We start from the raw sequence: 72,089 nt of genomic DNA on the forward strand, positions 1-72,089 counted from the left end.
TCGAGGTTGACAACTTTCAGAACCTTCCCAGGCCCTTCCACCGCCATCACCTCTCCCTTCTCCTTTGCCTCAATGTCGTACAGTGCACAGAACATCTCCATCAGGAGAATGGCCTCATCATCGTTATCAGCCTGTGCTAGATGAGCCTCAGCCTTCTTCTCCTACTTACGATTTGGGCACTCCTTTGCCCAATGGCCCGTCTTCCTATAGCGCCGGCAGGCGTTGGGGTCAACCTTCTTCTTCTTCTTCTCCAAAGAAGCATTGCTGCAGCGCTTGCCATCGCCACCATGGCTGGAGGAGGCTTCCCCGTAGTTCCTCCGGGCAGCCCACTCCTCCTCTATCAGCAGCAGCTTACTGCTGTCCGTCGTTGTTGTGGCTTACTCCATGCATGCGTCCACCGCCCGCAAACGGCCTATCACATCCTCAATGTTGAGGGTGGACAAGTCCAGCATCGTCTCTATGGAGAGAGCAATCTAGATGTACTTCGTCGGCACGGAGTGGAGGTACATGGAGACCGCCTCTTCTTCGTCGATTATGACACCGTGGCTCCTCAGCTTGCTGATGAGAGTTTGCAGGCGGAGGGAGAAATCATCCACCGCCTCACCATCCTTGACCTTGAGGTTGGCGTACTCCTGCTTCAGCAGCTGGGCCATCGCCTTCTTTGCGCGGCCAGAATCGACGTGCATCGCCGCAATGGCCTCCCACGCCTCCTTAGCAGAGCTCTTCGTCCCCAACGGCTCCCTGTACTCCGCTGACACAGCAGCGAGGATAGCCTCCAACATTGACATGTCGTCTTCTTCGTTGTCGGTGCCCTTACCAACAACATTCTAGAGATGTCGGGCTCTGAGCTTGACCTTCATGGTCACCGTCCACTCGCCATAGTTGGTGCGAGTCAGCGTCGGCCAACTGGTGCCGCTGACCTTCCGCACCGCGCGCACAACGACCTCCTGTCGTGGCTGGGCAGCCACAACAGCGCCACTGCTATCGCTCATCTCCAAAACGTCCATCATCGCCAGCGATTAGTCCGGCGACGACGCTTGTGTGGCTCTGATACCACTTGTTGGCCCTTAGATCTTCGACACGGATGAGTCGACCGCTCACCGGCGTTGCCGACCACACACTATGGCTAGAGGTAGAAGAAGCGAGGGAAAACAGAGCGCGCACACACAAAGCATAAGCATCAGCGTTGGTCGGAGCTCTGTAGAGGAGATGGCAAAAATGAACTTGCTCTCTTTACTGAGTTGCAGTGGGAAACTATATACAACTCTACCAATCTAATCATAGTACACAGACATGTCAGGCTGCCATACTGCTACAGTGCCAAGATGTGACAGCAGGGCTGCCCCTGCTGTGGCTACAGTGCGGCAGGGGAGCTGTTCATCGCCTGCCCCTGCAGCGGCTACAGTGCAGCAGGAGGGTGCCCTTTCGGTGCTTGCCCCCTGCCGCGCGTTCACACAGAGAGCCGCAGATTACTTAACAGCTGAGAAGTGAGAACATGTATAAAAGTTACATCCGGAGCATCAACATGTATTGTGATTATTGAATACCGACCAACATAATATTCTTCTACCTGACCCAAATATTCTTCATTATAATGAAGGAATAAAGACTCAGAGAGCAGCCATTTAGTATACAATTGAAGAAAACCTTCAGAATGGAATGAACGTGGTGTTATATCTACTCGATTGACAATTGAAGCAATAACGCTATAGTTGGTATAATACACGTAAAAATGTACAATACAGACTTCCCAGATGATATCTTAGTTTACAGCTCACCTCCTAGCTGTCATTTCTACAGTTACTTGGGAGGAACAACTAGTGTATAGATTAGTAATGTCAAGACGATGATAATTGCCCCCACCAAGGTAAACTGGGGACTTGTCCACAGCATCAAGTTAGATCTTTCAGTTCTCTTGATTGGATCAACCTCTTCTGACAATGGATACTCGCTGCGCCGTGGGTTCCAGGTCACATACTTGTTTGGTGAGAAATCAGAAAAGAGGGTCCTCTTCCCTTTCTTCTTAAAGGTAGTCCATGCCTTGTCCCAGTCAGTAGAGGTTTCACCTGACGAGGAAGAAAAGAAATGGTTATTGCTACCTTCATAACGGTATCTGAAATAAACTAACTATGAACAGATAAGAAGTGCAATTTTTTTTCTTGTTTAAAAAGGATGGCAGATGGTGCCATCTTAATAAAAAGGAAAGTGAGAAGTTTTAAAAGGTACAGTGGGTCAACTTTTTTTCTAAAGTACCAGCTTATAGCTGGCTTGTATTAATAAGGAGAGTCAGAAATACAAGCACATCGCCTCTTAAGCTGGTAGACCACCAGCCAGACAAAAGAAAGGGAGGAGGAAAACTGACTACTCACTAACTGAGTTTACAACTAAAGTGGACAAAGGTCTGATGCCCAACATGCTCCAGGAGACTACTTGGTCATGGATTTCTGCAAAGATCGAGCTTTCGTTCTTTTCTCAACGACTAAAAATTCTGCTGTTTCATTGTTTCCAGATCGTCCACACTACTAGGAGCACGAGGGAGTCCAGTGGCTGTCAGCTCTTGGAACCAATTTTGAATTTCGAGTACTGAATTCCAGTATGGTGGATTCAAACTAAGGCATTTGCTCCAGCAGACGTCTGAATTACAATGGGTCACATTAGGAGATTTAAACGATCAAAATCTATACAAAAGGTTTTAACTTCCTAATGCTAACTTTCTTTGAGCAATATCCTCCGTGAAGTAGTAGATGCTATCTTGTTGTCACATTCGAGTTTTGATACACTATGGTTTGGTGTATTCCAACGGTTTCACAAGGTGTAGGCAACGATGCCACTCGCTTCCATTCTCCTTTCCACCGGAACTAACACTAGAATCCACTACCACCACTTTTCTAGGAGGTCTTTTGCAATTGCAGATTAGAGCTACAGTTAGCCATCTACATCCAGTTAGATGTCCAAACATCCTGTGCAAAGGAACAATATAAAGTAATATCCTTTGTGTTTTCGGGTTGATGGGAGCAAAGTTTGTGAATTAGAACAGTGGTCCATCTCTCCTTGCAAGCTACCTGTGGTTTTGTTTTGCAGGAGAGCCCCAAGTCATCTAGTATTATTTCATTAGTACAGCAACAAAATTCTGACCATGGGAGGTTTCTCAGGTCATGCATAACCTTCTAGCCCCAAGACTTCAGACCTATTGCTCTTCAGAACTCCACCACCAAAGGGATTTCTAAGGTCCTGACGAAACGTCTGCAACCTCTTATTCCTCTTCTTATTGGCACTGACCAATCTGGTTTTGTTCTGGGGCGGTGTATTGCCGATAGCTTTGCTTACGCCGCTGACCTTCTTCACTGCTGCTATCGCCATAATTCCCCCACTATCATTTTGAAACTTGACTTCCACAAAGCCTTCGATTGTGTTAATTGGGACAGCCTTGATCGTGTCCTTCGTTGTTGCGGCTTCCCTGATAGATGGTGCAATTGGATTTGTGTTAATTGGGACAGCCTTGATCGTGTCCTTCGTTGTCGCGGCTTCCCTGATAGATGGTGCAATTGGATTCGTGACCTTCTGCACACAGGTAAAACTGCTGTGCTCCTCAATGGCATCCCTGGCCGTTGGATTAACTGTCGTAATGGTCTTCGGCAAGGAGACCCTCTTTCCCCTTATCTCTTCATCATTGTCGCTGACATCCTTCGCCGGCTACTCCATCACCCCACCCTTACTAGTGCCATCGGGCACCCACTCGTCTCTGATGCTCCTTGCCCCGTGCTTCAGTACGCCGACGATACCCTTATCTTTCTCAGATGCTCCTCCGAAGCCATCTTTCAAGCTAAACAGATCCTGGAGATCTTCGAGGAAGCTACGGGTCTTTCTATCAACTACCACAAGACCACCTTCCTCCCCATCGGTGTGCCTGCGGATACGGCTCAAGCTCTTGCTAGTATTTTCGGTTCTATGGTCTCCTCTTTCCCCCAAACTTACCTTGGCCTCCCCTTATCCCCCCAAAAAATCTCTGTGGCTGACTGTCTCCCCTTAATTTCTTCTTGTGATAAGCATCTCGCTGGTTGGCGTGCCTCACTGCTCAACAGGGCTGGTGGTCTCACCCTCTCCACTGCTGTCCTTAGCTCTATCCCTCTTCACTACATGTCTGCTATTAACATCCCAAAAACAGTGATCAAAGCTATTGATCGACGCCGTAGAGCTTTTTTCTGGACAGGTGATGATGTCTGCCATGGCTCCAAATGCTTGGTTGCTTGGGAGAACGTCGAGGCCAGCAAAGATGATGGTGGCCTTGGAGTTAAAGACCTGCAGCTCCAAAACCGATGTCTGCTTATGAAGTTTATCAACAAGTTGTTCTCTGGTGAGCCGGTTGCTTGGAAAGATTGGATTCTACGTGATGCTGCTGCTTTCGATACTCCTCTCAATGGAACCCACAGTTACCTGTGGAGGATCATTAACGATGAGATCAACACCTTTCGGCCCATCACCTATGTTAATGTCCGAAGTGGCTCTTCTACCTCCTTTTGGTTTGACCATTGGCTCCCTGACGGTCCCCTCTGTTCTTCCTATGCTGCCCTCTTCTCCCACACCACTCGGCCTAATGTTTCGGTGCAAAGTATTTTCCAAAATGGGTTTGATTTGTGCCTTAGGCCACGGCTACCTAACGCTGCTAGTGCCCAGCTAGTCAGCCTCCTATCTTGTTTGCAGGAATTCAACCTCAGAGAAGGGCCGGACATAAGACTAATGAAATGAACGGGGAAACCATACACTTCAAAGGATGCTTATGCTGCTCTCGACCGAATACAAGATACGCCAGACGCTCATGGTCGACATATCTGGGCGACGCGTGTCCCGAATAAGGTAAAGGTGTTCGCTTGGCTGTACTTCAAGGACAAATTGAGCACAAGATCCAACCTTCATGCCAAGCATGTCCTAGACAGTGAGCAATGCCAGCGGTGTGTCGACGCAGTTGAAGACAGGCATCATACGTTCTACGGGTGTACAGTAAGTTCTGATGTTTGGCGAAAGATTGGATTCGACGGTGCATCTTCCCTGTCTGACGAGGATATCTGGAGCTTTGTCACCCCGCCCCCCCCCCCCCCCCCCCCCCCCCCCCCCCAAGTCTGGATGCGAAGCTATGGCCATTTGTCTTACTAACCATACTATGGCGGTTATGGGACGCCAGGAATGGTGAAATCTTCTGGGGGGAGACTGCTGATAGCCGATTGATCATCAAGCGAATCTGTGATGATTTTGTAATTTGGCGCAAGCGCCTTAAGGATGATCACAATGTAATCAGTCTGAATGACTGGCGTAGCTACCTTCTTGCTTGTAACTCTGCTACTCTCTCCAGCTAGCTGGAGCGTCGATTTGTCATGAATGAAAATCTACGCCCTGTTCGCTTGGCTCATGTCTGAAAATACTGTTGGCTGATTTGTTGTGAGAGAAAAATACTGCTCGTTGGCTGAAAAGTACGGCTTATAAACCAAGCGAACAGAGCGCTGGTGGGGAAGCTCCCCCCATTTTGTTTTCAAAAAAAAAAAATTCTCTAAAGAATAAGGCTGGTACAATGAGAAATAACCCACAGATAATCAGGTGACCATAACACCTAAGAAAGAGTAATATTATGACACCAAAACCAGTACCATGATGACTTCATGTCTCCAGCTTCATCATGCACAAGGAATAAGTAAATGTACAGACTCTTAAAATGGAATCCAGTATGGAGAAAACAAGAATAACTATAGCGCTGATGACTGATGGGATCTGGCTGCTTTATTTAATATTCAATCATTTACAGCTAAGCTATACTGATTAGGATGACAGGGAAATTCAGCAAATGAAATGCAGGCATGTCAATACTGCTTGGTAGCCAAGGCAATGGCTAAAACAAATGCATTACACTAATATATTCTGAGAGGCTTCTACTTCTCATTTTTTTTAATTTCACAAATAATTTCGTCTTTGATTTCACAAAATCAAGGGATCGACCTCAATTGCAACTCTACGGGTAGAAGTTTACACATGAACAGGCTATTTTCTCTTTTGGGTCTTTTAGATTGGTACCATTATAATTTTCGGACTTTGGAGAAGTACTATTACAATTTGTCTATTTCAAAGCATACCATTATAACTTCGTGTTTCTCGGACGAACGCCACGGGATACGCTCGGCAGCGTCTTAGGCCCAGCTGGCTCCGTATTTCCGTATGGACGCACATGCCTTTGGGTCAATTGGATAAGGCCCACGACGCAGGCGCGCTCCCTTTTTTCATCCTCGCCGCGGAGGAAGAAAGGGAGCGCGACGAGATGAAGAAAGGGAGCGTGGCGAAGTTATAATGATATGCTTCGAAATAGACGAATTATAATGATACTTCTCCAAAGTCCGAAAATTATAATGGTACCAATAAAAAAAACCTTTTTGTCATCATTCAGGTTAACATAACAAATTCCCAGAAAAATTTAACAACCCTTGCGCAGGCTGTACTGCAGCTAGTCTATAGTGATACATATCACTCAAGCTGAAGCCGGAGTTCAGAGACTCCATTCGATCACAGAAAGCTTCCGAATTCAGATTATTCACTGCCCTGTCTGAAATCTGAATCCCCTACCATTATACAAATTCATCTTACCCGAAGTGCACACCCCAATCCCATCCCCGAAGGACCGGCGCTGCAGGCTGCAGCATTTTTTGGCGGGATTATCGCAGCCCCACATCTTGATCCTCCGTACTATCTCGCCTCGCTCGAGCCGCATCAGCCACCGGGGGAGACGCGGCGGCGGTTGCTGCTGCCATCTTTGCTCTTGCCGCCTTCCTTTTCCTTGCGCCCGGGCGCCTCGGGGACGACGCACCGGAACAGGCTCGCGAAGATGCGCGCCTTGATCTGCCCGCGCCGCGGCAGGGTCCGCCTCGCCGCCTCCTCCTGCTGCCGCTGCCGCTCCATCGCCGCCGCGGGTGGCTTCTTGCTCACGAAGGCACGGGGCTCTGGGGACTGGAGAGCCGTGAGCTGTGCTGTGCTGTGTCTGATGTCAGAGTAAGTGAGTGAGTGACGGCGGCAGGCGAAGGCTTTGCCATTTTATAGCCGCAGAGGCAGGGCAGATGAGATGCAGGGGACATGGGATTGGGAAGAGTGGGGGCCAAGGCGCCAAGCTTCCTTGGTGAGCAAGGAGCTCCTCTCCCAGGTTTGAAAAGTTCTACAATCGCTCAGTCTGAAACCTTCGGTTCCTCCTCTTAAAATTTAGTTATATCATATCAAATGTTTAACACTAATTTAGAGTACTAAATATAGACTATTTAAAAAACTAATTGCATAGATTGCGACTAATTTGCGAGACGAATCTATTAAGCCTAATTTGTGCATGATTTGACAATGTGGTGCTACAGTAAACATATGCTAATAATGGATTAATTAGGCTTAATAGATTCATCTCACGAATTAGTCACGACTCTTGCAATTAGTTTTATAATTAACTATTGTTTAGTCCCGACAGATTAGCCTCCAGTCCGATGTGATAAGGGCTAAACTTTGGTCCAGAGAGCATTTGTGCCAGGTGTACTGCCACTGCCATAAAAAAGACGCCGTCTTGTGTGCAGTGCAGTGTGCTGCTTGGCCTCTGATTCAACCTCCATGGCATCTGTGGATGCACTGCCAGCCAAGTGACAACTGTGCAATGTCATGCCAAAAAAAAATTGTGCAATGTGAAGAACAAAGTAGTACAGATCTGGGAATAATCAGCCATCTTTGGGCCTTATTTAGATTACAACTTTTTTCAACCTGATGAATAGTACCACTTTCGTCTTATTTGGTAAATATTATCCAATCGTGGACCAACTAGCCTCAAAAGATTCATCTCGTGATTTCCAACTAAACTGTGTAATTAGTTATTTTTTTTACCTACATTTAATACTCCATGCAAGCGGCTAAAAATTGATGTGATGGAGAGAGAGTGAAAAAACTTGAACTTTGATGGGATCTAAACAAGGCCTTGATGGTTACAAGCAATCAAATCTGATTTACAAAAGCAATGGCGACCAGCCAATCTAATGTTTTAGTGTTTTGGTCGAGTAGTCACAAAGCTGATCTGAAAAATGTTGGGACTACGACTGGCTAGATTCTCTGATCAGCAATCCAGCTGGCTTGCCATAGAAAATTATGCCCTTGTCTGGCTGTCCAATTCCCCACAGTGATTGTACATGTTTAGCAAATCAATGCTATCTAGCAATGGGATTTGGTCTCCAGACAAGAACAGGAGAAGAAAATAGAGATTCACTGATGCCAGATAGAATTATGCAGTTCAGTTCTGGTTCTTTGTTAGTCATGGACCTTGCAAGTGCCCCAAAACCAGACATAAACTAAGGCATCTGTTTGATAACTTGTACAATAATGCACAATCAATGAGCCACTAAAATACAGGTACAGATGGGCCAAGGTTGTTAGAAGAAATTATTTGATCATCCAGAGAGCAGTTGACTTGAATGACACACTACCCCTCTGTGTGATCCATCTATTCCGTTCACACAGGGAAAGAAAAGTCTGGTTGCTACTGTCTGGATTCAAACACAGTGCAATATCAACAAAAGCAAGAGACAGAAATAATTAACTATCACGGACTCACGGTAATAATTCATAAAACAACATTGTAAGTTATATGTTCTGCACTGTTTTCAGCTGAAATGTAAACTGTTTTTTTTTTGTCATTAGTGAAGGACTGAAGGTAACACAACCAACTCCAGATGCTCTAAACAGTCTGTTATCTTAAGAATGCTAAAAATTATGGTTTGTAATTTCAGAACCGAACCAATCTCTTTTTACTGGACCGACAATGCAACAGCACACAAGAGTCAAAACTTGGAAGGTGTTTCAAGTCTCAAGGATGAAAAATCTTAAATTTGACTTGATCCAAGATGCTTCATATAAAGATGTAACGACCAAAGTCTTCAACATAACCTGAGAGCCTAGATATGTTATTTTGCAATTGCATTCCCTCTATATATTCAACAAAATGTTAAAACACACCATCCTGATGCCTCCAACACAAGAGACATAAGCCAATTATTTAGGGCCTAGGAAACAAGGTTAGTTACATAGCTTTACATCTAAGCAAGATTCTTGTCTGCCCAGGGCTTATTATTGTATGAAGACAATGACCTGTCTTGTTTGACTTGAATTTTTCTGTAATAAGAAACGTGATTCTCATGTGTCCATCAGTTTCCGATTGATACTTTGCACATGTCCACTTGCCCAAACAGTCCCAACACTACAAACTACCCTTCACAGATTAATACAGCTAATATTTGATGATCACACATTGTAATTGCTGAGAAGTGAGAACATGCACAAAAATTACATCAGGTGCATCAACATGTATTGTGATTATTGAATACCGACCAACATATTATTCTACCTGACCCAAATATTTTCTTCATTATAATGGAGGAATAAAGACTCAGAGAGCAGCCATTTAGTATATAATTGAAGGAAACCTCCAGAATGAAATGGACGTGGTGTTATATCTACTTGATTGCAATTGAAGCAACACTGCGGCTATAGTTGGTATAGTACACGTAAAAATGTACAATACAGACCTCCCAGTTGAAATCTTAGTTTACAGCTCACCTCCTAGCTGTCATCTCTGCGGTTACTTGGGAGGAACAACTAGTGTATAGATCAGTAATGTCAAGACGATGATAATTGCCCCCACCAAGGTAAACTGGGGACTTGTCCACAGCATCAAATTAGATCTTTCAGTTCTCTTGATTGGATCAACCTCTTCTGACAATGGATACTCACTGCGCCGTGGGTTCCAGGTCACATACTTGTTTGGCGAGAAATTAGAAAAGAGGGTCCTCTTCCCTTTCTTCTTAAAGGCAGTCCATGCCTTGTCCCAGTCAGTAGAGGTTTCACCTGACGAGGAAGAAAAGAAATGGTCATTGTTACCTTCATAACAGTATCTAAAATAAGCTAACTATGAACAGATAAGAAGTGCATTTTTTTTTTCTTGTTTAAAAAGGAAGGCAGGAACGGTGCCATCTTAATCAAAAAGGGAAGTGAGAAGTTTTAAAAGATACAGTGGGTCACACCAGCAGTCTAAACGATCAAAATCTATACAAAAGGTTTAACTTCCTAATGCTACCTTCATAACACCTGACGAGGAAGAAAAGAAATGGTTATTGCTACCTTCATAACGGTATCTAAAATAAACTAACTATGAACAGATAAGAAGTGCATATTTTTTCTTGTTTAAAAAGGAAGGCAGGAATGGTGCCATCTTAGTAAAAAAGGAAAGTGAGAAGTTTTAAAAGATACAGTGGGTCACTTTTTTTTTCTGAAAGTTCCAGCTTATAGCTGGCTTGTATTAATAAGGAGAGTCAGAAATACATCCACAGATTTTGGGGGCAGGCCTGGTGCAATGGTGAGAGCTGTCTCACTGAGTCACCAGGTCACGGGTTCGAAGCAGCCTCTCCGCAGATTTTGCGGGGGGAGGCTTGCCTCGGTTTTTCCCTTCCCCAGACCCCACTCATGTGGGAGCCTCCGGCACTAGGTCTGCCCTTTAGAAATACATCCACAAGTGGTGCTCACATCGCCTCTTAAGCTGGTAGACCACCAGCCAGGCAAAAGAAAGGGAGGAGGAAAACTGACTACTCACTAACTGAGTTTACAACTAAAGTGGACAGAGGTCTGATGCCCAACATGCTCCAGGAGACTACTTGGTCATGGATTTCTGCAAAGATTGAGCTTTCATTCTTTTCTCCCCGACTGAAAATTCTGCTGTTTCGTTGTTTCCAGATCACCCACACTACTAGGAGCGCAAGGGAGTGGTCAGTTGCCTCTCCAGTGGCTATCAGCTCTAGGAACCAACTTTGAATTTCGAGTACTGAGTTCCAGTTTGCTGGATTCAAACTAAGGCATTTGCTCCAGCAGACGTCTGAATTACAGTGGGTCACATCAGCAGATCTAAACGATCAAAATCTATACAAAAGGTTTAACTTCCTAATGCTATGAAGTAGTAGATGCTATCTTGTTTGCCACATTTGAGTTTTGATACACTATGGTTTGGTGTATTCCAACGGTTTCACAAGGTGTAGGCAACGGTGCCACTCGCTTCCATTCTCCTTTCCACTGGAACCAACACTAGAATCCACTACCACCACTTTTCTAGGAGGTCTTTTGCAATTGCAGACTAGAGCTACAGCTAGCCACCTGCATTCAGTTAGATGTTGTCCAAACATCCTATGCAAAGGAACAATATAAAGTAATATCCTTTGTGTTTTCGGGTTGATGGGAGCAAAGTTTGTGAATTAGAACAGTGGTCCATCTCTCCTTGCAAGCTACCTGTGGTTTTGTTTTGCAGGAGAGCCCCAAGTCATCTAGTATTATTTCATTAGTACAGCAACAAAATTCTGACCATGAGAGGTTTCTCAGGTCACGCATAACCTTCTAGCCGTATAATAGACTTTTAAAACCAACTATAAGATGAAAATTCATAAATCATCATCACCAACTATCCACCAAAGCAAATGTATGGATGAGCAGCATCAAAGCCAAGTATATTCAGGTGGAGCCTCTCAGCTCCCCTGGTGATGTTGCTAAAAAAAAAATCAGTGACTTTTTGTGTAAAGGGATTAGGCACTATACGGAAAACAATGCAAATTCGAGTGTGAAAATCTCCAGAAGGCAGAAAACACTGTTTTCTCTTCTTCAAGACCATAACAGTGCTGACACTTAAAAAAAAGAAAAGGTTTCGATTACAGCGAAGCAAAATTCGCATCATGTCAAAGACCAAAAAATGGAGTAAAAATTGTTTATGGTTAGTCAGGACCTAACTACTGGATTGTGCACTGTAAACCTCACTCAGACACTCAGAGAGGGAAACGATTGCCAACATAAGGACAATCTACACAATTGGTGCATCGTTGGTTTTTCCTCGCCTTAATACATTTGTTTACGTCAAACTCAAATGTATACATACGTTGTCTTAAGGTAAGGTCGCAGACAACCACCAAAACCTGCACCCTCTTGAAATTGAAGCTAGCAAGCATCATCCAGCTCAAATCTTAGCACACGCAGCCCTACGCGATCAAACAAACAGATCACATCGAACCTAGACGAGGAAAGCAGGCAGTTGCATCCTGAATTCCTGATGTGATGACTGGGCAACTTAAACCGCACTGTACCTCTGATTGGCCGTACTCACGCTTCGATCACAACACAACGCCAGACTGACACCTCTAGTAGTCAAGTAATCCGCTGCGTCATTTCACCAAACACTTACGGTAGCAGCAAAGAACTTGACAGTGACAGTTATCAGATGGCTTACCTTTGTCGCTGCCGCTTTTGTCCGGGGAGCCTCGGGAGCAGCGAGGGACGAGTGCGAGGGGAGGCCGTCGCGCCAAGAATCTCCCGGAACCTAACAGTATATACATGGCCGGCTGCCAAGATTCTATCAGCCGGGGCAGGAATCTCGATCAGAGATTTTTTTTTCTCTCTCACTCGTGTACTCCTGTTCCTTTCGCCGCGTGGTTTCTCTTCCTCTTATCCCGTTTGCGGGGGAGACTGGTGGACGAGGAGGCGGCGTGGCAGGGGATCTGAGACAGCGAGTGAAGCAGGTTGCGCTTGCGTGAACGGAAGGTGCGAGAACAGTCGTACTGCACTGCCGCACTACGGCACTGCTAAAAATAGGGGGAGCGATTGAGAGAAAGGAGAGTGCGACTCGGAGCGCGCGCTGAAGGAGACGCGGTGCGATCTGCGAGCAGCTAGCACTGAGGAAGGAACTGGTGCCGCAAGCAGATGCAGTGCAGGCTACGAGACTGGGAATTTGGGAGACGGAGGGCAAAACCTGTGGCTGGGGATAACAACGAAAGCCAGCTGAGGGTGACGCGATGGAGGGATCCTATCGTCCAGTCAGATAAGGTCCCGGTTTGGTTACCATGAGGTTTTTAGAATCTACTAGCAAAAGCGCTCGTACGTTATGACGGGTTGTTCGCATTCATTATGCTGTTATTGACGTCTTCTGTGTTAGTATCGTACATCAGGAACTGTCTCGCCCTATGCATGGTCACACTGAGTGGGGCTAAGCTCACTGTGGACTCCTAGTGTATTTGGATCTGCGCTTCTCTAACTGGCCTAGGAGGTTTAGAGATTTATCTAATGATCATGTCATGCATTAGACGATCGGACTCTGCATGATGCTCTAACTATTACATATTTCCATGTTATATATATAGAAAAGGCTGTGAGATTGTAGGATAAGAAAAGTAAGAAGTGCTAGTGCTATACAAATTATTTTCTTAATGCGTAGTGTCATGCATGTGCTACAGCTTCACTAACATTATGTTTGCTTGTTCCTCCCATCAACAATCCACGCAAAACAATTTGAACCATATTCGGTCCTCACTTTGATCTATAGAGGGTGTGTTTCGAAAGGCATAGGGTACCAAGATGCATTCTTATATGTTGGTTCGGACCCACTAATGTACTTACAATCTTGCTCAAACTCTCCCGGAACATATACAGTACGACGACGTATCATCACCAATCTGTACTGAATCATATAGTGAGCATGATTACACGATGAAGGGTTATTAAATTTAAATAATCATGGACTTCTATTTAAGATGTAATGTCTATGGATGTGCTAGCACACTTAGGTCGAATCATGGAACCGCATCACCATGCATGCGGGTGGCGTTCTGTCGAAGACAGTCCATAAAACAGTTTGGTTTGGTTGACAAAGTTCATTAAAGGAAAAAAGGCTTACCCGATAAAAGATGCATCAACAAATGGAGCACTTACAGAGTAATAAGAATCTAATAACCTGTTATACAACTTGCACCTGCATGGATTGGCGTGGTCAGCATATATACGACAATAGAAGAACCATATATTAACCTATATGGTACCGGTACATATGGAGGAAATCTAATATTTTGCTAGGTTAGTCCACTTACGTGATGGATGATCAGTTGGTCAGAATTCACGTTAACCGTTGACGGCTGACAGTGGCTTGATAATGGGCTGGGAGTGGGATCCCGTCGAGATACACGAACGCTGGTTTAGCATGTTGGAAACAAATTCTTCTTGAGCAAATGAGGATGACAGCTACATCGTCGATTGAGTTCAGCTTCCATAGATGAATGGCGTTACTTCCCGTCCACCAGCTGCAGCACCTAGCCGTCGTCGGTCCACGCCGCGGTGGCGCGCTGACCCAGGTAGAGCTCATCGGAGGTGTGGTTGGAGGGCACCTCGATGAGCGTGAGCCCGAGCGTGGTGGTGAAGCGGTCGCGCACCGTGTCGAGGAAGAACCTGTCCGAGTCGGCCTCCAGCTGCGCCATCTCCGGGGAGCCCGGCAGCGGTACGAACTGACAAGCCGGTGGCAGCGGGTGCGGGTGGGCCGGTTGGGCATGAACCCGGCGTAGCTGTACTAACCGAAGTTGATGGCGTGCGGCGTGCAGCGTGGAAGCGATCCAGACGAGCGTGGACAGCGACTCGGCGAGGTTGGCCACGGTGTCGAGCTCTAGCTAGCACGCCAGGTCGCGCTGGCAGTCACCATGGCTGAGCCGGCGGACGTCGGCCCACCACGCCTACAGCTCGCCATCGGCGGCTACCGCGGCGTTGAGTGCTAGAACCGGACGATAGTAGCTCCGCACCCAGCCCTTGATGGTGCGCCACACGTCCATGCCGTCCACCGCGTACAGGTAGTCCTCCACGTGCAGGTGCAGGGCGCTGGTCGCGCCGCCGCTGCCGGCGGTCCGGGGATCATGCTTGGATGTCATCCCTCGCTTGGCGAGCTCGTTTGGCAGGGACTGGTCGGTGAACGTCCACTCAGAGTAGACGGTCGAGGACATCTCCATGGTTCAGTGACTCACGTGGTCGCGCGGCCGATCATGACATGGTCCAGGGCCTCCTGCACGCTCTTTTTGAACTGGGCGTCCAGTGCACCCGTCGCCTTATCTACGGGTTCTTCATATCGCCCTCGACGTCACGATGCGCGGTCCGTGAGGCCAGCGTCGCCGCGGTAGCTGCCGATGACAAATCGCCTGAACGGATTGAGGTTAATATATAATATACAATAAAATTATATATCGTGCCGAAATCGTGAAAGGTAAGAGAGGATATGATTCCTATTTAGGTTAGTCAAGAAGAGATCTATTTGATTAGGATTAGTACTCACTACATAAAAAACGATTTTTAGCAACGGTTCGATTTTTTTTTAGGGGCGGCTATTGATGGAGCCGCCCCTACAGTGGCGTGCTCGGGTGCCTAGACACCAGTCATCCCTACAAATGGAACAGCAGGGGCGGCTCAATCACCAGCCGCCCCTGGAGTTGCTATTTATAGGGATGGCCGATGATTGAGCCGCCCCTACAAATGTCCCCGTATATATAGCTCCGATTTGTAGGGGCGGCTCAATCACCAGCCGCCCCTACAAATGACCCATATATAAAACAGCTGCAGCACCTTCTTCCTCATCGGGTCACTCACTCTAGCCCGTGAAAGAAATGTGGGGAGGCCTTGGGCACCTCCAAAAAATTGCTCTACTAAGAAGGGAAGGTTTTGATCTCAAATCCTTTGGTGGAGAGGTCGTAGAAGGTAAGAAAATGTTATTCCACACTTTTTTTTAAAATTTTAATGGTTGGTTAGTGAGTAATTAGAGTTTTATTTTTCTCTCTCTTCTATGGTGCTTGAGCTACTTATAAACCAAATTAGACCTAAGTTTTAAATGTACTAGGATAAATTAGAGAGTAGAACAAGATCATACCCTTATTTTGTCAATGTTTCTTGATTTTTAGTGAATAATTAGTTAGTTTTATGGATATTTTATATGCATGTGAATCTAGATCTAGGGTTTGGTTTTTTTATTAATTTCGTTTTTATAAATTTATGTTTGATGAAATTGGACTAGGGTTTGTATGAAAGATATTGGGTAAAGTATAATTGTTGCTAATTGTTGTCTTTAAAATTGTTTATTGTAATCAATAAATATGTATTTTAATTATTTATGGATAAAAGGGCCATTAATTAATTTTTCTCTACCATGACGTGTTTGTATGCTTCATGTAATTATATTAGATTTATATTCATATATATCTGAAGTATATACAATTATTCTCAAGTAATTATTAATTTTTTTCATTTTTATATATATCTGAATAAGTAGTCCTTTAATGTTTGTTTTGTTGTTGTTGTAAAAGATGGAGTACATGAACTCTTGGATGTATGGTTCGTTAAGGTTTAAGGCAGATTTCCGTGAAGAGGTGGATAAATTTATTGAAGCCACAAAGAAACATGCAACGACATTGAAAGAGAATAAGGATATAATTATTTGCCCATGTAAAAATTGCAAGAACCGTATGGCATGGACAAATATGACTATCATTAGATCACATTTGATTATGTGAGGATTCATTGAGGACTACTACATAGTGTGGATTCATCATAGTGAAACGGTTATTGTTAACGACGAGCATGAGGACGAATACGACGACGAAACCATAGAATCCCTGTCCTAATATTCAGCAGAGCTTGATGCATAAATGGATTTTAAGTTTGGCAATGAACAAGGTGGTGATGCTGGTGGTTGGAATGGTAACGACGAAGGTGGTGCCAATAATGATGGTGGAGCACGTGTCGGGGATAAAGATGATTTGGAGGACATGATTCGAGCCTTTGGACTAGGGATTTTACTAAATAGCCCAAAATTTTTTTGGAAAGAGTGACAAAAGCATCGAAGGAGACCGTGTATGGTGTTGAAAAGGGTTGTCCGACACATTGGACATTGCTATGTTTTGTGCTTGAGCTGCTCATCCTGAAGGCTAAGTACGGCATGTCAGACTGTAGTTTCAATGATCTATTGCATCTCCTGTCATGGGTGCTACCACAACCAAACTCAGTTCCCGCCAACACATACCAAGCGAAGAAGGTCATAAGTACATTGACAATGGGGGTTGAAAAAATCCATACATGCCCCAACCACTGTATACTTTTTCATGGCGAAACGTTCAAGTCACTGGATAAATATTCCCGGTGTGGGGCTAGTCGATATAAGAACAATGACCTTTACGGCTAGATCAGGAATCACCCGTACAAATGCATTTGTAGGGGCGGCTGGATCAGGAACCGCCCCTACAAATCATCCCGACTATAAATCCAAGGGTGCACGGGTGTTGTCTGCTGTTGGGTGCTCTCTTCTCCTCCAACGTCATCAGGCTGCCCCGCCGACACCGGCCCGTGCCCCTTCCCGGCCGACGTCGGCCCGCACCCCTTCCCCGCACCCGCGCGCCCCATCTCTGCACCCGCGCGCCCCCTCCCCTCCCCGCACCCCCTCCCAGCACCCACGCACCTGCTCCTCCCCGCCCTAGGGTTTTCGACCGGCCGGCGACGTGCCTCCCTAGGGTTTCCACCGGCGGGCGGCCTCCGCGCACTAAGTGTAGGAAGACCTAATACAAAGTCGCTCTCTTTCCCTCTGCTTCTGCTCCATTCACACGCACGCCACCTCCATAGGCCCCGCCGCCGCCGCCCACCTGCTCGCCTCCACACCACCTTCCCTGTCAGCTGCCTGGCCCCGGACACCGCCCGCCCCGGTGGTTGGCCCTGACCGGCCGACCGCCCCAGGACAGCCCGTGTGGGGAGTTTCCCCTGTGCAGGTTGCCCGCCCCAGGACCTGCTCCAGCTTTGTTTCGCATGGTGGTTGACGGTCGTCTTCAACCTATGCGCGTCGCCGGCACCTCATCTCCAGCCTCCACTAGTCCCCGCCACATCTCAATCTGCTGGAGGAGCTGAGCCCACCGGTGACAAACTCCCCGCCTAGATCATATCTTCTCAATCTGACGTGCGACTCCCGCCAGGTGCTCATTTCCCTCACCCTTTCTCTCCCTCTTCTCTATTGCATGCATACAAGAATGTCTCCAGTAGGATGAATGGTTAGTGAGCAAAACTGAGTTGACTTGAATCAGTTGAGCAAAAAAAAGTAGACACTGCATATATGATTTAAGATGTAAATTGAAAACTGAGTTGACTTGAATCAGTTGAGGTTCAGATAAATGATTTATAGTCAGCACTATGCCCATCAAAAGAGAAAAAAAAGAATAATTGTTTATTAAACTTTGAAGAATGCATGGCTTGGTCTCCTACATATGACCTTCTGAAACTTTGTACAAAGACGAGAATAGCTCGGTCAAGCCTTTGCTTACTTAATTCTTGATATCTCAACTTGTTAAATAATCCACCTTGGGTTCAAAACCATGTTATGAGGTATGCTTAAAGCTATGTCTATAAAGGTTGGCTGCATAATTGCATAACAGTTGTGCTAAGTCTATCAAAGCTTCTTAAAATCTAGAAATACCCTATCTAAGATGATTTGGGTGTTGCACATTCTATTCAACAATCATGTATTATAATTATTGTACCTAATAATTAACCAATACATGAAATTGATAGCTTACAAGCTATTGCACTAGTTGACAGTTTCGATTTAGGTGATTGTCGTCCACACCTAGCATGTCAAAATCAAGAACTAGAAGCACAAGCAAAAGCCAACTCCTAATATAAATAATACAAAATTCTATTCACCTTATAATTTGAGACTTTGAGGATATATTGTCGTTCCTTGGAGTCCATCATAACAAGCTTTGTTTGCCAATCCGTCATTTGCTCTACTTGTTGCTTCTCCACATCATTTTTAAATTTCTCCAGCATCCTAGAAACAACATAAGTACTTATCATGTTTGACACAGAAATCTAGGTGACAATGATAACTAACGAGTGAGAACTCAAACTATGAAATGAACAGGTTTCCACTCACTTCTTCAGCTCAGTAATCTTGTTTATGGCCTTCCGCATGTAATCAAGTAGTGCTTTTGACTCCTTATGCACTTTGTCCCTCTTCTCCTCCACCTCTGCTCGCCTGAGAGACAAGTCTGCACTTGCCACCACAAAGCTGCAAGACAAATATTTTAGAAACTAGTAAAAAAATGCCAAACAAAAAAGAATGATGTGACAGTTCCTATACCACCCAAACACCAAACAGAATCAAATGCAATACATACATTCAGAAAAATTTCTTGTATATACAACATTGAGGACATAGTTTTACATGTTTGCCAATTTAGATTTTTGCTTTGAGTTCCATTAATTCATGTTAGTTTAGTCTCAATTTAGTGTGGATCCAAACCAAACATAAATGCAAAAATAGCAGAGTGCCTCCATCAAGCGTTAGTTTTGTTAATTTCTGTGGATCAGAAGCTGGAGGGCATAGAAGGTTGTGGAGAGATGTGGTTTCTTGTAACAAATGTTGGTAGTTTGTCATGGTTGTAAGGCAGCCCTTTATTGGGTTTTGTTCTGGATTCAAAATGATTGACTTAAACCCTGCACTGTAATCTGAATTGTTGTCCTTTCATCTTTATGAAAGATGAGACATGGCCCCAAAACTCTACAAAAAATGGAAGATTCATCGTTCATGCAATGGCAGTAATAAAATTTAAAACACTGAACATATGTACCCGTCAGAAGTACAGATCTCTTAATTTTTTTTCCTTTTTTCCTTCACTTTTTACAGAAGTCTCACCATGTTATGTGTGTTTGGTATAATATCTGCTTTGCTATGTTAACATCAAAACTAGTTCCTATTGCACACTGTAGTTTTAGTGCTTTTCCTAAGCATTAGAAAGGTTGAGTTATCAGTCAGTTTTTCAGTTAAGTTATCATGTCTTGCTATTTTTCTACTACTTAAGTGCTTGAACTCATTTCCTGTCATTTGCAACAGCTGCTGCTTCTACTACTCTCCTATATGGCAATAGCTGCACTGCTACTTTTTTAGCAGCAGCTGCTGCTCCTTTGCTGAGTTAAATGATATGCAGACCTCTCTTCTCTCTTCTACTCACCTCTCTTCTCCTCTCTTCTATTTTCTCCTCTCTTCTCTCTTGTTTGGCAGCAGCAGTTGCTCCTATTCTAATTTAAATAATGTGCAGACATCTATTCTCTCTTCTCTCACCTCCCTTCTCCTCTCTTCTCTCTTGTTTGGCAGTAGTAGCTGCTCCTTTGCTGAGTTAAATGATATGCAAACATCTCTTCTCTCTTCTCCCTTCTACTCACCTCTCTTCTCTATTCTCCTCACCTCTCTTACTACTCCTACTCCTACTCCTCTTACTACTCCTACTACTACTCCTCTTACTACTTGCTACTCCTAAGTGTCTGCTGCTCTTACTCTACTGCTACCACTCTACTGCTAAACTTACTCTACTCTACTACTTTCTACTTACTACTACTACTTGCTACTCCAAGCTACTAACTGTTGGCTGCTATTGCTTTTTTTGCCAAATCTCCCAGGACTCGCCCAGGACTTGTTGTCCTGTCTTTTGCCATCAGCTGCTGCACTATGTTTGTTAAGCAGATGTTGCTTTTTTTGCCAAATCTCCCCTCTCCTCTCCTCTCCTTTGTTTTGCCGATGATGAAATTGTCCAAGTCCATACATTATATGGAATATGAGCTAATGATCAAGAACTTGTGAGGAACTTGGCATCATTAGCAACCGCCCCTACATTACCTTCTCCTCTCTTCTCTGTTATGGTGCTTTGATGCTCCAAGTTCAAGATCAGATGATGATTGACATGTTTCTGAGGCCTCTGCTACTTCTTGTTTTTTTGACATATTGTTGTTTTATAGGACTACTTTATTTTATAGACCTTTTTTATTTCTTATACCTTCTTACGTACCTAAAGCACACTTTCTTACATCTATTAGAACAAAGCATGAAATAATGTCGCAGACACCAGATAGTGCAGCTCGATGCCCCGAGCATGATGAGCAGCCAACCCTTGAGGAGCAAGCACTAGAGGACCAGCTTACTCAGGAATAGTTCGATAACGAGGTAGAAAAGGATCTAGAAGTGATGCTTACTCAGGAGCAGTGTGACGAGGAGGAAGGCCTCGAAGGAGAGGCTGCTGAAGGCGAAGAAGAAGAGGATGATGATGATGACTCAGAAGAGGGATATGAAAGTCCTAAGGATCCTTTCCCACGTGAAGCCAGAAGGAGGCCAACGGTGGAAGATTTGGACAAGGATTTTGACCCAAACGAAGAGGTAGGGAAAAAGCCTTAGCTTGTAAATTTTGCTAAAGCTTTGGTTGTGTTACCTCTACTAACACTTTGACCTGTCATATATACAGGTCCCTCCTGAAACTCAGAAAAGACGACGTCGACGTTGGCGACATCTCGCTGGACAAGACGGAGTAGAGGAAAGGAGAGCAGAGGCAACAGCCATAGAGACGGATCATGATGCCTCTGCTCCACAACCTCAAGACACAACCATGATTACCAAGCCTAAGAGGAAACGAGGGGATAGAAAAGGAAATCTATATCCAGATAAGGCATGCTATGTGATAATGGAGGTCGAGCAAGCAGGGGAGATCCTTGAGCCGAAGGAATTAAGAGGACGATTCCATAATGCGATCGGGGCCCTAGTAAGAGATAAATTGAACGCAGCAATCCCTAACTAGAAAGAGGTACTAAAGAACATAAAGAATGCACTATGAGATAGGCAGCTGAAGCTCAATTTTAGATTTCTAGAGGGTAAGCATGAATTGGTAAAAAAAATGCTATCAAGATGATGGGAGAGTCATTCCGACGTGGAGGTCAGAGCTCAACACGAAGTATATCCAAAAGGGGTTAACTCCCTTCAATGACTTCGATAAAATAACTCCTAGTCAATGAGAGGAGCTCGTGGCTCAAAAGACTTCACTGGAGGCATTGGAGCTCAGTGCCCGTAACACCGAGCTAGCAAAGAGGAACAAACACCACCATCATCTAGGCCCCGGTGGCTACTATGCCAAGGAAAAGCAGTTTAGGAAGATGGATGAAGAGGCTGCAGCTGCTGGGAATATCGATGTGATGAATTTGAAGGTACGCTCAAGGAACTAGATATATGTGAGGAGTACAGAATCATCCGGTGGTAATCTTAAGTTTGATAAGCCAGAGACCCAAGAGGCAGTATCAAGGATACTGAAATATGCTAAAGACAAGGAGAAGGGCTCATTCAATCCTTCTAGAGAGAGGGACGAGCTTAGCCTTGGCTTAGGAAACAAGGAGCACACAGGGTGCACCATGGGGCTAGGGAAAAGGATGACCTAGAAGCAAGGATTCAAAGAGGACAGGCACATGTACAAGAAACATGGTAGAGACTGGGAGACTTATCTTAAGCTCCAAGTGAAGGCTCTAGTTGCGAAGGCGCTGAAGGAGCAAGGACTATCTACGGAGCCATGGATATTAGTGACGCCACTGGGAGAACTGGCATTAGTTGGCAGCCCTCCGAAAGTTCCTAGCAGCCAAGGTTCCACTGCAGTCACAACCCTCATCGATCACATATGGGAACCAACTAGTTGCACCTTGGTGTTTCTCAGCAGCTGGCAGAACACTGTGATGGAGGTGGCAATAGGTGTGGCACATCCTCCCGGTGGCTTACACCACAATAATAAGATACCGCTGGACTACACTAGGGTCGAGGTGCATATAGTGAAGCCTGAGTTCATGCAGTGGAGAATAGACTATGCAACTCCTGAGGAGCTGGTGTTACTCGGAGACGTTATGGGGCATTTCATTCTCTAGCACAAACGGAACATTATATTGACTGCTTCTTCGTCGCCTCCCCCTCTCCCAAATTTGGAGCGGGTTGTTGAGGTCGGGGAGATATTTTCACCGTCTCGTGACCCCCACATTCCTAAGATGCCACATTCTTCCCCGCCTCCTAGTGAGCATGTGCCTAATGAGATGCCACAACCTTCTCCAGCTCATACCGAGCAAGTGCATCATGAGATACCATAGTCTTCTCAACAAGCACAGCCGATACATGAATAACAAGTGCCTCCTGAAGAAGGTGATGCACAAGAAGATGAGGACGTGCCTGAATGGGAACTTCGAAAGAAGCATCCAATCACCATAAGGCTAGTTTATGTTCCGATCAAAGATGTCTCATCGGTGTCCAAGTGGTTTTCCCATGACTAGTTCAAGCCTGAGAACCAAGTTAAAAAAGTCCCATCACGGGGTTCTGAGGAGGCCATCACTAGCAAACTCCACTAAACAGCAAAGCAGTATCCAAATGTTGATGCCATCAAATGGTCAAAGGATTGCCCAAAAATATATAAAAGAGGCAAGCCCTTCCTACCAAACTAGCACATCCAGCGCCTACCACTTGGAATGAGAAGGTTCCATGATTGGTACTTGTGTGTTCTCCTAACGAGCATAGATCTTGTACAAGCATGCTTTCCCACCGGCACATTTGGAAGCCCATCCGAGAAAATTGTCTTTGACTTCAATGACATGCAGACATGCTTTCACCTGGGAGAAATGGAGATGAATCTAATTCGCACGGGGTGCCTATAAGTTCTTGTCCTCCCGATATAATATGAATGTAATCTTTGAATTTTGTTGTAACTAACCCACGCTGTGATTTGTAGAATGCAAGGGCACATTGTCAAACAAATGCCAAGTGTGAAAGCCGGGTATGTAGACCCTCAAGCTATAGCCCAAATAAATTTTAATTACCCTAAATGGTGGACACTATATACCAAAGAGCTAGCTGTTGCAAAGACTCTTCGGGAGAAAGAGCGCATCCGTACGACGAAACTAAGGAAAGAGTCCTTTAAGGTTACGGCATACATTGCCCTGGCTTTCAAAAATCTCCAACAACACTCTACTATATGGCTACCATACAACTTCGAGTAAGTTCAACTCTATACTTAAAGCTTTGTTCGATATATTTTATTCGATGCAAAAGAACTTATCTAGTTCTATGATTAAATCCATGCAGCAACCACTGGATTTGTATAGCCATCGATGTCGGGAGGAGCATGGCATGGGTCTTTGATTCATTAGATAGGGACACGGTGACATACAAAGACTTCATATTGATTCTCAAGACGTATACATGTCGACAATCCTCATTAGCTTATATGTTTGTATACATACTTGTAATGTTCACTTTTGGATACTAACAAGTTGTATTTGCTAAAATAATTCAACCAGGGCATTTAGGTTCTATGTCACTAATCATCATGGAAGGCATGATCTAGCAAGAAAGGAAAAATTGGCTATGAAAACACTATGTGCGGTAAGTGTAACTTACTTCTTCAGTACTCCATTATATGGCTATCAAAAGCATTACTTAACATTTTCATATGCAAAACACACAGTGCCCCAAGCAGAACCCTGGGAGTGTACATTGTGGATACTATATATATTCTATGATGAGTAACACCGATGCCTACAGGAGACACCCCTTAAAGGTAAGTTTGAACCTCTTCACCCGTAGTATAAAAACTCCGTACATGGTATGAAATACTAAACCGAAACTTGTTCTCTTGTAGTGGAGAGAAGAGAAAGGAATAAAAAGAGACCCATACAAGGATGACCAACTCTTAGAGCTCATCGGCGACCTTTGCAACTTCATATTGGACCAGATTGTACACGTCAGAGGCGCCTATCATGACCGAGAGTTTGAGTTAGGTACAAATCCTCAGTACCAACACATTCGTGAGACTGAAAGGCTAGCTCTAGGACGTTGATAACAATGTGTATGGAATTTGTATATTTAATGGTGGATTGTATATATTCTTGTGAATTGGACTTATAATTGTAGTTTATAGAATACTCTTGTGCTTGTAGTCGCGATCGCGGGCATTCGGTAATATGAACACGGTTCGAAACATTGGTCGCGGGGCGTTCGACAACGCGAACGTTGGTCACGGGGCGTTTGGCAACGTGAACGCGGTTCAGAACGTTGGTCGTGGGACGTTCGGCAACGTGATTTTGAATTGTAAATTTAATTTTTTTAGCAGAAAAACATATTGTAGGGACGGTTCTAGATTGAACCGCCCCTATAAATACCTATTTGTAGGGGCACCTGGTACTACAACCGCTCCTATAAATCGATTTGTAGGGGCGGCCTGGGAACCGCCCCTACAAATGCATGATTTGTAGAGACAGTTTGGTAGGGGCGGCTGGCCAAACGACCCCTATAAATGGTTACGAGCCGTCCCTAAAAATTGATTCTGTAGTAGTGACTTATCCATGTTACCTTAAAAACACATGAGATATACAGTAGAATTATTTATCATGACAACCAAATCGTGAAAGGTAAGAGAGGATATGATTCCTAGGTTAGTCAAGAATAGAGATCTATTTGATTATTAGGATTTCTACTCATCCACGTTATTACCTTATATAAAACATGTTCACGCATAATGTTTTTTTTTATGTTTTGGAATCGGACTCTGTATCGCGCTAGAGAAGAGCTATTCAAACTTATATGAGCAAGGATTATTTTATATATATACTAGGTAGCGTGCCTGTGCGTTGCTACGAGACAACTAAATCTTTTGTACTAAAAACACACGGATCGCACGATAAGATAACAATACTGTTAAATTAAATACTGACGTTAAAGTGACATTTAATTTAAAAAGCAAAGTTCGTGAAATTAACACAGTCACAGAGAGCGCGGCGTCGTAGGCTCATAAAATCTACTGTATAGACTTTTTCATGATATGGCTAAGATAATATTTTATATCGGCAGAAAGAATTATCCGATATCCATTTCTTTCATGCACCAATAAATCCATGAATAAGTTTCGCTGTATCTCCATATAATCCTGTACACACAGGTTCGAGTATATATGTAAATATTAGTGCTTGTCACATGGATAATACTGTGTGTCTAAAAAAATCTCTCATAAATTTTTAAAACAAAGTATGTTATACTCACCGTATAAATATGTGTGGATTTAGGACTATTCCACACAGACATATATTGTAGAATAAGGTATCTACTTGAGTGTCTGTTCTAAGATGTTGAATTAGGTGTTATAATTCTTAATTTTGACACATATTTTAGGTCAAAGCAACCAATGGTGACATTTTTCTTAGTGGTGCATAATTTTATGGTGCACCTCTTGACTATCTGAGTAAGGACAAGTTAGCACTGCAAAAGCTCAGAAAAGCTGCTGAGAAGACCAAGGTTGAGTTTTTCTCCACTATGCATACTAAAACCTATTTCCCCATTTATCATTGCCGATGCTTTTGATGCAAAGCAATTCAACATTACCATGATCAGATATATAAGTTTGAGTCTCTTGTGAGCAATCTCATAGAGGGACTCTCATTCTTTATGTGATCTGCCTCAAGAATATTGGTAGGACGATGGGCCCATGTTGGAATGTCGCACCAAAAAGTGTCCATATTTTGTCCACGATTTATTTCTCATGAATACATGCGGGTACTATGATAACATTAACTACACCAAATAAAAGATTAGAGAAAATTTACATTGCCTCTAGAAAGATTTATTTATTAAGTTCTTTGGACTCTACAGGTAGTTTTGAAATATCTGTTTGCATGTCTTACCCCGTATCCTAATTCAAAATTTTGTAGTTTAATTAGAATATTTAGTTGATTGTATATATATAATATTCAATACAAGAATAATCTATACATGATCTTCTTGAAAGATTTCTGCAGTGTAAAGACATCTTTGTTTTTCATGCATGCCCGTGATAACGCTACGGTAAAAACAAAAGAATAATATATCAATTAAAAAATAAAAACAAAACTCATGCTCAAAGTCAAAGAGATAAATTATGGATGTTTGAATTTTGTCATCCATTATCTACTAGCGTACCTATAAAATAGACTGAATAAACAATTAAACATAGATAGAAAACTAAATTAATGAAAGGATCATTGCAAGACATCAATCATCTCATAGCTTCGGACAATATCGCAAAGCTACTAAAAACTGTAACTGTGCCCTCACCTCAAGCATTGTCCAGATAAATGGATTACAATGAAAGAAATGGATATCGGAGATTTCTTCCTGCCAATATAAAACATTATCTTAGCCGCATCACGGAAATATCTATAAAGTAGAGTTTGTGAGCCTGCGACGCCGCGCACTCCGTGATTGTGTTAAATTCATAAACTTTGCTTTTTGGATTAAATGTCACTTTAACGTTGGTATTTAATTTTTATAGTATTGTTATCTTGTCGTGTGATCCGTGTGTTTTTAGTATAAATTGTTAGTTATCCCGTAGCAATGCACGGGCACGCTACCTAGTATAAATATAAAGAATGGAAAAGATGATAAGAAATATTAGCATTATGCCAACTCCTTTTGATTCTTTACAAACACATCTGAAATTTAACATGTGGATTGTGGGCTGTGGGCATCAAATCAAAACAACAAAAAGAACATGGATTGAACCATAAGTAGCATTTGCCTTCTTTTTTTTAAAAAAGAAAGGTAATGTAAAGTTACAGAATTGTCAATCTTATCAGCATCATTAATTTTTGGCAATTGTAGAACTCAACCAAAACACCTATTGAAGTGCTACATCCCTAGCTAGCAACCCAATTAAGAGTAAGTTCTCGCAAGCCTAGCTCCCCAGCCATTATTAAACTGCATGAAGGGCTCCGAAATGAAGACCACTATTTAAAAATTGTTTCCTTCCATACATAATTATGGTTTCCTTCCAAGCATGATTATTGTTTCCTTCCATGCATGATTATTGTTTCCTTCCATGCACGTGGCCTCAGGTGATCGATTTGTTTCTTCCAAAGCAGACGGGGATCGCAGGGATGGCAGATTCTTTTTCTATCGCGCGGGGTGGGCAGACGGACGAACCAAAACAAATGTCGCACCAAAAGATGTCCACGTTTTGTTCTTTTTAGTTGTAGTATATATATATATATATATATATATATATATATATATATATATATATATATATATATATATATATATAGGGAGAGGCTATTCAGTAGCCAGCTACAGAATAAGTTATTCTGTAGCCACCTTTATTTACCATAATTTTATATACTAATTTACGATAATGTCAATATATATTTACTATAGTTGGGTTACTATAATACACGGGGGTATTTTATCATAACGTTGTAGTAAACCACTTAGTAAGAAGTTACTATAATCTCATAAATTAACATAGTAATTATCGTAACTCAAAGTGGCTACAGAATAAGTTATTTTGTAACCAGCTATAGGATAGTAGTTCTATATATATATATATATATATATATATATATATATATATATATATATATATATATATATATATATATATATATATATATATATATATATATAAGTCCGGACGAAAGAAACTCTCTATTGTCTGGTAGTTAGAGGGAGACAGACAAAAAAAATGGACTGAAATTTTACCTCTTTATTATTAGGTATAGAAATAAAAATCCTAGAATCTCATCCAAACAGGCTAGATCCTAGTAGAATCTAAATAAAACACATCAGATTATTTTTTATCTAGATTATCAACCAAAACCAAACGGTACCTACGGAAGCAATGAAGGTGGTATATATGTTGTCAATATTTTTTTTACTGTGTTGCAATTACATTGAGCTTGTAACGTATGGCTGCTTAAAAATCATGAAAAGTGGGATTATCAGGGAATATAAAATAAAATTACAAATGCAATCATAAAGCCAACCATTTGCTGGCTGAGATGAGAACCAGTCATATCTTCTTCTTCTTCTTCTTCTTCTTCTTCTTCTTCTTGGCTGTGGCTGAGCTGTTCTGACAATTTGGCTTATGCTGATGCTTATGATGAAATGTTGTGAGAGAAAAATACTGTTCGTTCGTTGAAAAGTACTGCTGAAGTAGTGTAGCAGAACAAGACGAATATTCTTTTCCTAGCAGTAAACCCTATGGTGAGGATTGAGCAACAGGTTACAGAATCAGGTATGCTGATGCATTCCTCACCTTAATTTGCCAAACTTAAATGTAAATCAGGCCGGGCTAGTAGAAAAATGCATCGAACTAGGGTGAAACTCCAGGCATGGAAGTGTCAACCAGGAAATGAATCCAGTCATGGTTCAAGTGCTCTGGACCAAGATAAATGTGTGCAAACATAGTCGAAACCGATTTGTGTTTTGGGTTGATAACCTGGCCCAGCTTCGATGGAAATGTATCTTCAGCCAGCCCGTAAGCATTGATGTCCTCTCAAAGCATTCATGGTTCAACTGCATCTCTGTTTGTCAACTTTATTATTAGCAGCAGCGAGCTGCAAGTATGGTTACATTAGGCAAGTCTACAGATTGTAGAGCTTGAATTACAGAGCACTGGGAAAGGTAATGCTCATAAGAGCAGTAGGTCTCTAAGTTTGAGTCATGAGTGCTGTCAGCTTGGCACGCTAGTGCGTCAGCTGTGGTATTGAGGCGCCTGCTGATCTTGAGGATCCTGGATGACCTGGTTGTTGAGTGATTGGAGAAGATCTGGCTGAAGGGCTTAATCCTCCAGTCTGGAGGGTTGGAGAGATCAGCCATGTTGAGGAAGTGCACCAACTGTTCACAATCCGACAAATAGTTGCAGTAGTTGATATTCAAACTGTGAGTAACTAAGGAAGCAATGGCAAGGCTAGCAGCCTCGGCCATGAGCACAGAGGTGCATGCCGCAAGTCTGGCCTTGATGTAGATCGTCTGGGTTGGATGTGCCTGGAAATTCAGGATGAAGACACCAAGACCGGCCGTCCTTGGTGGCGAATTTGGTTGGTCCGGCGTAGTAGATGCATCAACATAGCATCTAGTGCCTTGTAGAAGAGCTAGTGTGGAAATCCTGTACCTGTTCGTCATTTGCACCTGTGGCGGTGAAAGTGACATACCTGATGGAGCAGGCGTCGGTTCCTCTGGTTGGTCGGGATGGACAGTAGGCGTGTTTGCAGGCTGAGTCGTGGATTCACCAAGAGCTGCGGTTTCTGCATTGAAATCATTCATACCTTGTTGAGCAGACGGAGATTGATTTGGAGTCTGTTGTCTGACGGTGTTGCTATTAGCTGTGATGGAGGCCAGCGGAACAATTGCATGAGTATGGGTATTTATTGTTAGCCTACAGGATCATTGGCTCAGGTGAGTGAACCACTCATCAGTCTTACCGAGCACTCGTTAGTGTTGCCGAGCACCCACTAGCTAAGCCGACCACGAACAAGCGTTGTCCGTCCCCACACACTATGGTCCGTCCCCACACACTATGGCTAGAAGTTGAAGAAGAGGGAGAACAGAGCATACACACAGTACCGGACACCAGCGTTGGCCGAAGCCCTGTATGGCAGATGACAAATCTGAACTCTCTTTACTGAGTTGCCGTGGTAGTCTATTTATACAACTCTATCCATCTAGTCCTAGTACAACGCACATGCTGCAACGGTAACTAGATAACACAGCAGGACTGATTTCTGCGCCTGTCCCTGCATGTGGCTACAGTGCGGCAGGTGAGCCATTCGGCGCCTGTCTCTGCAGCGGCTACAGTACCACAGTAGGGGGCCTTTTCGGTGCCGTCTTTTCCTTGTTGTGTGTTCACACAAGGAAAGCAGTAGATTATTCTAACAATTCTTCCCCAAATCTATGTCGATCATCTCCTTTAGCTCCGTGAGTCTAAGACGTCCGAACGGCTTGGTGAGGACGTTCACGAGTTGCCGACCAGTTTCGACGAACTCGATGACGATCTGCCCTCCATCGACACAGTCCCTGAGAAAGTGAAACTTCACGTCGATGTGTTTACTCCGATCATGCAGAACTGGATTCTTTGCGAGGGCAATGGCGGGCTGGTTGTCCACCATCAGTGCTGGTGGGTGAGCTTCCACGCTGGTCAGCTCGTCCAGCAGTCGGCGTAGCCACACAACTTGGCACGCCACTACGGCCGCCGCTACGTCATCTGCCTCGCACGTAGATAGCGCCACCACCTTATGTTTCAGCAACAACCATAAAATTAGAGCCGGCCCGAGGAAGACAAGCACGCCAGAGGTGCTCCGTCGTCCGTCGATGTCCCCCGCCATGTCTGCATCACTAAACACAGTGAGCTGCAGCCTACTCCCGCCGGTTTTGGGAAAGATGATCCCTTGATCCACCGTCTCCTTCATGTAGCGTAGTAGCCGCTTCACCGCAGCCCAGTGATCCTCTCTGAGATCCTACATGAAGCGACTGACGTAGCCCACGACGAACGTAATGTCCGGCCTCATGTGGACTAGGTAGCGTAGACCACCGACGATGCTCTAGTAGAGTGTTGCATCCACCTTCACCGTGGTGCTAGCCTTCGTCAGCTTCAGTCGCTCCTCCATCGGAGTCACACATGGCTTGCACTTAGCCATGCCGCTCTGCTCCAACAGCTTCGAGGCATATGCGCTCTGACCGAGCGTGAGTTCCTCTTTCCCCTGTCTCACCTCGATGCCGAGGTAGTAGGAGAGCGCACCGAGATCGCTCATTCGAAAACGAGCCGCCATCTCATGTTTGAAGCCATTGATGTCCTCCGTGTGCACGCCAGTGACGATCAAGTCATCCACATACACGCCGACGACGAGCTCCTCTTTTCCCCATCGCCGTGTGTAGAGCGCGTGCTCGGTTGCACACCTCTGAAACCTAAGCTCGCCCAGTATGGCATCAAGCTTGGTGTTCTATGCTCGTGGGGCCTACCGCCGCCCGTAGAGCGCCTTGCGTAGTCGGAGCACCCTATGCTCCTTTCCCTTGATGGCGAAACTTGGAGGTTGCCTGACAAAGACCGTCTCCACCAGCTCGCCATTGAGGAAGGCCGATTTAACGTCCAAATGATGGTTGCGCCAGTCCTTTGCTGCTGCCAAGGCTACTAGCAAACAGACAGACTCCATACACGCTACTGGCGCAAATACCTCCTCAAAGTCGATGCCCTCGCGCTGAACAAAGCCTTGGGCGATGAGGCGCGCCTTGTGCTTGACAATGGCGACGAGCTCGTCCCGCTTGACCTTGTACACCCACTTCAGGCTAATCGGATGGCATCCTGGAGGTGGATCGATGAGCTGCCATGTCTCATTTTCCTCGATCACCTTCATCTCCTCCAGCATCGTCCGTCGCTAGTTTCTATCGCGCTCGGCCAGCGTGAACATGGGTGGTTCCTCTACGCTAACAAGCAGCTGCATCATTGAGTAGCCTACCCACTAGGCTTGAGGGCCTTATGCTGCCGACAATGTCATCCATCCTGTGGAACCACACCTCCTCACCTTCGTTGAAGGCATCCACGAACTCAGTGATGTCACTTGGAGGTAAGGCGAACTCGATCAGTGTTGATGGAGTTCCCTGTTTCACCGGAGTGCTCGGCACAGCACCTAGAGTGCTCGACACCCTAGTTGCAATGCTCGGCACTGCTTCTAGACAGCTCGTCATAACTCTTGCAATGCTCGGCACCACTATAGGAGTGCTCAGCCTCAGTCTTGGAGTGGTCGGCACCACTGCAAGACCTCTTGGCTCCACCACGGGAGTGCTAGGCACCCATCCTATAGTGGTCACCACCACTGCAGAACCTCCCAGCACCACTCCTGATGTGCTCGGCATCCCTCCAGAAGTGCTCGGCACTGCCCTAGGAGTGCTTGGCTCTACCACTGGAGTGCTCAGCACTCCTCCCAGAGTGCTTGGCACCTCTTTCCCAATGTCTCCACCACCGTGGATGACTAGGTGCTCGATGACGAAGGTGCTGGTGAAGCCGCCAGCTTCCCCTATGCTCGGACTATTCTAGTCCCAAGCCGCCTTCTCGTCGAACATGACATCATGTGAGACAAGTACCTTGTCTCCGCATGGGTCATAGAGTCGATACGCCTTGGTACCCTCTACGTAGCCTAGGAACACCATCGGTGTGCTCCTGTCCTCTAGCTTGGTGAGGTTCGGCTTCATCTTCCTAACATGGCCGACGTAGCCAAATGTCTAGAGGAAGGACACGCTTGGCTTGCGCCCATACCAAGCTTCAAATGGTGTCTTGCCTGTTAGGGCCTTGGTCGGAGCGCAGTTGAGGACGAACACCGTCGTGGTCACCGCCTCACCCTAGAACCTTGCCGGCATGCCTTTGGCCTTCATCATAGATCGAGCCATGCCGACCACCGTCTGGTTCCGCCTCTCCACCACACCATTCTGTTGCGGTGAGTATGGTGCGGTGTGGTGTCGCACCACTCCCTGATCCACGTAGTATGAAGTGAACAACATCAAAGTAAATTCACCGCCGCGATCAGTCCTGAGTACGCCGAGCTTCTTGTCGCTCTCGACCTCTGCCTGCATCTTGAACTTCTTGATCGCCGCAGTTGCTTTGTCCTTGCTTGTCAGGAGTTGCAGCCACATGTAGAGACTACAATCATCCACGAGCAGGAGGAAGTACCACCAACCACCATTTGTAGCTGGCGTGATCGGCCCACAGAGGTCGTCGTGGATGAGCTTGAGAGCGTCCTTCTCGCGATACTTGGCCGCCTTTGGGAATGGTAGCCTCCTCTGCTTCCTGGCCAGGTAGCTATCACATAGGTTGCCTCCGTGCTTGATATGGGGTAGCCCTTGGACCATTTTCTCCAGCCGACCAAGCACATTGAAGCTGAGATGTCCAAACCGAGCATGCCACATCCACGATTCCTTGGTGTGCCTTGCTGCCAGGCACACTAGCTGCTCTACCTTTAGGTCGAGCAGGTACAACCGGTTCAGGGACCTCTTCACCTTGGTGAGAAGTTGCTGCTCTCGACCCCTTATCTTAAGGACTTCATCCTTGATCAGTACCTCGCTACCGCGCTCATCTAGCTGACCAATGCTGATGATGTTTGAACGTAGCTATGGGATGTAATATACATCCGTTAGCACATGGTGTTCCCTATTCTAGCACCTAAAGATGATGGTGACACATCCTTGGATGCCACCTGTGAGCCGTCACCAAACTTCACCGTACTGGTAACATCGTTGTCGAGCTCAAAGAAGGATGCCTTGGAGCCCATCATATGGTTGCTAGCACCAGAGTGCAAATACCACCGCTGATTCTAGTCGGCGCCCACATGTCCAAGGTGGACTTAGGCGCATGGTTCATTGAGGTTGACAGTCTTCAGGGCCTTCCCAGGTCCTTCCACTGTCGTCACCTCTTCCCTCTCCTCAGCCTCGATGTTGTGCAGTGTACAGAACATCGCCATCAGGATAGTGGCCTTATCTTCATCATCAGCTTGTGCCAAATGAGCCTCAACCTTCTTATCCTACTTGCGATTTGGGCACTCCTGTGCCCAATGTTCCATCTTCCCACAGTGTTGACAGGTGTTGGGGTCGACTTGCTTCTTCTTCTCTAAAGAAGCCTTGCCGCGGCGCTTGCCATTGCCACCACGGCTGGAGGAGGCTGCCTTCCTGGACTTCCTTCGAGCAACCCACTCCTTCTCTGTCAGTAGTAGTTTGTCGCTGTACTTCATTGCTGTCGCCTGCTCCAGGCACTCGTCCATCACCCATAGATGGCCTATCACATCCTCAATGGTGAGGGTGGACAAGTCCAACATCGTCTCTATGGAGAGAGCGATCTGGATGTACTTTGCCGGTACAGAGTGGAGGTACTTGGAGACCGCCTCCTCTTCGTCGATGGTGACATTGTGGCTCTTTAGCTTGCTGATGAGCGTCTACAAGCGGAGGGAGAAATCCTCCACCATTTCACCATCCTTTAACTTGAGGTTGGCATACTCCTGCTTCAGAAGCTGGGCCGTCACCTTCTTTGCGTGGTCAGAACTGACGTGCATAACCACAATAGCCTCCCACACCTCCTTAGTAGAGCTCTTCACCCCCAACGGCTCCCTATACTCCGTCGGTACAACAGCGAGGATAGCCTTCAACACTACATGTCATCTTTCTCATTGTTGATGCCCTTATCAACAGCATTCTAGAGCCATTGGGCTCTAAGCTTGACCTTCATGGTCACCGACCACTCTTCATAGTTGGTGTGAGTCAGCATCGGCCAATTGGTGCTGCCAACCACCCGCACCGTGCGAACAACAACCTTTGATCGTGGCTGGGTAGCCACAGCAGTGCCACTGTTGTCGCCTATCTCCGAACCGCCCATCATCGCCAGTGGTTAGTTTGGCGACTATGCTTGTATGGCTCCGATACCACCTATTAGCCTATAGGATCATCAGCTTAGGTGAGTAAACTACTCACCATTCTTGTCGAGCACCCGCTAGTGTTGTTGAGCACCCACTAGCTAAGCCGACCATGAACAAGCGTTGTCCGTCCCCACACATTATGGCTAGAGGTTGAAGAAGAGGGAGAACAAAGCATACACACATAGTACAAGACACCAGCGTTGGTCGAAGCCCTGCATGGGAGATGGCAAATCTAAACTCTCTTTACTGAGTTGCCGTGGTAGTCTATTTATACAACTGTATCCATCTAGTCCTAGTACAGCGCACATGCTGCAATAGTAACTAGATAACACAGTAGGACTGACTTCTGCGCCTGTCCCTGCATGTGGCTATAGTACGACAGGTGAGTCATTCGGCACCTACCTCTACAGCGGCTATAATACCACATCAAGGGGTCTTTTTGGTGCCACTTTCCCCTTGTTGTGTGTTCACACAAGGAAATCAATAGATTATTCTAACATTTATATGGGCAGCAGCTACATTGTGTACCTACATACAAGTTTTCATGTGGAAGCGGTTATCATTTCAAGCCTTCTAGATATACCACAAGGTGAATAAAATTTTACAAAAAAGAGTATCAGGAGTGGATATGAAGCTTTGTAGGATTAATTGTATGCTGTCTATTTCTTGAGGGAGGTTATCAGTTCTTATTGAAGGGGTGAAGGAGAACCATACCGCTCGAGGGAGATCGTAGTGGAAGAACAGGTGGGCGTCATCTTCAACAGCACCGCAAGTGGTGAAGTGGAGCAGTGTTCGTCAATGTGGTTGGAATACATGGTAGCTCTTTCTGTAGTGGCAAGAGCACAGCGGATAAGCCTCTAAGTGAAGGCTTTGATTATGGGTGGGAGATCCCTGGTCTTCCAAGCGCACCTAAGGATGTGGTTGGCCTGGTGAAGGATGCTCCAAGAGCCCTGTTGAGGAAGTTGGATGGAGTTCTGAGTGGAGAGGTCCCTGTAAAATTCTTTTGTGGTGCAGATGCCGTCCCTGGAGGGTTTCCACCAAAGAATATCCTACTGGTCAGTAGGCACAGGATGAACAGAGGTGATGGCTTGGACTGCCTGATTGTCAAAAGTGTTAGTCAAAAGTTGTAGATTCCAAGTTTGAGTGTTAGGGATCCAAAGGTTAGAGGCAGTGGATGGAAGTGGCGTAGTGGTGACTGATAGTATTTCTTAACCTCTAGGTGTAGATCTAGCGGGTATGAATAGCTTGTTGGTGTACCTTGGTAGCTAGTGCACCCACGGCCGCCGTCATGGTGGTCACATCATGTTGGAGTAGTGGTAGTCCTAACACCCGCGCTAGGCCGTCGTAGGTGCAGGCATGGTGCAGTTACAGCGGTCGAAAGCATCCTAGTGGTGGCACTACAGAGGCAACGGTGAAGTCGGTGGGGCTTCCCATTGCTGGCAGCACCCTTCTCTTTAGATCGAATAGGGTTAGAACCTTGGTGGGGCGTCTAGCGGCTCAGGAGAACCTCATACTATGTGCCCCGGCCCCCACCTCCCTTTTATGGTGTTGTACGATAGGGGCCCACCAACCAGGGAGCGGTTGGGCGCCCCTGATCAGGGCATGGATCCAAGGGCCAAATTGGCCGTTAGTGGAGATCAAACTAACATTCTCCCCCTTGATCTCACCTTATTCCTTAAACTTAACTTACTTACTTTATCTTGTTTCCATTCCATCACAGATCAGTGTGTAGAGCGTGCCTCATTATCATGGTCTGTTGCCATTAGATTAAACAACTATAACACACCTCTCTGTTTTAAAACAGATACTCAACTAGGCCCTTAGTATCCAGAAATCATAGGCTTTCTCATAAACCTATGTCGACTGTGTGTTCTCTGAACGCACTGGGTGGTTAGCCTTTGGTAAGTGGATCCACAAGTACTTACTCGGTACTTATGTGCTCAATCTTTCAAAATAATTCTAGATTTTCTCCTTTACAACATATACCTGAGTGTCAATATGTTTGGTAGCACACTTAACTTGTTGTCTTAGGAGTTAACTTACTTTAAATAGTTATTGTTGTTGTCTACCATTGTTAAATCCGGGTATAAATTCTCTTAACCTCCTTTTGCCAGTTACTTAAGCCTCATGACAAGCTATACTATGGTATGCATCACTGATGACACCGCAACTATTTCTTTGGAGCTTTTCCACAATAATACTCTAACTGCGAGTGTTAGCAACTACTGTGGATTTCACTACACATCTCGCCAAAACTTAACATTTGTACCCACAACTGTTTGAGAGTACTTGTTCTTTTTTACTTAGCATGAGGCCTATGATACTTTGCAAAATTGCAAGACATTTTCAACTCTATTCTAGTGATCCATATCTGGACTGGACTTCTACCAAAATATTCCAGAAACATAAACTATGTCAGGGTAAGTTCTTACTTGTACTTGTACACACATCAAGCTTCCAACAGCTGAAGCATATGGAACCATATTCTTTTGATCGATCTCATATCGGTTCCTAGAACACTTAAAGTTCCCAAATCTATTACCCTTGACTATAGGAGCAGGCGTAGGCTTACTCGCATGCATACTTTATTTCGTTAGAATCTTTTCTAAGTATGCCTTTGCGATAGTCTTAATACCCCATTTTTATCTATCTCGGTGAATTTTGATTCCTAGAACCAATGACGCTTCACCAAGATCATTCATAATGAAACTTGAGGACAAAACCTCTTCTTCTCCAATAACAGATTAACATCACTACTAGTGAGTAGAATATCATTTATTCACAGGATGTGGAAAATGAATCTTCCATTCTTGAACTTCGCATAAACGCTACTATCCTTCTCATTTTCTTTAAAGCCCAAACTTTATCATTGTTTCATCAACTTCAAATACTACTGTCTAGAGACTTACTTTTAATCCATAAATGGATTTCCATAGGCCGCATCCCATATGTTCTTTTCTTTCATGACAAAACATTTTGGGTTGTGCCATATAATTGTTTTTATATAAATCCCCGTTGAGAAATGTTGTCTTTATATCCATCTGATGTAACTTTAAATTATAATGTGCCATTAAACACCATTATGATTCTAAAAGAATCCTTACATAAGACTAGAGAGAAAACTCTAATTGTAATCTTTTCATTCTTTTTGCTTAAAGCATATTGCCACAAGTCGTGCTTTATATCTTTCTACATTCCCTTTGGAGTCACATTTTGTCTTGTAGACCCATTAATAGTCTACTGTTTTGGATCCATTAGGAATTACTTCTAAGTCCCAAACACATTGGTATTCTTCGAATCCATTTCAACTTTTATAGCTTCTTGCCATTTAAACGAGTAAACGCTTCTCATGGCTTCTTTAAGTGAGGTGGGATCACCCTTTATTTGAATTTCTTTACTAACATAGACTTCATAATCATCAGAAAAACTGGTTTACTAATTCTTTAAGACCTTCTGGGGCCTCAGCTACTGGTACTTTCATATGGGGCTGTTGTTGCCCTTCATTGCCAAGAGACAATTGGTTCTACAGTCTCCTGTATCATAAGATCCTTGTTTACATTATTCATCTTCTACGAACAGCCAACAACAGGTGTTGTATAAGTCATACAAAATCAACAGGTATTAAGAAATTCGTTGTTTGAATCACTGAAGGGGCACGTAGTCCTGCTTCTCTTCAAGTCTTAGGTCTTTACATACCTCTACATACCATGCTCCCCCAGATCTTCCTATCTTTTCTAAAGATAGTGTATCTTTAAATATCTTATTTTGGGTTTAATCCATTAAACTCTCATATGACGCTTTTAGCACTACCTTAACATCTTTGAGACTGACTATGCTATTTTCCTATCGGAACTTTAAAAGGTCTAGGAATTTAGCTATTTCTTTGCTTAGGGGTATTATTGTTGTGACCGTTGTACTCCACCAACGGTTTCATCTTAATTAATCTTTATCTCACTCTTAATAAAGAGTATCTTTTCTTAATTGATCTTACCATTCTCCCCCTTGAAATATGGCATGAACTTTAATGCCATAATTTCGATAACTTTTCAGAAAACTTGTAAACGAGGAGACACTTTTTAACTTACTTCATTCACATGATTGTGTCATGTAAACAAAGTTATTTCTTGATCCATTTACGAGTAAACTTTTCCTATTTCACTTCAACAACTCAACGAGGTCTTTTATTAGCTGTACTTTGCAAGTCACATTTGCATCTTTTTTTATCCTTTAGTTAGTATTGACCATGACGATGTATTTCTTTTATGCCAAAGTTAATACTAGGACAGCATAAAGAGCTACCCAAACTTCTCTCGCTATGCGGGATACAAAAATATATGAGTCATCACAAAACTTCTCCCGCCATACTGAATGGACTAGCATAATTACTATGCCTAAACTTCTCCCCATGCGGGATACATCTATACAAAAACTTAGTTATGACGACTAAAACATTCATGTATACTTCATTTTCCAATTAAATCTTCCCGTTGGTTCTAATTTAATCAAAAAATTAGTAAGCTAACAAAAACTGTCTTGAACTGGCTTGACTCAAGCCTTTTCATTCACTTACCACAGCATTGCAGCCCTTGGCATTTAGCCGAGTGATCTGGTCGATCAAATAAACAAGGTGTTTCTGCATCAATTTTACATCACCGTTGGGCAGAAAATACCATTAATGCATAAAACTCAGAAATTAACTTGAAATCCATATAACTACTCTTCAAAAATTAAATTCTTCCGTTGGTTCGAATTTAATTGAAAGATAATCAACTTCACTGCAGCGAAAACATGTTAATAAAATACATTCTATTAGTTCAGGAGCATTTCTTGGTCCTCATCTACTCTCTGAAAAATTGACCATGTTGGTGTGAAATTTATGAGAGATTTAATCCTCAAACTTAAACTGGTTATAATATTGTTATCATCAAAGTTGGTCAGAAAATAACAATACCATAATTTAACATAAAAAAGGACTACTCCTCTAATTAAATTTTCCCGTTGGTTTCAATTTTATTAGAGGATAAACATAATCATAATTTACTAAATATAACAGCTCTTCGAATTAAATTCTCCCATTGGTTTGAATTTAATTAGAAGATAATAAACATTAAACTTTGCAACGGAAACTTAAATATTATTGGTGAATTTTGCCCACACGAAAAATTCTATTTACCATTTTTCTTTGAGCCATTAATCATTTTCTAGGAAATAAACAATTTACTAGAAAAGGAAAAAAAAGAAAATGGCTCAATTCATTCCTGTTCATTTGGCCCGGACTGAATTCAGCCCGACCCAGCTCACGTGCGCGCCTGCAACCCCTTCCCAGGCCACAACCTGGGCCTGGGCCAGGAAAGCGGCCTAGCGCTCTAGCCCGCTTAGGCCAAATTCGATCTAGTTGATCTGCGTCATTCGATGGAGATCGACGGCTGCGCGTGCTCTTTGGCCAAACAAAAACGGCGTTGGCCGGCTCCCCTCACAAAACCCTAGCTCATTTCCTTTCTCTTCCCCTCCTGTCTCTCTTGCACAGCCAACGAGCAGGCGACAATGGTGACGCCGCCCGATCTTAGCCGCACTGCCGAGGGGCTGCTCGTCGGAGCGCACGTGCATCCGAGGCTGCATGCGGCCTCGTCGAGCTACCTCATAGTGGCGCTTGGAGGTGAGGCCGGAGCCAAGAGAGAGAGAGAGAGATGGCGCCGTCGCTGGCCCCCTCACCAGCATTCGTGCTCCCCAGCGAGTGAGCGCGCCGCCGTCGAGCGGCCTGGCCGCGGCGCCCTAGCACGAAGCTCACGCAGGCCCGATGAGCATCGGCTTGGAGTACTTCTCACGTGCCGATGAGGCGGCAACGCGGTGGAGCGCCGAGGTAGGCCTCTTCCCCTCTTCCCCTTTCCCTCTTTTGTCTTTGGATCTTGCTGTGTTCTTCTCAGTTCTTTGCCGATTGGGGATTAGGGTTAGGGTTGCGTTAGGGTTAGGGTTTCATACTGTTGTTCTTCCCCGAGCTATTTACGTGGGTTAGGGTTAGGGTTAGGGTTGCTTTTCAAAACTCGAGGCCCTTCTCACTCCTTTTCTTCCCTGATTTTGGGTTTAGGGTTCGGAACCCTCTGTCTCGATCCGAATTGGATCTTTCTCATCTCCTTCTAAATTGCTACCCCTAATTTAGATCTACACTAGAACCTGGCTCTGGTACCATTGATAGTATTTCTTAACCTCCAGGTGTAGATCTAGCGGGTATGAACAGCTCGTTGGTGTACCTTGGTGGCTAGTGCGGCCGCGGCCGCCGTTACAGTGGTCGCGTCGTGTTGGAGTAGTGGTAGCCATAACGCCCGCGCTAGGCCGTCGTAGGTACAGTGACGGCGGTCGAAGGCGTCCCGGTGGTGGCATTGCAGAGGCGACGACGAAGTCGGTGGGGCTTCCCATCGCTGGCAGCACCCTTCTCTTTAGATCGGATAGAGTTAGAACCTCAGTGGGGTGTCTAGCGACTCAGGAGAACCTTGTACCGTGTGCCCCAGCCCTCACCTTCCTTTTATGGTGCTGTGCGATGGGGGTCCACCAACCAGGGAGCGGTTGGGCACCTCCGATCAGGGCGCAGATCCAAGGGTCCAATTGGCCAAACTAATAGTGACTGGTAGCAGTAAATGGTTATGGATAGAGTACCAAACTAGTAGTCCTGGGCAAATTTTATCGAGAACCGAGAACCGAACCGAACTAACCGAGAACCGAACCGAACTAACCAAGAACCAAAATTTTGGTTACATGTTCAGTTCTCAGTTCTTGGGAACCGAACTTTGTTCGGTTAAATCGGTTCCTCCCCTCGGTTAACCGATATAACCGAAGAACCGAAACCGATGGGAGAAACTTGTAAATCTGTACCAAGAGATCAGTAATTGGGTTGTGAACTTGTGATTTGTGAATGTGCTGATGTGTTAGTTGTGGTTATTTGGTTGTGACTTATTGATTTGCATATGTTGCCATGTCATTTATGCCTTGAAAACAACCAAAATGCTGCTGAATTTTTCTAATGTAACCTGTTCAATAATTGATCGGTTAGTTCAGTTGGAACCGAGAACCGAACCGAACTAACCGAAACCGAACTTGGTCGGTACCGAGTTTTTTGAAGAACCAATTGGTACAGAGTTTCCTAAGAACCGAACTTCCTGAAAAACCGATTGGTTCGGTTCGGTAGAACCGAACGCCCAAGCCTACAAACTGGGCACCACGAAGCAGACCAGATAGAAGTGTTGCCTGCGTGAATCTGGAACACAGTGTTGGTGCATAGATCTTTTTTGACCTGCATGACAGATGACCCAAAAATTGGACCTAGGCCCAGAATTGTTAGCAGTCCAGAATGGGGAGTTGTGAAAGTATTTAGCTTTAAGAACCGAGGTGAGGAGAGGGTTCTTGTCATTAGCAATGTCATAGGCGGCATGAATAATGAGGCTTCTGTTCACAGTGTAGAGGTCTTTGATGCGAAGACCACCATTCTCCTTGCTTTGACATATATCGTCCCAAGCTCGGAAGGCAATTGAGGAGGTAGGGTTGTCCTCTTGAACACCGGTCCACCAGAATCTTCTGATGATTGCTGTAATTTTCTCAACAAAAGTCTTAGAAAAAAGAACAGTGGACATGTAATAAACATGAATAGAGGAGAGAACAGATTGGATGTAGGTGAGTCTCCCAGCGTGATTAAGTTTATTGGCTTTGACAGTAGTAAGCTTAGCCTTGAATTTGTTAATAATAAATTCATAAGCTTTGTTCCTATCATTGTGATTGAAAATGATTGGATGACTAAGATGCATGGTGTTAGGTAGCAGGTCAGGAACAGGGAAAATGTTCTTGATTGTGGCTATAGTATTGCTATTGACATTCCTGCTAAACATAATAGCTGATTTTTGTAAACTGGGTACCTGCCCGACCGATTGCAAAATTCGTGGAGGATAGTACGGATGGTAGTAGCCTCTTGCTCCGTTGCCTGTCCACATAGTATGAGGTCATCTGCAAAAAGAAGAGAGTGGATAGGTGGACAACTGGGCCCAAGAGTGACACCTGTTAGGTTAGAACTCTGCAATTCATGTTGTAAGGTGATGGAGAGCTCATTGATGGCAACCACGAAGAGGTAAGCGACAGAGGGCAACCTTGCCGGATACCACGCTGAGAGAGAAAATCTGCAGTGGGCTTACCATTGACGAGGATAGAGAAGGTAGGAGTGGAGATGCAGGCATGGATAAGGCAGATCAAATGACTTTGAAGACCAAGGCGTCGAAGTGCTGCAGCAATGAAATTCCATTCCAGGTTCCAAAGAAAACACACACACGCAGAGGACGCACTAACATTATGCGGGCTAATCAATTGAGGAGGGGGATTGTCGTCACTCGTCAGGGATGAAACATGCCGATAAAAGAATGTGGCATGGTGAGATCAGAATGAGCCAAGGGTTGCAGACTTGGTCATTATTTGGCATCAATTAATCCAGTAATAATTAGCACAATAATGAATATTGGTATCCTCTTCTGACTTCACACATTTTATTTCTGTATTTCTTTCTGTTAGAGTAACTACGAATAGTACCACATTGTCTAACCACGTGAAGTGTTAGTCCTATGTACTATATATAATCAACCCATGAGGCCCAATGCAATATAACACAATCTCCACCAATTATATTCTCCTTCATGGTATCATTCGCCTAGGTTTAGATCCTAACCCTAGCCGCCGCCGCTTCCGCACCGCGCGCCCCCGGGGAGAAATCGATCTCCGCCGGGGGTAGCGCCACCTCTTTAGGCGCCGGATCCTATTGATCCCGCGCCCTCTTCGTCGTCGTCAAGCGGCAGATCAGGTCTTCTCGCGGCGCGCGCCGCCCTCTCCGCGGTCGCCGTGGAGGATGCTGGGAGTCGCCCCATCCCGCGCCGCCGTGGTGGTGGCTCGGGCAGATCGACCCCAACACCGCGCCGCCATGGTGGCCGCCGGCCAATCTGCGTCATCCTCGTGCGACCTCGTGTGACCGTGCCCCGCCGTGCGCCCCACCCCGTCCGACTCCGGCAGCTCGTGCCGCGAGCCAGGACGAGCCGCGCTGAGGTGCACTATTGCTGGGGTACACCTGATCCGTTGCTGCTGTATCTTTTTGGTTTGCCCGATCACTGATCGGGATTGAGTCGCCCATCGCCAGTCGACCTCGCGCATACCTACTCCGGCATCGGCATCGACTACAATGACATCTACATCTTCGACTGTGTGGCCTGGCTGGGGCAGGCGATGCCGAGGGGACGCCTTCCCGCGTCGCTTCTCGGTCATTCAGTTCGCATGTCTACATCGTCGGTTCGTCATCACCACCATAGATCGGGATGCCTCCGCCGGCTTCTTCCATCGTCGCTCCACCTCGCGCGTACTCGGTCCGTACAACCGATTATGCACGATCCACCTGGATCCCGTGACATCCATCGCCGAGTACTATGCGCATCTTCTCCGAGCAACAGGGCTGCTGGCTTGCTGCCGTGTCACCTCGTCGGGCTACAGCACCGCCGCCCGTGTGTCCGCTTCGCCGTTGCATCTACATCACCGTCCCCTGTGCATCGACGACTGTACTGCGCACTCTTTGCTGCGCCATCCGTCTGCACAAGGTCTTCGTCCTGCTGATTGGGTCTTCGTCATTGAGCTGCCGCTACCCACGCCGTCGCTGAGCCATGCTCGCCGGTCGCACCCCTCGCATCGTCGCTGAGCCCTACTCGCCGATGCTTCTGCTCTCGCACTGCTTCTTCTTCGTCCAGCACAACCACATCGACAGCATCACCGTGGTTGGGGCCCTCTACCTTGTACACCCGGTACTGGCAACACCGACGCGTGCTTTCGTCCCCGATGCGTTGCTGGGACTGGCAAACCCAGCCCACGCCTCGGCGCACAGGTGGCTTGACTGCATCGACTTCGGCATCGACCCTCTCGTTCCTACCCCGTCTGCCTCGACTGCGCCGTCGCCTTTCTTCTACTCTACGACGGCCTTGACTGCGTTGACTTCGGCATCACCCCCTTCCACGACGACTGCCTCGACGCGTCTCCGTCATCATCATGGCGCCCCTCACGCGCCTGCAGCTCCATCGACATGGCAATCCAACCACAACTACGTCGACCTCGACCATCTTTAGCACTGCTTCTTCGACCACGGCTATTGCGCCCTCACGCTCGGCTACCTCGACATCGGCACAAAGGGCTACCGCCTTGCATGAGGACTCATCGTCTTCTTCTCCAGCCACATCATATGCGCCGCATTGACTGTTATGACTGCAGGGGATGTTAGCTTCAGCTTCTTCTCCAGTCTCACCGTCTGCGGCGCTCCCGCTGTGACTGCGGGGGGGATGTTAGAGTAACTAGGAATAGTACCACATTGTCTAACCACGTGAGGTGTTAGTCCTATGTACTCTATATAATCAACCCATGAGGCCCAATGCAATATAACACAATCTCCACCAATTATATTCTCCTTCACTTTCATCCAGAGAAAACAAAAGGTGATGATGATTGATACCTATAGTATTCAAGTATACCATGGATGCTTCTATTGCATTTTTTTTTTGAAAATCAATTAACATTTCCAACAAACTGGAAGTATTAAGATTGTGTACAGTTACATTATCTTAAAACGTTGTTCTCGGCATCAGAGGGAAACTTGTGGGTGACAGATGGCCATGCTGTTTATTTGCATGTACATTAAGGACTTGGTAGCATATAATTGATACAAACAGAGATTACAAGTTCATAGCTGAGGTAAGCTGCGAGCAAACTGGAAGTATTAAGATTGTGTACAGTTACATATCTTAAAACGTTGTTCTCGGCATCAGAGGGAAACTTGTTGAGTGACAGATGGCCATGCTGTTTATTTACATGTACATTAAGGACTTGGTAGCATATCATTGATACAAACAGAGATTACAAGTCATAGCTGAGGTAAGCTGCGAGATTATTTAAGATATATGGAATTTCTCTAATGCAAATATACAAGTTACTACAATATAGTGGACTTATAGTGTGCCACCTTTCTTTTATTTCCTTGATAAATCACCCAAACGCGCTTGTCCAACGAACTTTATTTTCGCCGAGATGAAGGCGTGATGTAGCTTTATACTAATCAAAGGAGAGGCTTCACTTGCACAAATACTTGAGAACACCAGGGATGTGGATTCTGGTGAAGTAATCATCCCAGTTGATGGTCTTGGGGTCGAAATTGAACATATGATCTTCAGGGGTCTACATCACCATTGTCAACCTCAACCGCGCCATGTTCATGTCATCAAAGCTTCATCATCAGCCAACCAAAAATTATATAGGAAACGTGTTAATGAGTTTGTTTTTGTTACATAAGTATAATAATGGAGATAAGTGGTATCGTCTTGCCTCTGCACCACCAACAAGAGGGATGTTTTTGTTATATTTTTTTAGAATTACATAGTACAATGTAGACTATACCATGATTAGTATGGACGATTAATTTGCACACATTATAGTCCAATTCCTAATTAATTACAAGCTGAAGGGTAATTAATTAATTACCATCCGTTGAACAAGGCAAAGCGTCCATAGATGTCACATTGTACTTGCGGTTGAGGTCGTTGTAGAGCCGTGCGAAGAGCCCACAGAGGAGCAGATTCACCAAGTGCAGAAACTACAGTGCACAACAGCTCACTTGAGTAATTGAGACAAGTCAGACAACTACACTCAATTATTAGCAAGCATAAGACATTTAATTTTCCCTCCGATTCTAAATGTACTCCCTCTGTCCCAAACAAAAAAAATGACGTTTTGAATCATGTCCCAGTCATTTTAGACATGGGTCCCATGTAAGATTCCTTTCTCCCCTCCCCTGGCCATCCCACTCGCCCCATCCTGCCGTCGTGATCCCCTCCCTCCTCTTTTCCACCGCCCTCTCTTCCTCTCCAACAGTGACCTCCTCCCCTTCTACTCCGCCGGTCGTCCTCCAGTTCTCATATGCCCACGGGAGGTCGGCGCCCGTTCTCCTCTTTTCCTCCGCTGGCCTCCCTCCTCTAGTCCTCCCCTCCCACCCCCCACCTGTGGCTTCCCCTTCCCTCGCGCTGTCGGAGAGGAGTCCGGGACGGAGAGGGCGTGAAGTCTCTGGATCCGGGCGGGACGGGGTGGCGGCGTGCGAGCGGGTGGTGCCTCCCTAGCAGGGCGCGACGCGGAGCAGATCGATTGTGCGGGACGCGGGATCCCTTGCGACGCTCAACGCGGAGCGGACTAGGGACGAGGCGACCGCGGACTCGGCTTACCGGCGACCGCGGATGCGGAGCGGACCGACATCGAGGCAAATCCAGCGGTGGCGGCGGCACATCCTGAGTAGGCCCCGCCCCCTTCCTTCTTTCCTATCCAGCGCCCCAACCAAGATCCACGCATAGCTGTTGCCGAGATCGACGCCCAACGCCCAGCTCGGGAGGCGGACGGTAGGACGATGCGGCCCATGGCGCCGCGACCTCAGGTAAGTGCAGCCGTCGGGCAAGGAGGAGGAGCGTCCTCTCACCTCTTTCCGCCGATGGGAGGCCTGGATCTGGATGGGGAGGAGAGCACGGGAGAGAATATAGGGGTATTCTAGTCTTTTTGCTTCCTTGTTGGTTTTCGTGCCCAATATTAAGTTGTAGGACATATTGACACATGACCTATATAAAGTTGTATATAAAGTTGTAGGACATATTGACACATGACCCATATGATTAAATATTACCCCAGTTTAGAGAATGAATCTAGTAGCTACGCTGTCAATCTTAAAAAGGTATACATACATTATATTAATTATATTATGAATTAGAGGAGGGAGTATAATACAGCAGTATCACTTATCTGACCTCTAGTGGCAGCTTGAATGTGAGCATCATGTAGAGGTGGAACTGCGTGATTGTGGGGAAGAAGCGCATCTCCCTGGTGGGGATGACGTTGCCGTCCTTCCCCACGCGCGGGTTCTGGTAGAAGTGCCGGCGGCCGGACTCGTAAAGAACGGAGTAGGTGACTGGGTTGCGCAGCGACGAGGTGACATGGTACACCGCGGCACCACCTCTGCACCCTTCTCCTCCGAGTGCGCCACCATGGCCGCCATCATGGCGTTGGCCACCATGTCCCCCGGGATGAGGTCCACGACCACGCCGAGGTCGGCGAGGAAGCAGGAGAGGTTCTGCTTGGCGTAGCCGATGATGAGCGTGTCGATGGTGCGCGTGCCCTGCATCCACCCCGGCAACGGGTCCTCCCGGACGCTGGTGATGATGCTGGGGCGCATGATCACCACGGGCATGCCACCCCGGAGCTGCCCCAAGACCATCTCCCCCATGGCCTTGGTGAAGATGTACGTGTTGGACCACCCAAAGTGGCGAGCCCTCTGGATGCCCAGCTCCTTCATGGCCTTCCTCTCCGTCTTCTCTTGTGCTCGTCGTCACTGACGTCCATGAGCTCTTTCTTGGCTTCTCTGACAAGCCGCAGCTCGGCGTTGACATCGAGGTACTTGCCCTCGAGCAGCGACTCGCCGGGCTTGATGGGCTTCTCTAGGTGGAGCCCGTCCCTGTCGCCGCAGATTAGGGACGAAGCTAGGAAAAAATTTAGGAGGGGCTAAACAACGGCAATTAGCAAGAAAAGAGGCTCAGCAAATCTCAGCCCCTCCTACCTGTACATCTACAGCTGAAATTTTAGACGGCGGCTCTACGGGGCTTTGCTTGCTCGTGAGCGGTAGGGGGGGCTGGAGCCCCCCTAGCCCCACCGCTGGCTCCGTGCCTGCCGCAGACATAAGCTGCAAGCATAGACCAATAATGCAAAGTTAATGTCATTAAGATTAATTGACCTCACAGGCTCTCCTCTTGCTTCGTCTTGCATTGGGAGCAAGGTTTTAGATCTCCATTTACAGCTGCCGCTATGATTGACTATAGTTTTTTTGAGACAGATCAAACTACTGTATTTGTGTCCATGTATAATTTAGCAGCCTGCTATATGTAGCTTCATTTACTCCTCTATTTAGCTGTTTGAGAAGCCATCCGTTAAATCCGTTAGCCGGAGATTTAGAACAATGATTAGGAGTTCTACTGACCAGTGTGGAGACATGCATGAGCATCTTGAGGTTGGCGCACTGCTGGGCGAAGTGGCAGAGGTGCTTCACCCCCATCACGTTCACGTCCAACGAGACATCATATCTACACAAGTCATACAAAAATCAGTTTTAAATAGGGGGGCTAAGGATGACATTCTTCAGTACCGTGCGGCCATGGCCCCCGTGCAAGAACCAGCAAAACTTTACAGAAATAAGAACCTTTCGTATAAGTTGGTGGTCGCCGCAATGTTGACAATGGCGTCTATGTCCTTGGCCAGAGCCTCCAGAGTAGCAGCATCCAGTCCCAGGTTGTCGTAGATGATGTCTCCAGGCAAGGCAACAATCTTCTCCTGGATGAACTGCTGGAACCCGTCGCCGTGCTTCTCGCTCATCAGCTTGCCGAACAGCTCGGTGCCAATCACCTGCATGCACGCGACAGGGAATTGTTTAAAATGTATCGTCATGACCTCTTGTTAGTAGTTACATCACTTTGGTTGTAAAAATGTTATTGCACCTCGAAGATACTGAATTAAAAGAAGCCAGCGCATCAGTAAACACGTACTCCCTCCTTCCCAAAACAATCGCCTTTTTTTTTTTTTGGAAATCAGTTCCAACAGCCCATGCATCGTGACATGCACTTTAGCACTTAAATTAGTATTGTAATAAAAAGCTACTCAGAAAGCTATAGCTAATAAAAGAAGACCCGGTAGTCGTTGGCTATAGCTAGTAAAACCTAGAGCCTGTTTGGATAATTTGGGCTAACAACTGGTTCCTAAACTTTAGCCCTTGAGAATCTAAATAGGTGAACTAATGAGTGGTCTAAAGTTTAGCCAAAACCCTAATTAATTGTTAGCACACTGGTTTATCAAACTCAACTATCATAGGCCAAAGTTCCGGTGGATCGCAAAAAGGCACCGGTACCACTCCCCCACGAGACCCTATCCGCTCGACCGCTCGGTTCCCCTCCCTCCCGCATCCTTCCGCGCCGCCACGTGCATCGTCTCGCCCTCGTGCTCATGGCCAGCCTCCGCCGCGGCCGTAGCTGCTTCGCGCGCGCCCTTGACCAGCCTCCGCCGCGCCAATAGACTGCCTCTGCCACCTATGCCACAGATTCCTGCTCGCTCGACGCTGAATCCTGCTTGCCAGATGTCGATTCCTGCTCTCTCGGCACCTCCACTGCCACCCGCGCCGCTGATTCCTGTTCGCCCGGCACCTCCACGGCCACCCGCGCCGAATCCTCCACGCCGCGCAACCACTGGTCGCCAATTCCGGTGAGCAAGCACACAAATCGTAAAAAAAATCCGGTGAGCAAGCACACAACGGGAACTGCATGTGGCCATGCGCGGGAAGTTGACCTGCCAAAACAAACTCAAGGGTACAATGACTTTGTGTTGAAATAGTAACACTTATGGTGCCGGCAATGCTAATCCACACCGATACACAATGTGGCTTTAATCCCGGTTGGGAAAGGCCTTTAGTCCCGGTTGACTTAAACCGAGACTAAAGATCCTTCGAAGCTAAAAAAAAAATTAATGCATTCCACCCCCATGTTTTATGGGATTCTAACCTAAGACTTCATGCATTGCATGATGCGTACCTTAATTTCCACCCCACCTACATAGCACAGAGTTCTTAGATGGGATGCTTTTCTTTTGAACTAGCTCATAGGAGAACCTTTAGTCTGGATTCGTAATACCAACCGGGATTAAATGACCCTTTAGTCTGAGTTGGTAAACACCAAACGGGACTAAAAGGTCTACTTTAACCCGGGTTGATGTTACCAACGGGAACTAAAGGTCAAGACCCTTTAGTCTGGATTGGTCTTACCAACCAGGACTAAAGATCCTCTGCAGCCTAGAAAACTTAGACCCAGGACTAATGCTTAAATTAGTCCCGGGTCCGAGGCTAGCTAAAACTAATATGCTGAACCAAAAATTTGTTATCTACTTAGTGCCAATTCCGATCCAGTGACTCAGTGTACGTGTATCAGATCACCTACTAGTTGCTCATAATTGTAACACTCCCTCCGCCCTCCGGTTAACAGGCCTGCATGCACTCTAAGGCAAGGAGACAAATGAAGTGCATGCAGAGTCAAGTGACCTCTTCCTGGGCGCGTTGCTTTGCAGATGACGCGTCCGTCCCTCGTACAAGAAGGTAGATCTTGTTGGCATCAGGCTGCACCCGGAGTATCTTCTCCACAAGAACTGCATTCATGCATGTACAAGCCACTTATATGTATGCATATGCAAATCAAAACACAAGATAAACTCAACAACAACACAATGCAAGCTACACTTAGCTACTCCTTTAATTAATAGTTTGAGGAGAGACGGCATATAACATACTCTTCCCAAGGAAGCCAGTTGAGCCGGTGATGAGGATGCTCTTGCCCTTGAAATACGCTATGATCCTCGCCGCGTCCATGCTGTCGTACTCGTACATCATCGATCACGTACGCTTAATTCTTTGCTTCAGGGAGCTAGAGAGAGAAGAGAGGATAAGCAGTGTTATGGTGCGCTGCAGGTGGTGCGTCCAATCTATCCAGCAGCAGCAGGCAGTGAGACTTGGCGGCTAGGAGAGACCCAAAAAAGAGGTCACATACGCGCATCTAGTTATACACACACACACAGCCACACAATCATACAGGGCAGGTAGGGGTGTAATAAGGCCCTGTTTGAATCCTATTTCTGAGAATCTGGATAGAAAAAATCTCACAATCACAATATCTGATATCTCATCCAAAACAGCCCAAATTTTTAGAGGAATTTTAATTCACAATTTTTAAGAATCCTGAAATCCAATAAAATTGTTGGGATTATTTTTACCTGGATTCTTAGAATCCCTTTATTCAAAAGGGCACCTAAGTGCGTCAGATTTGGTTACCCAGTCTACCCAGTAAATTCTCTTTGGGTTTTGGGAAAACCCAACAAACCACTCCAACCTTGGGTTATGCATGGTTCGTCCACCAAAGAACACCAACCCTACCGTGAGAGAGCCTTGCCTTGACTGCAAGATTGTGATCTCGTGTCATGGATTCTTGCTGGCTGCTGCAGCTAGGGACGTGCCGACGCAGAGGACGATCGGTGAGTCAGTGACTAATTAAAACTTAGCTCAGTGATTGACACACAACTGTCGCGCAAACCAACCAACCATTAGAATTCGTTCGTAGGCCACACCCATGCACATGAATTGCGTGTTGTTCACTACCCCAGATCTAGATATCACTGTCGGTTCAAAAAGCCCCTTCACTGCTGGATTTTGAACCGACAGTCGTATACCGACAGTGATGGGGGTTGACATCACTGTCGGTTCTTAAAAACCGACACTGATCTATAGGAAACAGTGTCGGTTTCTGGCTCCACCCGACAGTGTCTAGTTGAACAACACTACCGGTTTGTAGTCCTAACCGACAGTGAAGGTTGCTTCAAGAGTGTCGGTTCATGGATCAAGCCAGCAGTGTTGAGCTAGCCAACACTGTCGGTTCATGGCTCAAGCCGACAGTGTTGAGCTAGCCAACACTGTCGGTTGAGGGCTCAAACCGGCAGTGTTGAGCAAGACAACACTGTCGGTTCATGGCTCAAGCCGGTAGTGTTTTGCAAGACAACACTGTCGGTTTGTTGATAACCGGCAGTGTTTTGCAAGACAACACTATCAGTTTGTTGCTAACCGGCAGTGATGGCCCATTCGCACTTTATTGTTTTATAATTGATTTTAATTTATATTTTTTCGTGGAATCGGGTTTCGCTTTATATACGCTACGTAGACGACATGTCCATCAATATTAAACATTACAAATGTTACGGTTACAGTTCAAATGTTCTTATCTAGATCTCGATCCCTCAAAATAAAAAAGAAATGTTCTCAGACTTCTTACAATAATCTGGCGAGCCGCTCTGGGCCATACTAGTCCTTGTACCTCACGGATTGTGCAATGGAAAATACTCCATCTTTTTCCAATACCTCGGTTAAGATGAATTTTGCGAGCTCCGATTGAAGTGCGACGATCTCCATGTCAACAGCCTTTGGTGGTTATATTTCTTGCGCCATCGTTCAAAAAAGATGATATCCAAAGAGGAACAATAAATCATTTTGTTGAATTATTAACAGACATAAATGAAATGGGGATTATACACACCAACTTATCGGCTTCTTCCGATTTTCCGCCGATGTAGCGAAGCATTGCCCACATTACATAAAACCCGCATTCATGATTTCCCGTCGGTTGTGACAGGTACTTCCCCTCTATTTCGACAACCTTGAATGGGACAAGCGTCCCACCGATATGTCTTCTTCGGACACTGAGCAACATTAAAGGGAGAAACATTAGAAAGCGGTATGTGTGATTAGAAAATAATATGTTATTAGGATCGCTTACTAATTCAGCACTGCCACCAGTGCATCTAGATGATGAAATATTTTTTTCTTCGAGTCCCACACCTCGATCAGATTTTTGGCAAGATTGACACAAATAAAGACAAAATGGTTGCTATAATCACAGAATCCTAATTATCGAATAATCTTAATGAAAAAAGAAGCATAAAATTAAAAGCCGAGAACACATACTTATAGTTGTAGGCTAGAAGTATGTGGGTTTTCTTCTTCATCGTAAATTCGTCGAAAACAATAATCAATCTCTATTTCAGGTCTTCCACGTCACATCCATAGAGGCCTAGACATGTCCTCTCATTGACTCGTAAGAGGTTCAAGAAGCCTATGTAATGCCATTTGCTTTTTAGAATGCAAAATTTTGCTATACACCTACATAAAATTATGGGAAGTGCTCAAAAGTTAACAATTTGTCTCGAGAGAGTAGTTAATTGTAATATCATGCGTGTAGGGTACTTACATACTCCACAGCGTCAACATTTGAACATCGAGAGAGAGTTTCTGGTATAGCTGGAACAAGCACTCCCACTCGACATCGAACTTCTCTTCTTTGGGATAATGGAAAACATGTGGCGAACGGATAATAACCTCAAAACCAAAGTCGTCTGTCTCTGTTGCTTGAGCCATGTAATATTCATGCAACTGGCGCATATATGTTGTCAAATTTTTATACTCATCATCGGGAACCAAAAGATTGCCCTTTCATACTTCATTGTCGGTGTTCTCATCCCTTGTACATCATAATAGATGTTCGCGGCCTCTTCCATGGTTAATCCTGGGTTGTCTTCGATGTACTTATGTATGTTCCTTAAATCTTTATTGTGTATTTCTTCGTCTCTTGTTGTAGCGTATTTATTCTGTGGTTGCCTTTTGAATTCAGACTTTAATAAATACGAAGGCAGTGAGGCACAGAGATTGAAGAAACTAACACAATCTTCCTTCGAGGTGTGTGCTATAAATTTTTCTTTCATCAAGGTGGTAACGCTGCCACTGAATGACCTTTTTCTTTTCTGTTGGTCCACTTTGAGAGCATTAGCGACCGAATCTAAGGACCTTTTCTATGACTACGAGGATGTCCTTGATCTTGTTTTGGGCTGAGGTAGAGGAGGAGGAGGATGACGACGAGAATTCTATTTTCCTAGCGCTGATGAAGATGGAGGAGGAGGGGGAGGAGGAGGAGGAGGAGTCTCTTTTCTTGGGGCTGATGAAGATGGAGTCGGATGAGGAGGAATAGAAGGAGACCTCTATCTTCTCGGGGGTGATGGCTCCAGATGAGGAGGGGAGTGATCTCTGTTGGGAGATGGTGAGTGATCATCGCGGGTGGGTGAAGACTCGCAGTCATCCTCATCATCAGAGTACAATTGATGATCAAGCTTAATGAAGCGCTTGTGCTATGCCACTTGAGAGCCCTAGTTTTGACCAAGTTTTGGCCTATCTTCCGCTATGGGGTACTTAATGGGTATCTTGTTAAACTTCTTATCAAGTATTCTATCAATGGTGACGCGAGTGTACCCCTATGGAATTAGGCGGCCATTAATTGTCCCATCTCCCACAAGCCAGGCCTGGCCAAGCGCCACCTTGTCCTTTGTCTATTCCTAACGGATGTACAACTTGACATTGATGGGTCCAGTGATGCCATCCACCGGATGAGGCACATTCGCCTCTTCTTCGTCGAGCGGGGTCGATCCGCAGTTGTTGCGACCCCTAAACTGTGGGCTAAAGGCAGTAGGAGTAGGGTTTTGTGGTACTCCTGACCCCTTGGACAACAAAATTTGCTCGACTCGCGTTTTAACAGTCGCCTCAATCCATGCTTCCATTCTGTCTTCCATCTCTTTTAGTCACCTCAAATACTCTGCCTCCTATTTCGCTCTACCCCTCGAGCCACTACGATAAGTGTTAGATTCTTGGGGGAATGCTAGTTTCCAAGGAACAACACCGGTTCCTCTAGTACGACCAGGGTGCTCCTTAGTTCGAGTGCTTGGGTGAGCACATCTTTCTTCCTATTAGAAGTGCGAGTCCCTTGCCTCACCTCCTCAGTTACCTAGGAGATCCTCTAGATGAGTTCGCTCATGGGTTCATTTGTGGAGCTAAAGCTCCCACCCTCGGCGTGCCGTACATTCCTCCCCATACTGTATAATACCGATCTGGACTCCCAATCGGCTGTCTCAACCTAAACACCTTCCTCAGCAAGGCGATCCATCTTTTGAAGTTCTGCTTCAAATTCTGGCATCTTTTTGGCTTAGCCATGAGAGCCGAGATGATGAGGATTCGTCGCTTTCAGCGAGTTCTCCTTATTCTTCCTGCTTAGTGCTAAGTACTCCTCGGATAACCTGTATTCCTTGAAATGCTGCCAGAAGTCCTTCTGCTTGCTAAACTATCCATCGAAATCTGGCTCTTTATTTTGGAGGACAAAATTCTTGTACAATGTCCCCTTGAAATTCTTGAAGCATGTCCCCATGATTTCTTTTGCTTTTTCTTGACTAACTCCCTATCATACTCAGTTGGGAAAGTGAAATACTCTGGGATCTTGACATCCCATATGTAATCCTTCTCACTTTTGGGAACCCTCAATGGGTCATCATCTTTCCCAATCCACTTTCTGTACCTAATCGGGATGAAGTCCCTAACAAGTAACCCAAGGATAGTCTTGTATTTGGTCAAAGCTATAGGTGGTGAGAGTGGATCCCCAAATTCATCAAACTCAGTAATGTGCCAGTGTGCATTCCTACCAACAGGAATCTTTGACATGCCTCGCTTGGATCTGGCCTTCCTGCTACCCAAACCCTCTGGCTCCTCGGTCGGTGGAGGCTCCTGCTAGAGACACCAAGTAAGCTATGACCCTCTCAATTGATTAGCGTGTGTGGCTACATAGTCACATGATACTAAAGTTACCTGGCCATCTTGGTCATTTTGACCCAGATCGAGCAGGCCAGACGGGGTCCATGGCTGCTCATTCTCATCAACCTAATTGACATCGTCCCTGTTTGTCGGATCATGCGGCTCTCCCGTCCTAGCGATATCAGCCGCTTCTTGTTGCCGATCTGTTCTTTGGCGACGGGGTAACAGGCGACGATGAGTCATGGCCGTGACACGATCATGGTTAGTTTTGGCCGCGAACAACTACTAATAGCATATGTTCATATATATATATATATATATATATATATATATATATATATATATATATATATATATATATATATATATATATATATATATATATATATATATATATAATATGTTTAATGCAAAGTCTAATAATAAGTCCACATACAACAAAGTCAAATAATAGCATATGTTCACCTAGAACAAATTTATTGTTTGATTGACCACATACAACAAAGTCCACCTACTGTTCTACGAAACTAAGCCTACATCAACTTCCAAATAAGAAAAGCGATGACCATAGCCATAAATAAAAGCATGACATCTTTCCAAGACCAAGGAGCATTTCTCCTAATCTTCACATCTCTAGCAGGTGGCTTCTCTTCGATCTCCAGTGCCAGCAGATGGCCATGGTTTGCATTCATTGGACCATAGTAGGCTGGTTGTCCATGGTTTGCAAGGTAGGCCGGATGACTATAATAGGCCCTCAAAGCTTCAGCTTCTGTGTTGTATTTTTTGTGTAAATTATCAGGGTAGTGATTGACTTGAACATAGCAATCTTCCTAGGTTCGATAAATCCTAGGCATGTGACCAACATGCACTACATACCATGCCATGGTTGCCTATACATTTAAGTAAATTAGGTTGTCATTCAAACATGATATATTCTTATACAATTTAATATATTTATGAATAACACACAACCATTGCATAGATAGGAGTGTTTGGAAAACACTATTCATGTGCCTTAGTAATAGTTGTTAGATGTAGGAAAGATATAAAGAATATTTTTTATTCATTAAAAACCAAATGATGATTTAGAGAGCTAGTTTAAGACTTTTGGATATACTCCTAGAGATGTCTCAGAGTCTTCAGTCTCACTATAAATCCCCCAACATTGAGACTTTCGGGGGCTAGAGATAGGAGTCTTCAAAGACGTTTGGATATACTCCTAGAGATTTTTTACTTATAATCTTGCATAAGTTAATAATTATGCATCTTTATGCTGATAGCATGGAGAATTCCATGACAAGTTTGGACATATATTAGTTCTATAGGTCTAAAGTATATATACTCCATCCTCACATCCAAAAACTTTGAGCATTGGTGGCACAGTTCCAAAAACATTGAGTATCCGCCTGATGGGAGCGCAGTTGCAATTGCAAGCTATGAGGTGAGGCCAGCCATTGGTTTCACATATGTATCCAGCCAAGCTCCAATGATGCACAAGAGGTTTCACAGAGAAAACTTAAGTTTGTTTCATAGAGAAAATGCAAGTACTCCGAAAACAAACTACCATTAACGTTCAGAGAGCAATTTCTGTCAAGTATTACGAGTCCCTGTTATGTTTATCCTGGTAACTAAAAATAAAATTATGTTTTTGTTCTTATCAGTATACTGATGAATAGGGCTGAGCAACGTGCTACTAAGTAATAATGTACTACTTACTATCAATGCATCCGGAAACACAAAGAAACAGACAGCACACACTATGTGGCAAACCTAGGTTCTAGCATTCACAGCTGCATGATCAAATTGTATGACAGCACACACTGCATGATCAAACTGATTCAAATAAGCAGCTTGGGATATTTCATCAGACACGTAGTGGGCAGTGAGCCACGCACTCACCATGGGGGTGGGAAAGCAGCTGTCCGCGCGCTCCTAAAGGCCTCGGCGGTGGGACGGACGACGCGGTGCTCCGAACGGCACGATGCTCCAAACGGCGCGGTGCTTTGGCTTGGGGCAGTGGACGGCGTGGGGCGGTGCTCCGATGCGGGGTGGTGCTCCGGCGGCGCGGGGGGAGGGGTTGGCGCGGGGTTGAAATGAATTGGGATAATTTCAACCCATGCCACTTTTATAGCAGTAGCTCATCACTGCCGGTTCTGCTTGTAAACCGATAGTGATAGGGCACATCACTGTTGGGTCACTACCCAAACCGGTAGTGATGTGTTGTAGCGGTTATGTGTTAAGTTAGGTGTTAAATAGGATAAGTTTTCGTTTTCTTTTGAACTCCTCCTACTGGCGCAACGGTTAAGACCCCTCAACTTAGCCCCCGAGACCCATGTTCGAGTCCCAGGCGGCCCAAATTTTTTTATTCTATTTTATAAATTATTAATTTATTTCAGAAAATAGCTCATCACTGCCGGTTTTGCTTGCAAACCGATAGTGATGGGGTACATCACTGCCGGGTCACTCCCCAAACCGGCAGTGATGTTGTGTAGCAGTTAGGTGTTAAGTAGGATAAGTTTTCGTTTTCTTTCGAACTCCTCCTAATGGCGCAATGGTTAAGACCCCTCAACTTAGGCCCCGAGACCCGTGTTCGAGTCCCAGGCGGCCCAAATTTTTTTGTTCTATTTTATAAATTATTAATTTATTTTGGAAAATAGCTCATCACTGCCGGTTTTGCTTGCAAACCGACAGTAATGGGGTACATCACTGCTGGGTCATTCTCCAAACCGACAGTGATGTTGTGTAGTAGTTAGGTGTTAACTTAGGTGTTAAGTAGGATAAGTTTTCATTTTCTTTCGAACTCCTCCTATTGGCACAACGGTTAAGACCCCTTAACTTATCCCTCGAGACCCGTGTTCGAGTTCCCAGACGACCCAAATTCTTTTGTTCTATTTTATAAATTATTAATTTATTTTGAAAAATAGCTCATCACTGCCGATTTTTAAAGATAAACCAACAGTGATAACCAGTATCACTGTCGGTTTATTCTCATCAATGCCATTTTTTGAAACTGACAGTGATGTTTATATATATTAAAAAATTATTTTATATACTAAATAAATAGAAGCATATGTATTCTTATGTCGAAATGGCTTGAAATTTTTTTGGCAAGCTTGTACACCCAAATTAAGACCCCACACAGAATCTTAGGTTTTTCTGATCAGTTTTTTTATTTATTATATTTTTCTATGTGCTGAATGAGACAAAAGAGGCTGAATTTCATCTTGGACCCAATATATTTTTTTATCCACCTCCACAAAATTCTTATCCCTAGGGCACATTAGAGACTGTAAAAATTTAGCACCATTCCAGATCTTTTCGTGGGTAGACTCAGTTCAACCTATAATTAATCGGTGTTGTCGCGCGAAAATTCAATTAAACCTCAGAAAGTAGCAAACCATCTCCGGAAAAATCCCAAACTTGGTGTTTCCTTCACACGTGGCATGTGAAAGCCTAAGAAAAAGTTTGAGACTAATACAACACCGGAATGTCTATGAACCATAGAAACCTTGATAACCTATGTGTATAGTCATGGTTCGATGAAAGGGCATGTATACCTCTGTGAAGCATGTATACTCCGCCTATGTTGAAATGGCTTGAATTTTTTTGACAAGCATGTACACTCAAATTAAGACCACACACATGATCTAAGGTTTTTCTGATCTTTTTTTATTTATTATATTTTTCTCTATGCCAAATGAGATAAACGAGGGTGAATTTCATCTTGGACCCAATAGATTTTTTCATCCAACTCTATAAAATTCTTATCCCTAAGGCACATTAGAGCCTGTGTAAAAGTTTGGCACCATTCTGGATCTTTTCATGGGTAGACTCAGTTCAACCTATAATTAAATGATGTCGTCGCGCAAAAATTCAATTAAACCTCAGAAAGTAGCAAACCATCTCCGAAAAATTCCAAACTTGGTGTTTCCTTCACACGTGGCACGTGCAAGCTTGAGAATAATTTTGAAACCAATACAACACTGAAATATATATTTCTAGTTGCCCAACAAATGTTACACGAATTACGTGCATGACAATAATTAAACACACAAAGCCATACATATTAAAATTAGAACTCAATTAAACTACGACCTTGAAAACCTAGCTAAATAAACATTAATTACTATTGGAATAACTGCTGAGATCGATCGGGCCACGCACACTAACATGTCTCTGTAGCCATATATGGTAATTGATGTCACAAATTATGTATCCGCTTGTATCGATGAAGTCCAATGCCCGTATGAGTGCACTCTCTCGTGCCACACAATACCAAAAGAATGGTCGACCATAGATGTAACCTACTGAACGACCACTGCCCCTGTTAGTAATCCTTATGCAGTACTACCGTCCTTCTATAGTGAGCTGGTCAAGGTTTCCATTGTAGAAGTCTCAATTATACCCGAGTTGCTCCGTAGCTTGGTCTAGAATGGCCCACAAGCCACATGCAGCATAGGTAAGGTCCTGGAGCGTAATCTGCATGTGGAGAAAAAGAAAAAAAATTAGAGAATGTTATTACAATAATAAACAACAAATAACCACGCCTCAGGTATAAGTGACCATTTTACCACATCCACATGGTTGTAGCTCGTAAACCATTCGCTTGCTTGCGGGATGGGGATATCACCAGCATTCAAAGTAAGTGCCTTGAAGTGCGAGAAATCATACACATCATAGCAAATACGTTGAAGTGCCTCTAAACAGATGTGTACGGCACTTAATTGGGCGCTTATCACGTCTGGGCTCTGTATTCCCGTCCTGTGGATATGGTTCCGATGATTTGAACCCCTCACAGGGATGGAAAAACTGAGTTCACATGTCCATAGCCGACCACTTACATTAGATGTCGTGTTCTCGATGATGTCCGAGATAAAGAACCAGCTAAGTGCTATTCGTAGCCAATCTATTGGGGATATAGTCTACGACATATATGCATGCAACAATGATATTAAACTAATTACACTTATTTGTTAGCATAAAAAAACAAAAGATGTTGGAAAATATTTCATACAATAGCTGGAACAGAGAACCGTGGAATAGCCATATTAGGAGCAAATGGCTCATCGCCAGGGTGGAAACCTAGTTCTTGTGGTGGGGGAGGTCCGTTGTTCATACCACCTGATCGATAAAATACAAAAAAATATGAACATAAAATATATGCACAAAAAATTCTTCCATGTAAAATGTGGCAACATAATTAAATATAGATCGAATGTAAGGAATAAGAATATATATAAATGTAGAATGCAAAGAAACATGAATATAAATATAGATCAAATGAATATAGATAGAATATTGGAGAAGACAACATATCAATACTATTGAAAAATACAGGAGCCATGACCAAATCACGTAGAGAGAGAGTGGATGTCTTGAGAAGTGAGAGTGAAATGTGAGAAATGAGACTGAGAGAGTTCGTGGGTGGGTGGAATAGATGTATGTGGCCAGTAGTTTATTTTATATAGGGGGGCATGGACATCACTGCCGGTTTGTTGTGAGAGGAAAACATTGTATCATGGCTGATAAGGCCTAGCTGAAACCAACATGCATGAAGAGGCTAGCTCCTGGCCGAGGGCCATTTTATAAGGGCTAGCAGTCATGGTACATTTTTATTTCTGAACTAAAGTTGTTGGGGTAGGTGGGAGCAGTGTTCTAACTGTTGTGGTCATGGGAGCACTGTTGGTATGTGAGGAGCATCTACACATCATTGTCGGTTTTAGTTTAAAAACCGATAGTGAATTGGGCCTTCTGTGTCGGTTTGAGCAACTGACTATGATATAAGCTATCACTGCCGGTTTTAAAACCAAAACCGACAATGATGGGCTCTGTCGCCATCTTTTAGTAAAAAATATAAAAATGTTTGGCTCGCTTGAGATTTAAGCACGGGTCGCGGGGTTGAGAGTGAGTGGCCTTAACCGCTGAGTTAGGATAGGGAGTTCAGTTAAAATGGTTTTATTTTTTTCTTTTATCCCATCGTTATGCACTAATAAATAAGAAATGCAAAATCAAAAAAGTTTGGCCCACCTGGGATTTGAGCATGGGTCTTAGAGTATAGAGTGCGTGGCCTTAACTGTTGAGCTAGGATAAGGAATTCGATTAGTTTGCTTTTCTTTATTTATTTATTAATAGAAATAATGCAGTTAGTTTATATTTTAAAATAACACAAAAATTTGTGTCTTAATTATTTAATTCTATGATAATTAATTAATGGTCTATAATTATCAAATAATAGTGTTTGTGAACATCATCTTAATATTTGATTACATAGTCAATAATTAAATTGTAGAGATGCGCACAAAATATAAATTAAATATTCAGTGTGAATTACTGAGACAACGTCTGCATAATGATTACATAGTTAACAATAATCTAACTATCTTTAGGTGCATCAACAATGAGGGCCTCATTGTGATCAATTCGTACATAAGCAGGTTCGTCACCCTCTTGAAGGATAGGTAGGGGTACGTTCGCCCCGAATGGATGCATTTCCTCATAGCCCCTGCAGTCTTCTTCGTCCGTCACTCCATCGACACCGACAATCTTCCTTTTCCCTTCTAGGACTACTTTTAGCCTTCCTTTTGTCTTGTTGTCCCTTGCATAGAAGACTTGCATTACATCTCTTGCAAGGACGAAGGGGTCGTCTCTGTATGCGGTCTTAGTGAGATCAACGGTAGTGAACCCTTCACTGTCAGTGTTGATTTCCTTGAGCCGAACCCACTGGCAGCGAAAAAGAGTTGCCTTCAACGGACCGTAGGCTAGCTCCCATATCTCCTCTATGAAACCATAGTATGTCACCTGCACGTTGCCGTTTTTGTTGTAAGCATCAAAACAAACACCACAATTTTGGTATGTGCTCTTTCCATCTTGCTTTTTGTGTAAAATGTGAATCCATTGATCTCATACTCTTGGTACTTAAGATATGTACTCGAAAGCCCCTTGGCTAAGGCATCTAGTTGATTACCCAACTTTATTCCAAGAAAGCGACGTTGCAACCAGCTAACAAATTCCTCCTTATGTTTTTTATTTAGCCAAGCTTGTGACCTGCTCAGATACAGAGTTTGCAGCGATTGCCTATGCTTGTCAATGTATGGCATCAAACCCTCGACTTGCTGGAGAACAGCGAACTGTGCCTATCTAAAATAAATTGGGTCATCTACTATAACAGATTTCTCCCTGATCGTTTTTTGCCACATAGTCTTCCCTCATGATGAGATTCTAGAACTCCGACCCTTTTGATGTTTAGATAATATGTGCAGAAATCAATGGCGTCCTCCGTTGACCTTCCTTCAACCATGCCCCCTTTTGGTCTGAATCTGTTTCTAACATACCTCCTGAAAACTTTCATCAATCTTTTGAAAGGGAACATCTGATGCAGGTACATTGGGCCAAGGGCTCTAATTTGGTCAACAAGATAAATGAGCAAATGCAATGAGATATCAAAGTAAGTCAGCGAGAAATACATCTCAAGCCTATCAACAGTTTTGGCTATGTCCCACTGTAGCTGCTCTAGCGTGGACACATCAATGACCTTTTTTGAGATCACGTTGAAGAACAAGCAAAGCTTTATGATTGGGGCGCGGACCTTTGGGGTGAGGATACCACACAGGGCAACAGGGAGCAACTGAGTCATAATGACATGACAGCCATGGGCCTTCATAGGGCCATAGTTGAACTTGAGTTCTCTCATGTTCACTAGCCTCTTTGGGTTCGCATAGTAGCCCATCGGGACTTTGAGTTCATTGAAGAAAGAAATAAGTGCACGCTTTTCTTCCTTCTTCAATGTCCATGACACAATCGGAAGTTCAAACTAGCTATTCTCTAGCTCCATGGGATGCAGTTCCATCCTAATTCCTAAGTGTTGCATGTCTAGGTAGGCTAGTGAATCCTTCGATGTCCCCCCAGTGTCCATCAAGGTGTTAAGAGTGGTAGCACACATGTTTTAGTGATGTGCATGGGATCAAGACAGTGGCGTACACTCAGAAGTGGCCAGTAAGGTAGTTTCCATAAAACCAATTTTTTCTTCCAAATGCTCCCATCAGGCGTTGCTACTACATTGTCCCCCTTTCTAAGGACAACCTCTAGTTTGTTGAGTTCTCGAAGTATCGCAGGTCTGTCTCAATATTTTGAAGCGAAGTGTTTCTCAATAGTACCGTTGAAATCTTTTCTGTTCCTACGGTAAGGGTGATCCTTAGGTAGGAACCTACGATGTCCCATATAAACTATCTTTGAGTTATTTGGTAGATTTACCGTATCGGTGTCGTCCAAGCACTTAACACATCTAGTATAGCCTTTTGTCTTCTCTCCAGACAACAAACCTCGACCGGGCAGGTTGGTGATTGTAGTGATAAGTACTCCCTTGATCATGACATGTTCCTTTTTGTACTCGTCCCAAACATCCAGCACACCCTTTTCAAACATCTCCACTAGTTCATACAAACACATCAATGTCATTCCTAGGTTGTCTTGGCCCTTGGATCAGTAGTGGCATCTGGATGTACAACCGCTTCATAAAGACCTAAGGTGGAAGGTTGTATATACAGAGCGTCACTGGCTAGGTGCTATGATTACTTCTAACCTGGTCGAAAGGATTCATCCCATCTATGCTCAAAGCAAACCAAAGGTGCCTTACCTCTCCACCGATGTCCTTATAGAACATAGTATTGGCAGTCCTCTAGTCATGCCCATCGGCAGGGTGCCTCATCATTGTATCTTTCTTACGCTCTTTGCCATGCCAGCGCAACAGCTTGCTTGTCTCACTTTGCACATGCAAACAGCCTATGCACCCGGGGAGTTATAGGGAAATACTAAACGACCTTTACGGGACCTCCTCTGGTCTTGGTGCCCTCATCTTATGGCCCTTCCTTGTATCGTGGAGCTCCACACTTGGGGCACTTGTCCAAGTCTTTGTATTTTTCTCCACGGTACAATATGCAATCATTAGAACACGTGTGGATTTTATCAACCTCGAGGCCGATGGGGCAGATCATTTGCTTGGCCAAGTATGTCTTTTCTGGCAACTCGTTTTTTTCTGGGAGCGTTTTCCTTATTATACCTAACAACTGATCGAAGCCTTTATCGCTCAAACTGTTTGTCGATTTGAACTCTAACAGCATGATGTTGGTGTCACACCTAATTTTAAGGATAAAATTGAATGCACTAAACTCATGTGTGCCCAGGGATCAGTCACACACACAAGTTGACAAATTATAAAAAGTAACATCATGGTGTATCTTACATCACGATTAATAACATCACATAGTCTTACACAACACAGCGAAAGATAAAAAGATAACTCTCTCGTGGAATCTCCATCACAGGGACGGTCAACTGGTGGACCACAAGCCTAAAAGTCCTCAGGAAACTCCTCATACACATTGTCATCTGTTACTCATCTGGGATTTTTATCCAAATATAGAAAGTAAACAAGCATAAGTACTTCCCGTACTTAACAAAATAACATGGGGTTATGTAGCTCAAAAAGGATGACACTGGTTTACTGCAGTTAGCACTTTTAATAAGTCAAGATTTTATTCTCAAGTATTATCAAGTTATGCTTAAGCTCCCATTTAAAGCCACATAATCAGATATCAGAATCGTTTGGATCATATTATCATCATATAACATCATAAATGAACAACAATAAGTAACCATTTATTCTGTGAGTTTTCCAGGTCGCTTGTGACTGTGAGCACGGCTGTTATAACAGTTTGTAACCCTCATATGCCTGGGTTAATTACTCCCATATCACTACCAAGGTGAGCGGGCAGGGTACACTTTAAAGCCATTTCATAGGTTTCTCTAACAAGTTAGGGTCGCTAGGTTTCCTTGGTAGGCAGATGTAGGAACCCCCCTTTCCTATGGCACATATCCATCGCGGCTATACACATAGGATCAGAGGCAGTCCTATACCCAACATGGCAAGCCCCTTTTGCGCCATAAAGGTAACCTCTAACAAGCTAGAAAAGGTCCTATTACTGAGCTAAAGTCAGAGCCATATGACTCTCACGGTTGCACTGTCAGTCCTAGCTTTTGTCGACAGATAAGTCCTTATGGAGGGCCGAGAGCAACATGATCGAAAGTCATTTGCTCCTTCGCCCTATGGATCAATTGTTATAAAACATGTTTTACCTTTAGTTCCATAGAACCATTAACCATTGTATAGACCACGTTTAGTTAGAGCGCTAGCAATCTACCCATATGCAATTAACCCATAGGAGTCAAGGAAACATGTAATCAAATGACTAGGATGTCCTTATGGTTATCAAAGTTAGACACATGCACATGAATGAATGATTAAAGTGAATAGGACATCAAGGTAGGCCCATGCTATACTTGCCTTGGTTAGCAAACTCCTGCTGATCCTGCTGGTCGTCAAAGTACTCCTGGTCACCAACGTTCTCCTCACCGTCTGAACACGACCAACACAGCAACATACAACATTCTAGGAACATTCATACAAAGCAAACAATACTATAGTTAGAACAGTACACCAACAGTATAGAAAACAAATTAAAATGTTTATGAAAAGAATCTACATCTCGCTACGATCACGGCAACACGAAGTTCACGAAAAACGGAGCTAAAACGCGAAAGTTATGATTTAAACGGGATTTCCTATAGCAATTTATTTAATTAAATCTAACTATGAAATTTAAAAGTTGCAAACATGATTAATAGTGGTACTAACATGTAGATTATGAAATTATGAAACTAACGCAATTTAAACGGGTCGATTCGGAGCTAAAACGACGATTCTATGAGCAAAACAGTGCAATGGCATTTCTGTAAATACTAAAAACATATTTTTGATTATAACAGTATGTTTACGTTTTCAAAAGGGGAAAGCGTACTCTGGAAATGTGCTTTGGACTGCGGGTTAGGACTTAGAAAAGCTCAGGGTCTCTTTAGCAATTATGCCAGGGCGAAAGGGTATCGGCCATCGATGGCCGTTGGGTCAAGAACGGATGGCTCGGATTAGTTCTAGGGGAGGAGAGAGAGAAGGAGTTGGGCGGAACAGTGGCTTTGGCGGCGGCGCTCCATGGCCGACGGCGTGGAGCTCGCCGGAGTGATCGGTTCGGGGGCTACGGTCCATGGTTCGATGAACCAAGAGCACTGGGAGAGAGAGGGGGAGCAGGGGACCTCGGCCAGGCCGATACGGTGGCCGGAGGACGCGGCCGAGGCGGTGGTCGCCATGGGCGGTGGCCGGGAGCTATCGGGCGCACGCGAATAGAGCCCTAGAGGCCGTGAAACAAGGAATTAAGGGCATGGGGAGAAAGAGGGGAGCACGGTGAAGCTCGCAGCGGGGAAAATTGACGTCGATGGTGGCTTGTGGATGGCGGACCATGCGGAGGGTGGACGGTGGTTCATGGCGCTCCTCCGTGCAGTGGTTTTGGCTCCCGTGTACTTGGCGAATGCGAAAATGAGACGGGGAGGCAACAGGGGTGCGCGCGGGGGGGGGGTCTCGGTTACCTTTTAAACAAGACCAAGGAGCGGGGCGACGTGCCCACGTAGCGAGGAGCGGGCGCGGGGCGGCGGTTGCGGCTAACGCGCGCGGGGTGCGGGAGGTTGTGGGCGGCTCTGATGGGCGGGGCCAGGTTGGCAGTGGCTAATGCGCAAGGAAGGGGCGTGGCAGCGGTTGCGCCCGAGCTGGGCCGACGCGCTTGCTGGGCCGCGCGAGGCTGGCTTGCGCGGTGAGCAATGGAGAAGGCCAGGCTAGGCCAGCCCAGGAAGGAGAATGGGAGGAGGGGAAGTAAGGGAGATGAGCGGGCCGTCGGGGAGCTGGGCCGGCAGGCCGAAATGAGAGAGGGGAGGGAGTGAGAAGGATTTTGCCTTTTCTTTTTCCAAATAGATTTTCAAAAGCACTTTCAAATAGATTTTGAATTCATTTGAACTTTGAATTAAGACCAATCATCACAAAAATAAATTGTAGCAGCATGTATTCATAAAAAAGGTTACTAACCTTATGTTCGACTTTAATTTCCCAAAAATTATTAATTTCCTATATTTGAATGCTCACATAATAACATAATTAAATCAAATTTTCTTATTTCAAAAGACTGAAATTTTTGGGTGTTACAGTGTTTGCTCATTGGACAATCCCTATACAATGGTGTTTTGCCATCTTGTCTCATTTTCTCTAGCTTTCTCAGTTGTCTTTCACTAAGACATCCGGTCTCTACATTACGTAGCAGCTGAGAAATGTCATCGTTATCCTCGGTGTCATTAGCTAGCGTGTTCCTAAACACATTATTAACTGTGGGCATAGGTTTCGTGTTGACACCGGGTTCCTCGTCACCATCATGGATGGCTACGTCAGGCATGTCCACATCATCATCATTTCCCTGCAGAACATTCACACCAACCTCGCCATGCATAGTCCATATCATATAGTTTGGCATGAATCCCCTGGTAATCAAGTACGATCGTATAGACTCAATTTGACGAAAGTTACTTTGATTCTTGCAATCTTTACATGGGCAGAAGACATGGTTCCCATTCCTAGCATGGGCTTTGGCATCGGTGATAAACTGGCTGACGCCATGCATGTACCGCTTGTCCATAATTATAAAGAATTAATAAGAAATCGAGCTTCATGAACAACAATTATAACTCAAAAGTACTATTTTTGAAAAACATTATTGTACACTAATTATTGGAAAATTGAAATTGGTAGCCCTGGTCCTGTAAATTGAAAATCGTAGTAAAAACTAATTATTGCACAATATTGAAGAACAACTATTCTACTCTACTTCTAAGAACTAATTATAGCATCACATACTAACAATGATGATCTTGACCACCATGGAATAATTAGCCACGAATTTAAATGTGTTCATAGACACCAACCGTTTGGATGATAGATTCACCATATTTTTAGCCTTGCACAAATGTCCAATTGGAAAAGTGCTCTCTAGAATGGAGAAAGAACTAGAATCAGAATCAAGCAATGTAGCCATCAAAACGAAGCTAATTAAGCAACTAAATTAAATGAGTGGATATTTGTTACTAACCTTAAAGCAAAAAGATCAAGCTATTCTTCAAAATTCAAGCGCTAGCTTCATAGTGAAGAGCAGCCGCAACAATGGAGGGAAGGGCCCAAACGCGCGCCTCTGTTCTAGGGATGGAAGAGAAGAGGAAGAAGAGGACGGCTGCAGCCTTTTTGTGCTGTAGGCTTATCACTGTCGGTTCTTGGCTAGAACCGGCAGTGATAAAGCCCAATCACTATCGGTTTGTGGCTTAAACCGGCAGTGATGAGTGGCCGCCAAAACACTGCCGGTTCAAGCCACAAACTGACAGTGATGTGGTGCTTCACTGCCGGTTTTAACCCAGCCCTAATCATTTTCTTATTTTTGAGCTCATAACCGGCAGTGAAGGAACATCACTACCGGTTCTCACAAATCCGACAGTGATGTCCAAATCTGACGTAGTGGTTAAAAGATTTCCTCACCTATGCATAAGTCGGAGTTTGGAAAATTTAACAAATCCAACAAGGTTGAAAAAATCTACCTTAATATTTTTTATATATAGAAGCATCTGAAGCACACTTGAACGTAGATATACATCCACATATTTTCTGTCAAACGGAAAAACAATGATCTGGCTGTAGACTTCATATGGTCTTTTTTTTCTCTAAAATTTTGACTATATATCATCAACTAGTCCATCAACTCATGCTCCCGCACAGGTTCATAGTAGAAATTAGTAGTTTGTACTTCACCAACAATTAAATAGATAGACAAAGTATGATAACTAATTTATGCATAATCTTGTGGTATAGTTAATTTTGATTTCTGCTTAGCTGACGTGGTACATGGAGGATGACAAGCAACCCTTTCGAGGTGTTTTATAGCGTTGTTTCCAACAATACCACATAAGCATCTCCTAGAAATTAGTCAAAAAGACTAGCCAAATCTACTGATTTAGCTACTCTCTAAAATAGACTTAACAAAAAAAATAATAGAGTACTCCAACAGACTCTATAAAACCAAGAGACTATATAGCTAATGAGGTAGGCTATTCAAAAGTAGAGAGCAAATGAGGTGAGATAAATAACTACTAAATTTGAGAGTCATTTATAGAGTCTGTTGGAGGTATTTTTTTCTTTAATAATAGCCAAATTTATCTTTAGAAAACGATTTGGCTAATATCTTAGAGACGCTCGTCAAGAAGCCATGAGCGATGGATTAAAAACCTCCCTCAATGCCTAATGTCATTTTATGTTTCAGAGCCTCTACATGAGACATTTTACTTTTCTTCTTTTCTAGAGTTAGAAACTAAACCTAGGGTGTTTAACCTAGACCAAACCCTTCTCTTTTATTAACAGTGGAGCTCAACGCCGCACCCTGCAGGTCTCTGCACTGGAAAAATCAAGGGTTTCTTCTCTTGGGTTACCCATTATTGGGTTAGCTTTTGTTGTTGGTTGGCTGGTGCCATCGGCACTTATGCTTGGACTTCAGGATGCTCTTGTCATGACTAGGACGGCCATATTATTTGCGTGAACAGTACAGCAGGAAGTTGGCAGTTAGGTTACGGGATGAATAGTGGCTGGGAAGTATTTAAAGTTTGGTTCAACAGTGTTTTCTATCAGGTAAAAAGAGGACACGTGGTTAGCGCGTTCGTCCAGCAATTTATTCGGCGTTGAAGACTATCTTATGACCCATGACTATATTTTTTTTGTCCTACACTGAGTTGGCCAAAGTGAGCTCACAGTTTACAGAACATCTCTAATAGTAAGAGTCAAGTACCGACTCTTAGACGTTATCTTATCATGTATGCCTCACATGAGAATGAGGTGGGCAGAAAATAATAGCTTTTCATAGCTTCACCTCACACTTGCGGACCCTGTGTAGGACTATGTGAGAGCATGTTTAAAGAAAATCTACATGCAAAGCTGTTTTACGAAACGAGTCTCTAAAACAGCTTTAGCTTTACCGAGAAAGCTACTTGTGAAGCTGAAGCATAAAAAAATAGCTTCATTAGTGAAGCTAAGCTCTGTCAAAAGGGCCTTAGAAGAAATTATAGCCCACTAGTGCAATTATGATATATACACGTTAGGAATACACTTCATCACTAACATGCATTTATTTATCCACATCAGCAATACCATACCATGCATTAATCTATAATAGTTTATCTCTTCAAATAAGTAATTATATGCAGTTTAATTTCTTTACAATTTATTCCCAATTCCCACATCAACACGTGGCATATGCTTCTAGTTCATACAATGTGCATCACACTCTGGTCATAAAACTGTGCATCATTTTAATGGCTCCTATGCTCCAGCATTTTCCACTATAAAAACATACATCAATACCTTCTTCAATTTCCTCATAAGCTTGAATTTCCTCCACAACTTTTCTAATGTCCACAATGCATGAAGAACACAACTAGCTTTGTGTACAGATTAAAGCTTCAACGAACGACACTTCGTCATAAATCTCCACACGGTCCTTTCTCCATCCGATGTATACCTGTGGGACCCACGATAGCATTGTAATAAAAAGCAACTCATAAAGCTATAGATAGTAAAAGAAGACCTGGTAATTGTTAGTTGTTGGTTATAGCTAGTAAAACATAATAGATAGTACTATTTGGATCTTACAACTTATAGAAAGCTATAGCTAATAAAAAGCTAGCTAGTAGGTTGTTGGCCATTGTTAGATGTTGGCCGGTAATTATCCATTGCTTAACGCAATACCCATACACGCACCAGCAGCACGTGCATGCGCACACACCACCACACACACTCCCTTCGTAAAAAAAAAAAAAGAATGCAATTCTCGCTTCCCGATGAGCCAAACAATATATACTATTTAAATATATGGTCATAATGAACTCTTCTATAGCACTTTGCCTATAATATAAAATGGTATCGCATTGCACTTGCACCTCGATAATT

General features: G+C 44.5%; 2 protein-coding genes and 1 pseudogene across 2 annotated transcripts in view; all 3 read right to left on the bottom strand.

Annotated features, from left to right (window-relative positions):
• The window catches only part of LOC136469618 (uncharacterized), a 1,512-nt gene extending 724 nt beyond the window's left edge, over positions 1–788 (bottom strand). The window contains exons 1-2 of the mRNA XM_066467738.1: positions 516–788; positions 1–161 (exon numbers count right to left, since the gene is read on the bottom strand). The exon at positions 1–161 is cut by the window's left edge and continues 198 nt beyond it. Coding sequence (XP_066323835.1) covers positions 1–161; positions 516–788 — 434 coding nt within the window. The remainder of the gene's footprint in view (positions 162–515) is intronic.
• A 16,682-nt stretch (positions 789–17,470) lies between these two features.
• On the bottom strand, positions 17,471–29,437 carry LOC136469619 (AUGMIN subunit 1-like). Its single transcript, XM_066467739.1, has 4 exons — positions 29,253–29,437; positions 18,794–18,928; positions 18,562–18,688; positions 17,471–17,662 (listed from the first exon to the last, which is right to left on the bottom strand). The coding sequence occupies exons 1-4, from the start codon at positions 29,435–29,437 to the stop codon at positions 17,471–17,473; spliced, it is 639 nt and encodes a 212-aa protein (XP_066323836.1).
• Positions 29,438–46,989: 17,552 nt separating this feature from the next.
• On the bottom strand, positions 46,990–51,406 carry LOC136469620 (fatty acyl-CoA reductase 1-like; annotated as a pseudogene).
• Positions 51,407–72,089: the final 20,683 nt, after the last annotated feature.

This window comes from Miscanthus floridulus, chromosome 8 (assembly GCF_019320115.1).
Source record: "Miscanthus floridulus cultivar M001 chromosome 8, ASM1932011v1, whole genome shotgun sequence".
In the NCBI taxonomy this organism is placed as follows: Eukaryota; Viridiplantae; Streptophyta; class Magnoliopsida; order Poales; family Poaceae; genus Miscanthus; species Miscanthus floridulus.

Coding starts and splice junctions, on each gene's coding strand:
- LOC136469619 (XM_066467739.1), bottom strand. CDS start 29,437: ATGGCCGAGGCTGCTAGCCTTGCCATTGCTTCCTTAGTTACTCACAGT. Junction 18,929..29,252: donor TCCAATCACTCAACAACCAG/GTCATCCAGGAT, acceptor TTTGTCTTGCAG/CTTTGTGGTGGCAAGTGCAG. Junction 18,689..18,793: donor AAGATTACTGAGCTGAAGAA/GTGAGTGGAAAC, acceptor TGTTGTTTCTAG/GATGCTGGAGAAATTTAAAA.